The 61,699-nt window shown below is 38.2% G+C and overlaps 3 protein-coding genes across 3 annotated transcripts in view; 1 reads left to right on the top strand and 2 right to left on the bottom strand.

Moving 5' to 3' along the window:
* Positions 1 to 32, bottom strand: part of tfpi2 (tissue factor pathway inhibitor 2) — a 4,312-nt gene extending 4,280 nt beyond the window's left edge. Inside the window, exon 1 of the mRNA XM_015357759.2 lies at positions 1 to 32. This exon is cut by the window's left edge and continues 119 nt beyond it. The gene's annotated coding sequence lies outside the window, so the exon portion shown is untranslated.
* An 11,784-nt stretch (positions 33 to 11,816) lies between these two features.
* Positions 11,817 to 36,735, top strand: LOC102688921 (probable acyl-CoA dehydrogenase 6). The gene is made up of 9 exons (XM_006636163.3): positions 11,817 to 12,092; positions 19,194 to 19,314; positions 27,253 to 27,382; positions 27,610 to 27,716; positions 28,274 to 28,441; positions 28,819 to 28,992; positions 29,683 to 29,844; positions 30,203 to 30,353; positions 36,376 to 36,735. The coding sequence occupies exons 1-9, from the start codon at positions 11,832 to 11,834 to the stop codon at positions 36,467 to 36,469; spliced, it is 1,368 nt and encodes a 455-aa protein (XP_006636226.2). The 5' UTR covers positions 11,817 to 11,831; the 3' UTR covers positions 36,470 to 36,735.
* Positions 36,736 to 36,904: 169 nt separating this feature from the next.
* On the bottom strand, positions 36,905 to 43,438 carry bet1 (Bet1 golgi vesicular membrane trafficking protein). The gene is made up of 4 exons (XM_006636017.3): positions 43,259 to 43,438; positions 41,180 to 41,289; positions 38,894 to 38,950; positions 36,905 to 37,676 (listed from the first exon to the last, which is right to left on the bottom strand). Exons 1-4 carry the CDS (start codon positions 43,275 to 43,277, stop codon positions 37,521 to 37,523), a joined length of 342 nt encoding a protein of 113 aa, XP_006636080.1. The 5' UTR covers positions 43,278 to 43,438; the 3' UTR covers positions 36,905 to 37,520.
* Positions 43,439 to 61,699: the final 18,261 nt, after the last annotated feature.

Raw genomic sequence — 61,699 nt, 5'->3', positions numbered from 1 at the left:
ATCCCTTTGAAAACAGCTTTCCGTTTTCCAGAGCCTCTTTTATACCGTGGAAACTTTCCGGCTGGGAGTTTGAAAAGGGCGTGCTTCACGAGTCATTTCCAGTCACTGTAGTGAAAGTTACTTAATTCCTTTGTTACATGTGAAGTCATATTTTACATCAGTTCGCGATACTGCTGATTGAATCACTTGGGCATCACACGCGTTTTGCTCAGAATACTGCAGTACAACGTAAATTATTTAAAACCCAAAGTCTTTGCCTCGAATTGCACATAATGTCATGCCTTCTCTCCATAGGCTGAATAGGATGGTTGAGTAGTTATTACACATATACTGTACTCATCTCCATTCTTCACCAAAATCAGGAATAACACATGCGTATGCATTCAGAATCTAACTGATTTTGGCGAGATATGTTAGCAGGGCAAATCGTCAGTGTTGGGTGTTTTCTTTTTACGCTACATTGGCATTTAAAATTCGATTATGATGTTTCTTCGGTTCTGTTTCAGCACTTGAAAACAGTTTGACGAACAACGGAGAAGGCCACATGTCCACTCTTACTGCTACGAATAAACAACACCCCACTGTTGTTTTACTGTAGATATCGTCTCACTCTCTGCTTCCTGTTTTATATTTTTCATGTCTTTTTTGTTAAGCCCATATCAACTAATCATAGTCCAAATGCAGTTTTGCAGGGAAGAGAAATGTGTATTTTAGTATATCTTTTTCCTATCGTTTTTAAGATTTTTTTTTCCAATTCGGTGTTTTTCCACCTTGGTCTAGAGAGATATCTGTGTCTTCAGGTTTTTGTTTCTAATTATTAGTTTTTAATTATATTAGTTCAGCATTACTATACAGTAGTTCTGCTTTGCTATCATGTCTGAAAGCCCCATTGCGATTTATAAATGCCGTCCATCCTGTATGTTTTATGAGATTCATCATTTCCCTCATGCAGGTGTGTTGCCTGGAATGCAAACCGACTAGACCAAATCAGAAAGGGAAAAGTCTCTTCGTGAGAGTCTGATATACTGATTGTATCAGTATGATGTATTGTCATTTCCACCTGTCATTTGATAACGTATTAAGTGCGGTTTAGTCAGAAATATGGCTTAAAAAGATGAAAGGGAAAGTGCCGGTATTCATTTGTAGGCTGAAGCCTTTGCAAACTGTGCTTTTGAACTGGGGATTTTTTTTAAGAACCCCGTACCGATAGCGGAAAACGAATAAACCAAAAGTCGAAACTAGGAAACAAATTAAGCTAATAAATCAGCAAAGGAGATGTACTGTAGCGCTCCGCTGCAACGCAAAATCAACACAGGCAGTGATAACACGGGGCCGGGGGATTAGAAACCGTTGTGAAACTGGATTTAACAAATTCAGTGTGTGATCCGGCACAAATGAGCGCCCGAACCGGGGAAATACCCGTGAACAGAAATGAGCTGGACTGGCCCAGTTTATCCCAGATAGGGCGGTGAATCAAATACCAAGTTAACTACAGTACTACACCAGGAATGAGTCCGAAATTAAGTAAGGGCTCTGTGTCTGAAATACTGTAGATGAGTCAACCGAACAACAAATGTGGATTCACAGACTACAGTACATGTACAGTACATTGCTGATACACAGGCCCATATATTTCCATAATTGAGAACGCGTTATTAGTTTTGTAATTAAATGATAACTGTACGTAGCCTCCTCATCACCAACACTGTCTATGTTTAATAACAGCATTCCATCGACAATGGATGTCCTATTTATGCACCTTATACGGCAATTCAAATCAAGAGAATAAGTTAATTTGTTGTCGTTATTCAATTAATGTAATCATGTTATTGTAGTTTACACTGCCTAAAGTTTAACTTTTATTAACAAAATTTCACTTTCAGTACAGTGTCCTTCTAATTCACCCTGAAAGCGCAATAAGCATGACACATTTGGCTCCCTTTGAAGACTAGCCTGCAATACTTGTCCTTAGTACCGTACTTAGTACAACCTTAAAGTGAATCATTACACCCCTCGACGTCATCATGCCTAGAACCATGACTTATAAGAATTATCAGTAGATAAGACCAATATTACCTTCCCTTTTTAGACTTTATGTTAGGAATATTGACTTGTATATTACGTAAATAACACATGGTTGATTGAATAACACATGGGGTTGATTGAAGATTAAAATGTTAGTAATTAAAAAGCAAACTTATGACTAATTTATTGCACAGTAAGAATTTCCCAATGATGCTATTTGCAATGATGTTAATATTTCAAGATACATATTAAGGCAATATTAACAATTTTATTGAGGCAGCATGGGGGCTCATTGGTTAAGATCACTTTATTGGCCATATACAATTTATTGTATTAGGAATTTGTCTTTTCACAGACCTAACTTGCTCTCCATGAGACACACAGACAAGGAGAGAAGCTTGGGGTCAGAGCGCAGGGTCAGCCATTTATACAGCACTCCTGGAGCAGCTGGGGTTAAGGGCCTTGCTCAGGGGCCCAACAGAGCAGGATTCCTCTGCCGGCCACGGGATTCAAACCGGCAGCCTTCCAGCCACAGGTGCAGATCCTGAGCCCCAGAGCATTGCTGGTGCCTGGGGTTCAATTCTGGACTTGGGTTGCTATCTGTGTGGAGTTTATGTTCTCCCTGTGTTTGCATGGGTTTCCCCCCACAGCTCAAAAACATATGACTAGGTTAATTGGCTTCTGGAAAAATTGCTTACCAGGATAGGCTCCAGGTCCCCCAAAACCCTGTGTTGGATAAAGATGTTATAAAATAGATTAATGGAATTTTACATTGTCCAAAAGGTAAAAAATGTATTTCTTCTAGTACTTTTTCTGCACACATTACTGTAAAATAAAGTGATTCGTGTACAGTAAGTGTCTGCATTAGAACCAAGCTGAAGCTGTGGGGTGACTGTGATTGCAATCACAGTAGGGAAATGAACCTGAGATCTCCACATACTGGACATATTCACCAGAATTCAGGTAAAAGTACTGTGCCCTAATTAGAAGATGAATCATATTTCATAGCTTTAAGGCAGTTGTATTAAAAGACCTGGAACCTAATGTTAATTTTCTGAAAGGTGACTACAACTATCAGACTTCTACAGTACATAGATACTGGACAGAATAAATACAGATTATTTGCAGATACTTCCCCTTATTTTTATATTATGCTTTTGGTTGTTTGAATATCTCTCTACCTCCCTGTGACAGGCCTTCTCTAGGGAAAAGACATCCTTGAGTGTCACCCATCTTACCAAATGGCTTTTAAAACATTTTTTCATTTCTTTCACATTCACGTAAATATGCCACAGCACGTTACGTTATGAGGCAGCATAACTCATTCTAATGGACAAGGACAAGAGGCACGTTATACATTCCTCCAAAAATGGGTGCCAGCCTTCATTAAAACAAAGTGTGGAGCTTTAGTGTAACAGGAGCCGGTCCAGGAACCCGCGAAGCATAGTTCAGAAGCCCATGCAGATGGTATAATCCAGAAGTAAGTGGAGAAGGACACAGGGAAGAGACGGAGAGGATCAGCACGGGCTGACAGTCAGGGGCGCGTGACTATGGCGATCCGGTGCCCGGGGGGCGTGGTGATGGCAAACAAGTTCAGACAGTCCAAAAGGGGAAATCCGGGGAGCAGTCCAAAGTCCAAAACTGGGGGATCCATTCAAGACAAGACAAACACGATTCAAATCCAGAAAAGGGAATAAAACCAGGGTAAGGAGGCCAGGCGCTCCGAGCCCCGGACTCAGACGGTCAGGACGCCGTGATGAAGCCTGTGCCGTCAGGTCTCTCCTGGACCCGCTGGTAGGTGGGCTTCCGGGCGTCCATCTCCCAGTGCTGAGCCAGGAATAGTGAGAGCACCAGGCTGAAATAGTGTCAGACTAAACAGGGGGCAGGTGCACGTAATAAACTAAAATACGAAAGTGTCAGAGCGCCCTTAAGGGGAGGGATTACGATCGTGACATTCAGGTAATGCTCATCCCATTAAAAATAAGCAGGCTATTATTTTTCTGTAGCCTTGGTGAGTAACATACAGTATTGTGTAGGAGCAGATGGTGATTAGAACTACTTTACAAAGGCAACAATGTATTTTCAAAGGAGGAATTGGCAAAAATGAAAGAATCAACACAAATTGTACAGATAAATACAAAATGTTTTTTTTTTAATCCAGAGCAAGACAAAGCAATGATTGCAGTGCATGCAGCACACATGCTATTAATCTAACACCCAGCCAATCCAGTATGTCTCACACAGAAAAATACCGTAAATGGAATAGTCAGGGAATCCTTTATCCACAGGTTCACAGGTAGTACAGCGAACATCAAGAATCGGGTGTCAGAAAACACCATGTCAGCTGCTAGATGGTCCCAATGAAGGCTTTTGTAAGATGTAAGTTTTAAGAACATAAGAACGGTTACTGTGTAGAATTTAGAGGAGGCCCATCCCACGGCCGGCAGAGGAATCCTACTCCATAGGGCCCCTGAGTAAAGCCCTTAACCCCAACTGCTCCGGTGGCGCTGTATAAATGGCTGACACTGCACTCTGACCCCAGGCTTCTCTCTCCCTGTCTGTGTTTCATGGAGAGCCGGGGTATGTGAAAAAACAAATTCTTAATGAAAGAAATTGTATTTGGCCAATAAAATGACCTTATCTTATCTAGCCAGTTTGGTCGTTAGTAGCTAATTGACCCAAGGATCTCAATCAGAAATGTCTTGAAAGAAACCAGAGTATCAACTTCGACAACGTGGCTGGGGAGTTTGTTCCAGACTCCCACAACCCCACAACAACTAAAGATGTGCCTCCTGGTCCCAGTTTTAATTGTACTTCCACACAGTTTCCCCTTGTGCCTCCTGGATCATTCAGAAACCTATCTACAGGTTTGGCTTTGTCCATGCCTTATGGAATATTGCATACTTCTATCAGTACAGTGGTGCTCACAGCATTTAATAAAAATAGGTGTAGAGAGAGAATCCAGCTCATCTTATTTTTTCACTGACTGTCACGGACAGCTACTCAACAGCTTTGGGAGTGCACTCTTCTTTCTTATTTGAGACACCATGTTAGTAAAATCTCCCTTTTTTTGTAACTTACCCACAGGTTTTCCCAGTTTGCACTTCCTTCACGTTATGAAAAAACAGGAAGCCAGCATAGTGACACCCATTGCATAAAAGCAAACCAAACAGATTGTGATAAGGGAGCAAAAGATCAAAGTTATGTAAAACAGTGAATTACTGTACAGTATATGACCCTGTTCACACAAAAGTAAGGATCTCTTTGCCTTAAGTCAATCTCTGCTGCTACTGTTACGGTTTCAAGTTTATTTAGTCTATTATGTATTAGCTCCGAAAAAAGGCATTATTATACAAGGTGTTGTAGTACTGTGAAGAAAGAGAGAGTTAGTGAGGGCAGGAATACTTTAAGACTGCTCCTAACAAAGATAAACAGGATCAGTTTGGAAACTACAACCCCCAGCACGTGTATATATTATGCGCTGGGAGTGGGTATTTGGTCTGCTGTAAAGAGCTTAAAAGACATTGGATGGGGTTCTTTGGGACAACTACCTTTGTTCGGAGAAGAACCTGAGAGCCTGAAAAAATGGAAACTGACATTTGGTAGAGTTTACTTGTTTGGTTTGATTTATAAATTCTGGTAAAAAGCCAGCTTATCAGTCCATCCTCAGACAGGAGACAATAAGTCAACTAGAGCTCTAAAGCAAGAGCTATGCTTGTCCTTTTGATTTGTCTTACAGTACCTGTATTTGAATATTGACAAAGTGCTGGAGAAATCCCGCTCTTTCTTCAATTACAAAATGAAAAGCTGAGATTTTGTGTTTGCAGTGTGCATCTAATATAAAAAACTGACACACTAAAAAAGGTTATTCTGAGTTTGAGAGACATCCACAAAGATTTAAATGGTGATTAATGTAATTTAAACACAATCTATGAATAAACTGTCAGATTCGGTTAATCAATGCCTTAAGCTTGCGTTGAGAGCCTTGTTAATTCAAATGGAATGACTGCAGTTTCCATTCAACTACAAGACAATTTAAGTTAACAATATTCTAATATCAGCTGACTTTATTATATATTGCACTAAAAATACAACACAGAAAGACTGGATGGTCGGCAAGCAAGCTAATCTCAAGGCTTTCCACATCTACAATAGCAATTATTAACTAGTAAAGATCAGAAGGTGATGACGATAAACATTACAGAAACAAAGAGAGCACATACTCTATGAACACAATGTCAAAAATAAATCTATTATTTAAAATTAAATTAAAATGTGCATGGCACCAAAAGGCACCATGGTAATGAGGAATGCAGGTGTATTCCGATGACTTTCTTTGAAGCTTGCAGAGTACCTAAGCTGACATCCACAGAGTTTGAGGACAGCATCCGCTATTGGGGAAATATAGCTCAGTACTAACTGTTCTCAAGCTGTTTCACTTCATTAAATGTATATCTTGTCCCAGAGATGGTGTATTTTTGCAAGCCTACTTGCACATTGAGAAAAAGAGATTTTAAATGTCCTTAACATGATTTCTGCTTCCATGACCTGGCATATGAGATGATTTTCATATGATTATTTTACATATAATGTTCAGTTTTCTGTTTTTCAGCTTTCCATATGTAAATTGTTACACTATACAAATACATCGTGATCAAGGGAAATCAAGATTGTGTTATTTTTAATCACATTTTATGCTTATTATATATAGTTATAGTCATTAAGATATTTTTCTTATGTGTATGCTTTTGTACAGAACTTGTAGGAATTGTAGGTGTTGACCAAATAAAATAAGGATATGAACACTCAACATTATTAAAAAAGACAGGTTTAGGGTAAGTACAGATTATACATCTGGTCTTATCGACCTGTATTGCATTGTGAGATATCCCCTTGACCTACATCCAAGTTAAAATTTTAGAGCCAGATGAATTCATTAAGATTGTATTTGAACCTCTTATTTAGAATTATATCACTATTCAGAATCTAAAATAATTTAGTGACATTATGACACTTAAAGAAACATTTACAAACTTCTGGGGCACATAAATGAATGAACTTTTTACATTATATGTGATGTGTTAAACAAACTGTGGATCTCGGTTTAATCTGATTAAATGATTAAGATGTTTATACAGATTACTTTAAAACCCAGATTGGAGAAAGGCTGCAGGTTTCTTTAGTTCTGCACTGGTGAACTGTTAAGTTTACAGGCGTTGAAGGCAGCTCACTATACGCAGCGGTATGTTTAATTATACTTTTACTTACATTATTTGCAAGATTGTGTTGTTTTCCAGAGGCCGGGTTTGTTTTTAAACCAAGCTATTTACACTAGTTTACACAGTGCTCTAAAATTAAATTGGCATAAAATCATATACTTTTTATAATCTGACGTAGCTAGCCAATCAAGCTAAAATCCATATTTTGGATATTATTAATGAATTATCAAATTCACTAGCTATGTAGCTATAAAATGACCAAAATGTATTAGTCATAATAAATTAATTTATTGTGTTCTACTATATTTTTGTTAACCAATTTGTCTTACAATGTTTCATAGAAAATGCCGGTAATTAATGTGGATGATTTGACAGACAAAGATAAACTAAAAATGGAAGTAGATCAACTTAAGATTGAAGTGAAACTGGAGAGAGCACTGGTAAGTTTTTAATATTTTATGCACAATATAACTATGTTCTTTGACCTCTTTTCAGGTTAATCTGTCATCTTTGTATAGAATAATTTTAATTAAAGGGAGATAATGCATCTCTAAAAGTCATTGATTTAAGTACAGTATAAAACGTACTGTGCATGCAGGATCACAAAGGATAAAACGGGATTTTTAAAAAAACATTTAAGGCTAATAAATTTCATAACCCAACATGGTTGGAGCCTGACAATACTAATTTATTTCTGATAATGTAGGATATCATATATTTTAACACTTTTGCTCTGGGATTACCATATGATGCCAATTCACGTATTGTACTCTATATTCCTACTGTTATGGGTAGTATTATGTTACCTACTATTACACTAGATCTGTGTGCAGGAAGCCGTGATCTAAATTCACTTTTGAACTGTTTGTAAGGTAACAGGAAAACTTGGAAAATCACAGCATACTGTCTCATAATTGTTTCTCTTACTGAGTGGGAATAATGTAAATAACTCCCGATGTATCCACAAAACAGAGTGATACTTGTATATCTTTAACATTTTTCACAAAATACAAACAGCACATCTCTTGAGTGGCTCACCGATTGCTACGAAAATACGTACAGAAATACATCCTCATGTTATATTAAGAAAAATAATCTTCAGAAACGATTTTGAAAACTGTTAAAGTTCTTCCAAACAAAATAAAGGGTGTAGTGACTGAATGTGTTTGTTTTAGAGACTGTAGCATTTTCTGATGCTTTCTGTTAGACCTGTAAAACAATATCAGCTTTGAAATAAGTGTTTAGCCAACAGCTTTGTTAGTGTTTGCTTGGAAAATGTATTAAAAGAATTTAATTAACTGTACATACAACCCCGCTGTAAAGAATAAAAACAGGTGTGTAAACACTTATCTATTGTGCAAACCTTCAACCGTAAACATTCCTTTGAATGAATTTCATACATTATTGATAATGTTTGCTATCTACTACACACCAGTACTATTTTGTATACTATTGTTAATTTGCAACACATCTGAATTACATGAACAGTGGATGAGGAAAGCTGTTTAATCTAGGAGATAGCTTCATATAGATTAAAGCTTGACAGGTCTGGCATTTCCATTTTTAATTTAGCTTGAACAGAAAACAAGCTTATTTATTTAAGCATTATTGGTGTCGGAGGAGTTATTATTTAGATGCCCATTGGTAGTCATTGCATATTTTATGTAAGATACATCTGCAGCTCTCTTATTGGTGTTGCTATTCTGGATTGCACTGTAGGTATCTAAATGCTGTGAAGAAGTGAGAGACTACATCGAGGCTGGTTCAGCAGAAGACCCTCTCGTGAAAGGAATCCCAGAGGAGAAGAACCCTTTCAAGGAAAAGGGGGGGTGTGTCATTGCCTGAGGTGGACAACCAAAAATTCCTCCTTCCCCAGTCCTAGCCTGCTTTAGAACAATTGGACATTGAATTAAAAATGAATCATGCCACTCACAGCTGGAATACACCAGAACTGGGCAAAACAAACACAACAAAATGAAAAGTTACATCGGTTTTCAAGTTATACAGAAGACAGGGGACCCCAAACTCAGTCTGCGTTTCAATGTTTTAAGTCTTCTGTGAAGTGATAAATTCTGTTAAACTACATATTTAATCTGAAGAATTATGGAACAGTTGTCAAAGCTTTGCTAGATGGAATAATTGTAACTCTGTCCCATGGCCACCTGTTGTCTAGGCAGCATCTGTTTCGTACCTGAACAAAACAATTTGATTAAACGAGCTTGTTTACAACAGAATGAAATTGCCTTTTTTGTACAAAACCTTTATTTCAGTCTTACATAAGAAGGTTTTTTATGCTACTATAAATAATCTTGCAGCCCAAGATGTAATAGTTTAAATTTACAGTGTTTGGTGTTCTATGCATTTTCTATTAACACTAAAATCTACAGTATAATATGTACAGTATCTCTATCTTGGGTAAAAATGAGTACAAAAGGCATTATTTTTTGACAGAAAAGGGTGTGGCAGTGTCTGGTATGAATTTTCTTCAGTAAATGACTGGATGAGAAGATCCTCAGACACTTTTTGATTATAGATGAAGTTAAAACATTGTTTCACTATCTCTTGCTCCAATAAACTTTAAAAGACATAATTCAGAAAACAAGGGGCAATTTCTAAGACTGCAAAGGAACAGTACAGTTTCTGATTCTGATAGTTTCCTGGGTTCCAATGTGTTACTCATGAGCTACAACTGAATTTTGAGAGGTTTTAGTTACAGTACTTTTGAAAATAACACCAAAGAGGATAATCAGAGTCATCAATCATAGATTCAAAGAGATGAACTGAAAATATAAATGAGAAATCTTGATCAGCTTTACAATATATTGATCTGGGAAGGGGTGCAATACTTATCTGAAGTCGGAAAAGCTAGTATGGTCCTCTGTACAGGTGTTTTGAGCCGTATCTCATTTTATAATTAAAAGCATTTCAGAAAGCATGTTGTGTTTTGTACAGCACTGAGTCAGACGGCAGAAACATGTAACGTGGCATTTAGAAATACACTGTACAGAGGACTGTACCACAAAAGTGATATTTGTAATCGTGCTCTTTGGCATGCTAAATCAAAGGGGTTTTGCTGTCCTTAAGGCCTTTAGAGAGACAACACTGAAATTTCTTTGGCAAGTGCATTTGCAATGAACATATCTTTCACAAACTTGTGCTGACATATGATAAAAAACTTTCCTTTATTTTCAAAGAGCTTACCTGGAAATGATATTAAAAACAAGGCTTTTCATGGAAAGGTGGCAGAGAACTTCCTGGACATTCTGTCACTTGGCACTCTAATAGTGAGGCTGATTCCTTCTTGTGCAAACAACAGATAATGAGCGATTACTGTTTTTCCATTTGAAAAGGGGAGGCACTTGGGCAACAGATTTTTTAAATAAAAAACCGCAAAGAAGACTTTATTAAATAAGATAAGATAGATAAGATCACTTTATTAGACATACATTTCCTTGCATTAGGAATTTGTCTTTTCATATACCCCTTTAAAGATGAGGCATAAATGCGACATAACTGAATTGCTATGATTCTACAGGAGCAATATACTTTTTGAAGCACAGTGACGAAAAATTGAATATGATGTAATAATAATAATAATAATAATAATAATAATAATAATAATACAAAAAATAATTCCTTATATAGTGTTTTTTCTGGACACTCCTCTCAAAGCACTTTACAGGTAAAAAATTAAGTTCTAAAAATGTAATAGGTTCTATTCTAAATAAAGTCCCATCAATGCATTGTACTGTTTTAGCACAACATCCCTTGACTTGAAATGTACACTTTTAACTATACAGTATATTTTATCATTGTTTGTTTTCTTATGGAAATCCTTAATTTTTCACCCGAGCTCTGTCTTTTCCATTTTATATGTACTGCATAGAATATGTTTTTGCTACCTGCGTGGAACATTCAGCACTTGTCCACGTTAAATGTCATGAGTAAGGTGCCCAATTGTAATTACCCTTGATGTCGTTTATGTAATGTGCATTTTAAACCATACTGTACATGGGAGGGATTACTGTCAAGAACATAAATGCATTTTTTTTTATGGAGAAGGGATTCCTGGTTCATATTGCAGCGTAAGGATTCGATAGAGTCGAGGATACTATGAGCAAACCAAACACTGGTGGACTTGACCGGTCCCTGAAGATGAATCCGTGATGTACAGTAGAATCTGTTGATGATGTGGAATGAGCTGCCACCCCTGGAGAGCAGCCGTGCTGACTTGGTTCATAGTGGGTTTTGACCACGCCGTCTCCGAAGCGTGGCATCTCAAAGTTTTAACGCCATAGCAGTGTAGAGTCCCTGTAACTACTCCGTGTTGTACGCATGTCTGGAGGATTAACGTGTGGATTCCAAATTTGTACATTATATTACCACTGAACTCTTTTTGAGATGCGCTAAATGGTTTTCACTGATCGTTTCATTCAAGAGGTTCAATAGTTTTCATTCAGGAATGTGTTTTTTTTTAAATTTAGACGGATTCGTCAATTTAAGGACTTCTCGTCGCATCAATAAGGAATTGCTCAATTGCTCAAATTGAAAACCTTCGTACTGTACCTACTGCCCCACATTCCCACAATGTCTGTGACCCTCCGCTCGTTTCCAAAAGCGCATGTGCTGATCTCGGAAGCTGCGGCCACAATGTTTGTGTGCAAAGGCGTTCAGCGATTGAATTTCACCCGTCAGCTCCGCCAGTTTCAGCCAGCTCCGTCGGTCCTCCGTGGAAGGGCATACTCGGAAAATGGCTCTCATATACACAAAGCAAGTTCTGCATGCGAAGAGTCTAATCATTTGATATTTACTGAGGAGCATTTCGCCTTGAAGGAGTCTCTGAGAAAGGTACGAGATTCACCAGCGCCGCAGTCATCTACTGCACGACCCAAGTTTGACTCTTTTTTTTTTGGTTTTTGTTTTGGTCCATGTCAATTCCAGTTTAGGTCCTGAACCTGTATTTTGGTGTAATCTGTTCGAAAGATAGTAGCAAAACAAGTTCCCAAATGCAAGTATCGTGTTTACTGGGTGAAAGGTGACTCATAGTTTTGCCCTTCTCTCAGTTTACAGCTGCAGCAAAACACGGACCCCAGAGTCACGTGATGGCCATGACGCGACATCGCTGTATTTGAGCTTCTCTCTCTATATTCTTCTTTATTCTTAATATTCTTAATATTCATGGACTTGAGATTTTAAACACACAAGGCAATGCTGGGACGGAGCAGCAGCTCCTTCCGCCTTTGAAGCGCAGCCGCAGTTCACCTTATAATAAACCAGCTGTTATTTCGGCAGTTTTGAGTAATGCTGTCATCTCAGCACTTTCGAATAATAAATATAATTATTATTATTGTTATTCGAATATAATATAATTATTATCACACCTGAAGAAGGGTCCACGGCCGAAATGTTGTTTTCTTTCTTATTTTTTTCAGCGTGGAATAAACCTATTGTTCCTAATAATAATAATAATAATAATAATAATAATAATAATAATAATAATAATAACTGTTGTTGTGTAGATTCGCAAAACGGACACTAAGTTTAAATAGCGTGTTCTTACAGTAATTCCTTGACTACAATAGATCATATTAATGAATTCCTAGAGCCTTTATGTACAGACTTTTAATTCTTTAGGAGTTTGCACTCGTCGATCTGTTTCCTTTCATCTTTTTTATAATGTCGTGTTACATTCTGAATTGAGTACAGTACACCGTACTTAACGCGTAAACGATCAGTTTTTAATTAGCGATCTGACAGTTCAGACTCTAAAACGACATCACGTAGGACACGATTCCTACAATGAAGTCCTTCGTTAAGATTTTGAATGTCTTAACCAGCGTCTCCTTGCGACACCTGTAGCGTGGTTGTCATGACCAGTATTTGCATTACATTGTCATCAAGATACTCTGTTTCCAAAGATTGGAAGAAAAATGCGGTTTCTTCGGTGCAATAAGTCTTGTTCTTGTGTCCAGTTAATTTAAAGACTGTTTTGTAATTATAGCGACGACGTTTGTTTTTGGTAATTCACTCCATACCGACTAGAAAATGAACAGAATCTTTAGGGGATTAAAGGAATTTACAGTGGTGGCTGGTGTTACAGAAAAACAGACAAGAGTCTGCTTTACATGTGCTTTATTCAGATATTGAAATAAATATTGTGAATAAATGGTAATGCATACAGGAATTAATAAAAAAAAAACAGGCTTCTTTCAGACTTGCCCTTTAAGCCATTTTGGGTTTTATTAGATAAAATTCCCTTTCCATAATCCAACAGCAGGTGAAGGGATTTGTGAAGTTAAACATACAATTGAGGTTTTCCAGTTTTACGTATCTATATTATGTACAAAAGCCTAGAGCAGATCCAAACTAAAGAACCTACATCATTAAAGACACATTTGTCATCTTCTGCTTTCCAGTTTCAGGTGCTAAAAATGAAAACCTCCTTTCCACATTAACAGTGAAATGGAACATTATCTGTTGTAAAGTGGAGGAGAGAGGTGCCCTTAATGCAGAAAACATCATCTTTTAAACTACAGTGCAGGGGGAGCCTAAATATTTCCATGCACTACTAGTTCCAAGCGACATTGGATTAATTCATGGGGAAAAAAAATGTTCACTATAAATAATAATGTTTCAAGAATAAGTTCTTATTGGTTCCTTCTGGCTGTGAAGAGGAAGAGAAGAAGAAATAAGATAGGCCATGTTAGCAAAAGATCTGGCCATCATGCAAAAGCGTGAATAGATAATGCCTATCAATACCTTGAGGAAAGTGAAAGCCAACTACCAGAAAAAATTCTATAGAGTAAAATCGGAGTAAGGAAATCCACTTCAGGGCACGTTTTATGTAATTATAAAACTATTGCAGAGCTCACTGAAGCTCAGAACCCTCAGGCAGTGTTTTAACAATGACACAGATTAAAGTGAATACACACTGAACTTGGGAAAAAAAAAACAGTACAGTAACCCATCCATTTTCTAACCACTTCTAGCAGAGGTTTAGTCTATCCCAGCAGCAGCAGGCGCAGCTGCAGGATACACCTTGAACGTGAAGCAGGTCTATTGCACATCACACACAGACACACATACTGTACTGTACACACACTCACACCAGGGCCAGTTTTCCCAGAAGCCCATTAACCTACCAGCATGTCTTTGGATTGTGGGAGGAAACCCAAACAGACAGCAATCCGAGGTCCAGAGCTGCATCCAGGGTGAGGCAGAAATGCTATCCACTGTGCCACTGTATAGGCCAGAAATGTAACTATCTAGAGAAAAACAAGCTGCACGAAAAGTGAATACAGCTTCATTTTTGTTCTTAGCAATTATACACCATTAAAATATGTTGCATTTATTCATTGGATTATGTAGAATGTTTACCTTTCATAATACATACACTGCTTTTTTTTATAAGGAGGTTTTGGATGGCCCACACCTCAATCCAACCTGCATATTTCTGAGCTTTCTCTGGTGCTGTGGTTCTCAGTGACTGTCTTTACATAGTTTGTGAATTTCTACAAGCCAGCTGCTTTCTTCGACTTATAGCCTTGAATTTGTTTTGAACTGCAGTTAAAATGGAATAAGTGTAGTGCCTGACTTTGAAGTCCCATACTTAAGGCAATGGGAAAGTCCGAAAAAAACTGCGCTACAAATACAAAAATCAGATCAGTAGAAGCTAAAAACTTCTACGGGGAACTTACATCATAGGATACTGAGCTATTTATGAGCAGAGAATAACACTCTGAATCTATGAAATCTGAAATAAAAATTAACTTTTGACTTTTCACGATCCTGACTTCTGAAGAGTTTCTTAGGCTGGAGGGCATAGGGGTTTCACTTCATATAATAACTGTAAAAAAACATTATTACATGTTACATGTTAATATAAATATAAACATGATTATATAAGAAAACCTCAGAATACTTTTTATTAATAGACTATCACACACAACAGTGAAGTCAGTTCTGTTAAATCCTGGGTATTGTTGTGGCTTTGCTGAGAACAAAAAAGAAAGGCATTAGTTCTTTCTAATATGAATATGTTTTGAAAGTTGATACAATATCGTCTCAGTGACAACATGTGCGCACAGACCTGACAAATAAGTATCAGAAGTATCAATTCAGTAAATTTGAAATTATAATTTATCGTTCAGCCTTACACTGTATTTGCTGTGTTGTGAAGCTTTATATTTATGGTGCTTAACTCCTTCGGTTGCACAAGTCAGCACTTTGCTTTCTGGTGAGCTGGGTCAAGACATGAACAGAAGATATCGGAAGGCAAAGATAAAAAGCACTCTGAAGGTTGGATAGAGTACACTACAGAATTCATATTTTTATTTCCAAATCTTTATTTATTATTATATTTATGTTTTATCTCAGATTATTTTCTATTGGTTGTTTTGGTGTTGATGTTGATCAGTGTAATTTTTTTTTACATTTTTTATTTTCCCTTTATCTTCATAGTTAGACGAACATTGATGCTTGCAGCTGTTCTGATGTTAAGTAAAAGCAAAGATTTTCTCCAGGCTGTCACATTGAAATAGCGTAGCAGCCTAATTAAATCTGCTTCCTTGTTCTGTTCTTGATTCATTGAACCTCCCTTCCTTTTTCAGTCATGGAATTTCTTAATCTGCAGAGAATATCCAGTATAGCACCACCTAATGCTCTCGAACACTGAGGAATGCTGGCCTGTTACTCCTGAAACCTGTGTAAATGAGAAGCTGTTTACTTTCCTGATTTGTCACTCAATGAGGCTTGAAGCTGGGGGGGTATTATACTTGTATTTACAGACGGGTGCTGCCAGATTTTCTTTCAGAGTGGAGCACATTTATGATGTAGGCCTGTGTGTTACTTCTGGAGAATGAATTTATTGGAGAGCTCTTTCCTTGATTTGAATCCTGTACAAGCTCTGAACTTAAGCTGTTTTCATGTAGTGAGGGGGGAGGTATTCAAAGTATTCAAATAACCTCAATGGCATGACTGATGGATTACCGGTTTTGCCCAAGTGGTAACGGTTAACAAGATTTTTACAGACATTTACGGTGTGAACATATAAGTAGACATTTACAGACACTACAGGAGACGTACTGTGTTATTATTTGAGAGGTGAAGTTGCTGTTCCTCAGGCTGTGACAGGAGATCACACACTGAGCCGCCAGCTCCATTGGGGTACCTTCCCCCTCGCCCAGTAAAACTGGGAGCTATTCTGGTTCTGGCAGCTGTGGGAATTGTGGTATTAGATTTGATATTTTAGCAAGTAATGTCTGTCTAATCCCAGAGTGTTTCTCTCAGTGCAACAGGGAGATGGAGTTTCACATGGTCTTCAGATACTTGTGAATGGAAGAACTAGGGGGGTGTTCAGTTGCTGAATTCACTATCTACTGGAGTCAGTTACATCAGTTAAAGTCTCAAAGCACTTATTTGCCATTTGGAAAATGTTTAAAACTCTCAGTTCCATTATTCTTTGCGTGGTTTGTTGGTCAAAAGTCTTAATTTTCCTAGGTTAATGGTTACAATTGAAAACATAAGTGTTTTTCTGACTACCGTTGGTAAATTGGACAGCAGGCAATAGATCGTATTTCTTCTAATAGTAACATTTTGCTTTACTACACTTTTCATTATTGATATAGTTAACAGTTTATTAAAAATAAAATGAGATTGTAAGTGCCAAACGAGCAGGGAATACTATTGATATTTTTTAAATAGCTTCAGACAACTTTCATTTTATTTTGAGGTGTTTTTTGTTAACAGTTATGATTATGGATGGTACTAATGTTCGCATTGTTCCAGTGAACCAATAAGTATTTTCAGTGACTAAGGCCAAACTCATGTACCCACTCATGAAAGGTCTGTTGAATGTCATGGCCATTAAAAGTGTCAGAATGTGAAAGATTGTTAGCTTTTGGATTGAAACTAACATTAATGTTGTTAATGCTTTAAGCTTAAATTAAATACATCAGTTGCACCTTAAATCATAATTTGGATTGCAGTATTTCCAAAATGTTGCCGAATGTTTTTATACTGGTGGCATGGAATGAGCTAAGGATCGAAGAGGCTGTTGTTTTGCAGTTTAACTCATCGTGTACCTCGTGCTTCTTTAAAAGTAAATTAAAATTCTCTTTTCCTGTGGCAACCCAGGATCTGTCCTGGGCGCATAGGGTACAGGGCAGGACTCCTTTTTTAGGATTTGTGCTACTGTTTCTAATCTTTAAAATCCTCATGCTCACCTATAAGGCTCTGCATGGCTTGGCACCTCAGTACCTGTCCGAACTTTTATCGCCCTACTCCCCACCTCGCAACCTCCGCTCTTCAAATTCTGCCCTCCTTACTGTCCCCCAAGCCCGTCTACATTGTATGGGCGACAGGGCCTTCTCCTGTTATGCCCCCAAGCTCTGGAACTCTCTCCCCAAGGATATCAGAGAGTCACCTTCTCTAAACTCCTTCAAATCCAGACTCAAAACCTTCTTCTTCAGAAAAGCCTTTACTTAACTGGTTCCATTCTTCACCCCTCTGCTCTTCTTAGTACCACCATCCACGGTCTCCTCTATTGTTATTGTTGAAATTGTATATTGTAATTGTGTCTTATCTTGTGTATTCTTCTTTTTTATTGTTATTGTCATCCTGTAAAGCGCTTTGAGAAGCCACCTTTAAAGGCGCTATATAAAATAAAGTTTATTATTATTATTTTTGGGTATATAATGTCTAGCTTTTCTCCTTTGTGTTTCCTTTCACCACTAATTGTTTAGCACTGCAGACCTGAACCCTGCTGGTAATCTCAAACCGATTCGACCTCTGGCTCCAGATAGCACATGTTCTTAAAATGACCAGCTGTGAAACGTCAAGTGGAATTTGACTACTGTGTGGTAGATTAAACACCAGGAATGACAATGTCTCCCCACTCACACCTGCTTTTATGCTTGAACCATGCCCAGTAGCAATTACTGTACAAACATTCGAGTATGCTGGGTAGAGAAAAATGTATTTGGTCAAGAATATTGCACACTGGCAGAGGTCACTGAAATCAACTTAATAATGTGACTGGAGAATTTCATTGCCTGCTTCAGGAGGTGATTACTACAGCTAAGTTTTATCCTTGAACCAATTGTATCATTTCTTCCTCGATCCAGTAATTTCTAAATGTATGTCTTTAAGAAACAGACATTAAAACATATGGAGAATTTATTACTCAGTTGTAGTAGAGTAATAGCAGAGCCCTACAAACATTAGTTCTTCCTAGAACTTTTATTAGATATTTACATTTTAACTTAAATATTTTTATCATTTTCTTTTGCTGTTTACTTTGTATTTCAGTTCCTTATTTTAAAATAAAGTAAAATGTCCACTCCAGCCCATGTCTTAGGAGATGAAACAGTGTCAAGTCAGGGGCAGCTCTCTTTTGCAGCCAAATTAGCCTTTAGACAGTTCTTCATTGAACCACTATGATAAACAGCAATTCCTAATTGTGCCATTAGAAATAAAGATCTGCTATTTTACTGTTTCCTTTGTAATGATGATGTACTCAAATGGTATTTTCCAGTTTGTCCAAACTTTAGAGTGTATGTCAATAATTACTGAGCCAAGATAAATCTAACATTTAGTGGAAATGAACAAATCCCTTCTCTCCCTATCACACACACACGCACAATTTCCTAAAAATCCTTGTTGTTCTAAATGTAAAAGTGATGCAAGAAACACAACATGTTTTGTACTTTGTACCCCTGTCAGCAATAGTAATGAAATGGGAATGCCGGTTTGTACAGGTGAAAGTAAAAACGCTCTTGACACCAGTTTAAAATAGCACCCTTTCAGCATAGAATAAAGCTCTTACCTGTAAAATTGTATAGGTTTCATGCGACCTAATCCAGGTTTTTGACTGTTATGGAGTACTATGATATTTTATGTTAGAAAGAGTCTTACTGTCCTGTGTCTGGATGTTTTCGTTATCTGTTACAGATCATTGATAAAGAGATCAACCCTTTTGTTGATGAATGGGAAGAGGCAGGACAATTCCCAGCCCACAGGGTGTTTAAGATTCTTGGCAGTGCTGGTTTCCTGGGGGTCAACAAGCCAACAGGTATGGAAATAAATAATTAAATCATAAAATAATAACTTTGGCTTTCAATCTCTTAGAGTGCTTGAACTTCTATAGTATGCACCTTGATTGAAGTAATTTTTATAATTTTCCTATCAATAAACTCTTTTAGTTACATAACACTCACTAATTTGTAGTATCCGAATGATAAAAAAATGCTAATGCAGTTAACTGTTTAATTAGTTTATTTAAGAACTTTAGTGGTTTGAACATTTATAATATGGCATCGATGTAACATTCAAGAAACCAAACCAAATGGAGGAATAAGCACAAAGTCTGGCTGTGGACTTTGTTGTATAAAATAAATGTTACCATTAAATATAGGTAATGTATGAATTAAGCTAAAACATAGTGTAAGTTTACCTACCATTTGCAGGTTTATTTCTAAATGTACAGTATGTATGCTGTATAGTTATGACGTTTTAGGACAAAATGGAGGTATTTGTGTTGCAGCAGGAGATAGTAATATAGCTTTTGCAGTAAGTATAGGAACAGCAGGACTGAGGAGTTTGTGCTGTGGAAACCTGCATCTCAAATCTGGAGGTCAGGCGAGAGCAAGCAGTGCATTAGTAAGTGCTGACTATGTGAGAAGAGTATTATCAGATCACAGGATAATACCAAGGGACAGACAGGGCTGCTGAAGGTGTAAATTTACTAAAATAACCATAGTTAATCCCGTCATTCACAACTGCCCTTAACAGCATTGTCAGAGTAAATTACTTTTCGCAATGCGGTTGTTTTTTAAGAGTCATTCATTTCCAACATGGGGAACCTTTTCGCTGACTGGTTCAATATTTCTGCTGTAGTATGTTTGTGAGCAGGCTGGTGTGCTTGAAACATTGGTTCTTAATCATTTCTATAGCTTCTTAAAACGTGAGCTGGATGCAGTCAGGACTTAACTGGAAAAGTATCCATCCACTACAGAATGCATGCCTTTCTCCACAAATGTGCCTATTTCTAAGACATCGGTTGTTTTTTTTTTAAAACAGTACTATGCTTAGTTATTTTAATACTTCATGGTACTAACTTTCAATTTTTGATGTGTATGATACCATTGCAGTAGAATAAAATGAACAACATTTGTGTTGGTGTTAGGACATGATTATGCAGACAACATACATTGACATCTTAGATGGATGGACTTGAACTGAGTGATGTTTGAACTGAATGTGTTTTAACCAACCCTGCTTTTGTTAGTTTTATTCCTAGAAGCCTTTGTTTCATTTATACAATAAAATACGTACAGGTCAAGGGCGATAGTGGCCTTGTATTCATTACTATTTAATTACAATTGAACTAATTACTATTTCATTACTATTTAATGAGTCTATTCTTGAAGTTGGGGAGAAAGCAGCAGTGTGCAGGGAGCACCATTTCACAGCCTTGAAGACAATAACTAAAAAGCTAAATTAACATTATTCAAATTAAGATTAATTAAATTGACAATACAAGCATAAGCAGTTCTCAGGTTCTTTACTGACCCTTTTGGTTCTTTTTCTTCTTAACATCATATTTTTGGAACATCACGTTTTATTAACTGGAACCTCTCTTTGTTCAATGCAGTTCATGTTATTTCTCACCCCTGCTGGCAAGCAATTGTCTTCCTTCATTTGTCATTGTGTTTGGCTGTGTAAGAATTTCCTCTGTCAACCCAAATTTCAGCGTTTTTCAGAAATGACCTTTAAGGGTGGTGAATATCGCTTTGGAAGGTTTGACATGAAAATTGACTTATTAGTCAACCAAATACCAACTTGTTTATTTACCTTACACTCCTCTGGCAATTCAAAGCGCTGTATTTTGCCAACAATGTATGAGTCTGCTCAGTATAATCACAAAGGATTGTGATACAGTGTTAATGGAGTTTATGCTGTCTGTTAAGACTTAATGGAAAAAAAGGAGTTTTTGACCATTCACCGAATTTGTGTTCACTCATTTAACAGAGCTCAAGCTGAAAAGCCTAAAGTAGTCCAAACATAAATTGTGTTATCTGAAGAGACAATGGGAATCAGATAATGGGCGGAGGGTGACACTGTAGCTAAGGATTTGCACCTGCAGCTGGAAGGTTGCCGGTTCAAATCCCGTGGCCGGCAGAGGAATCCTACTCCGCTGGACCCTGAGTGAGGCCCTTAACCCCAACTGCTCCAGGGGCGCCATATAAATGGCTGAACCTGCACTCTGACCCCCAGCTTCTCTCTCCCCGTCTTTGTGTCTCATGGAGAGCAAGATGGGGTCTGCGAAAAGACAAATTCCTAATGCAAGAAGTTGTATATGGCTAATAAAGTGATCTGATCTGATAAATCACAGTGGATCTCTGCTTGTTGTTGTTTGACTTTTCCAGTGCAGCGTTAACCTACTCCAATTCCTTGCTGGTCATGCAAATTTGTTAGAAGACTCGAAACAAATACAAGATCAAACAACTGATATTTGTACCCATTTAACATAGAAACACTAAAGTGATGACACTGGTTCAACTTTAAAGCATATATAGCCTTAATAAAAAAAAACTTATTTCTAAGGATTTCCCCTCTAGGGCAATTCTATGTTTTCAGCACATGTTTTGTGAGATGACCAAGCTCTTGTTAGAATGCACAAAAAAGATTAAAAAAATATAATTAAAATATATAGCCAGAACGCAAATACATTTTATTTCCCTTGAGATTGTTTTAACAAACTTCAAAGTAATCAATAGCTAACCAAGCTATATTAAAACCAGTGTTCATCTTTGAAAGAACAGAATTAAATAAATTATCATTGTATTGTATCACCTGAAAATAATGCAGCTGATTTAAAAGTAATTACACCGCTGAGTGAACATATTAATTCATTTAAATTTTAAATGAAGAACATTTTTTTGTACTGCATTGTGAAACTAAGCATTTTCCCCACTTTATTTTTTTTTTCTGATGAATCACATTATTTTTGCAGTAATTAAGTGGATTTCTCTGGTAGCAATTAAGGGTATTAAATTACATTTGAGCTGCCTCTTTACTTCTGCTTGCTCAGTGGAGTGTCTGTACACTTGTATATTGTTGTAGCGAACAAGCAGTAGTTTATTATTTGTTAACACTGAATTGCTTGTTTTTTAATATGATATTCATTTAGCTCAAAAAGCAAGTCACAGCAGGGATTCAATTTGTGATTCGACGATCGTAGCATTGATTCATTTTCCAAAAGGGAGCTGATGAATATTAAAATATTTTCTAAAACGATACTATGTAAGAGCATAAGGTGGCATTTTGGTTAGCATTGCTGCCGGGCCCTGGACACACTGGTAGGTTACGTACTGGGTCAAAAGATGTACTGGGAGGTGAATTGGCTTCTGTAAAGTTCGCCCTGGTGTGAGTGTGTGCATTTGTGTCAGTGTGTGCCCTGACATGGACTGGTGTCCTGTCCAGGGTGTATCCTGCCTTGCGTTCATTACCTGCAAAGATGGCCTGTGGCAGCCCCATTACCCTGTCTTGGATGAAGTGGTTGGAAGAGGGATGGAAGCAACATCATATGGTCTATAATCCACTGAAACTTGACGGTTCTATAGTGCTACACACAGACTCGGAAGAAAGATGACGTTTTACCCAACTGTAGATAAAGAATGTGATGAAATACTTCTGAAGATACAGTCAAACCCCAACAGCGCAATTGTGATAAAGGAGTTATTCTTTCTATCCTTGGATAAGGTGTGCTTATAACCTGGCTGTGTGAAGGAGGTAGTTTGAGGTTAGTTGTGATGAGTGTCAGAAGAGGGTGAAGGTGATGGAGCTGGGCGTGATGAATGAACGCAGAGAGAGTGTTGTGGTTCTGAGGACGGCAGCTGTGGTGGTGCAGAGGATGGTGATGGACTTCAGGGTGTTGAATGTTGGGAAAGGGTGGCAGTGGAGAGAGTGAGCATTGCCAGGAGAGAATCACATGGAGGGTCCATACTCATATACTCCTGTGAGCTTGGATTGGTCAAAAATGGTCTTTTGTCTTCGTCCTGAACTTTCATTGTGACCTACAGTTGTCCAGAACTGTGTCTTTCATATGCTCAAGCATAATTTCATATTTCATTTCAGGTTTTATCATTTTCTAAGATACAGTATCATTGTATTAACAGTTGAAACGAAGCTAGGAACCTACTATGATAGAAAAGAAACAGGAAGTAATTTATGAGAGAACTATGTTCTCTTGTATTTGTGGAATGCCATCACTCATAATTACAGTATCTTAAAGTTTGCGAATGTGAGTTTTTTTAGAACAGTTTTCCTTCCAATTTACCTTGATTACTTATAATCATCTGTATCAAATGCATTACATTTCCATAAACCGTTAATGATTACATTATGAAGAATTAATTTCAACACAAAATGATTAGATTTTAAAGAGGGTTATAAATTATGTATATGATATTAGCACTGTATTTTCTGAAAATGAGATTTTCTATGGAGGCTTTTAAAAAAGCAGCTTAAAACTGTATTACTTATGCCTTTGCACCAAAAAAAAGAGAGAAAGTCTTAAGTGCTTCTTTGTAGTTGTAATACCCCGATCACAAAGTTGATGCACTATTGAGGTCATCAAGCCAGCGATAACTGTCATCTAAGGTTTAAACTTTTGTATTTGAAAAGTCGGTGGGGGTTTGTACACTTATAGTACATGTACACTGTGTTGTGGGTAGAACAGACAAGATGCTGACAGGAGAAGAAAAGCACTCTCCCTTTTCTGTATTTTACTTCAGATTTATGACGGACCCAAAAACATCCTGGTAGGCGAAATAGGTTCTGAGAAAACTGGTCCTGGTGTGCGTGTATGTGTGTTTGTGTCTGTCTGCCCTGCGATGGGGTGGCCTTCCGAGATGTCCCACCTTGCACCCACTGCTTGCCAAGATAGGATCCTTTCCTTCCAGGACCTGAGCTAAACAATAAGGATATAAATAATCCAGCTGTTAAATTATTGATCATAAATATGCAGTTGTTCCAGGTCTTTATGGATTGATGACTAGGGCTGACCTATTAAAGTGCTGGATGGCGGCTCTTTAGGACCAGGGTTGGCCATCTCTGAAGCAGATGTTGATCTTTCCCTGCACTTGTTTCCCTTTGTGTTTGTGCAGATGTTTTCTTAAGGCCTGACCATCACCCTGTGTTTCCTCTCAGTTACAGCGTGACCTGCCTTTGTGCTCACTGTTGGAATGTTCCATTTCTGTTCCTTCTGGTTTATCTCTGCAGCTACTTGTTTCCATGTAGCACTGATGTCATCTTTGACCTCAGATTGTCTTGTTTGCTTTAATGAACCTATCTGACCATATCTTATGACCAATTTATAGTTCTAGACTTTTTTTTTCCTAAAAGGTAAAAGTAGCATGGCATATCATTTTGACCCTTGTTTGCACTGCGCGTAAGGTACGATTGCTCTCTTTCACGATGCGCTCTCTTTCACGATGTCATCTTGTGCGTGTGTGTGTGTCACCATTGTGCTGCAGAGCTTTTTATGATGTCGTACTCAAGAAATTTATTGAACTTAATGAAATAAAAAAGATAATAATGTAAATAAATAAATAATTATAACTGTACTGGTAAGGCCACTATTTAAAAAATGAATTCTTTGCTTGTATGCTTATTCCTTTAATTGACTTTTGCGGTCATTAAATGAAGTTCTTAACACAGCTCTGAATATGTTTTATAAAATGCTGGGAATTACATATGGAGGTTTTAGCAATAGAGCTGTCAAATATATAGGAAAGAGGTATAGGAAAGAGTTGTGTTATGTTATAAAGACCTAAATGTATATTAAGCATCAAAAGAAGCTTGCTACTTCCATGCAGTAAACAAATTCATGCAATTATTATCATGAAATGAACATAGTTTTTTAACAGCTTCTCACTGACCTCTTATTTAACAAACATGACATGAGTCAATTACTGTAATTTTGTTTATTTAAAAAATCCCATAGACAGTTTTAATCAAGAAGGACTCTCTTGTGAAAGTTACAGGCTACTGTAGTTGTGTGTGTGTGTGACTTCTATTGCAATGAGTGCAGTCTGTACATCTGTGATGCATGCTTTGTATCAGGTTGCATTCTGTCCCATACCTCTTAATAATAAGCAGAATAAGCATGGATAATTTACTGGTCTCTGAGTCCCTTATACCATGTCAGCCTAGTTTATCCCAAAAATATTCCAAGAGACTCAAGTCTGTCAAGTGGGGCAAGTGCATCCAGTCACATTCTGATCACAGAAGAAAGCCATTGTGACATGAGCAGCACGAGGATGTGGGTTGGCCTGCTGGTCCTGCTGTCACGTCAGCGTGAGCCCACAGAAAGGGTAGAGAGACTTCATCACTGTAGGGCCACATAGCTGGGCACAGCTTGTCACGACATGGAATTTCTCAGTGCAGTGGAACTGGCAGTGTGGAAGCAATCACGGAGCTGGAGCAACATGCTGTATCAGTCTAGGCGTTGTAACTCATCGTCACCCAGATCGCAGCTCATCATTCACAGATCGTGTTTGACTGCAAAGTCTTGTATGCCCGGCCTCTGTACTGATGGCACAGACGTCTTGTTCTCTGGATAATCTGGGGACAATGGTTCCTTTCTCTGTTTTGCTGTATTGATTTTAATCAGGCTTGATATTCAACAAGTTAAATCGTAACTCATAACCTGAGCCCAATCAATGCTCTCATTAATTAGGTGACTTAGTGCTTATGCAACAGTCAAAGTCTCTCAAGCTGATTGCAGTCATTAAGTATCACTTAGTCAAAATGATGCCAAAAACATTTACTCGCTATGCAAAATCCATATGCTTTTATTTTTCCGGGAACATCCATGCATAAATAAAGTGATAATTTTCTTCTGACGCATCTCGTATATTGAAGTCCACCTTCCAGGCTTTCTGAAGAGAGCCAATTATCCCTGAGCCAATTTCTTTGTGATATTTTAGTGTGTCCTTTCATGAATGAAATAACGGATTCAGTAATAAATGGGGAAAATGATATAAAATGTGCTTTTTTTATAAAAAGGCAATACCTTTTCAAATATGTTAAAATAACATTATCATTGCGGAATTTGTCCTTTTTGACCTATTATGAAAGCATCCATTAGCTTAATGATTTAATAACTTTAGCTTGCTTTAATAAAACATAATTAACAATTGAGACTCGTTGCTCTTGTTTCTTCAGGCTAGAAATTATCCTTAAATCTGAACCACTGTATTGCTTTAGTGGTCTAACCATACGTTTCCCATTTTAAGTACTCTTAGAGTGCATTTACTGTGCTATTTAAATAGATGTGCTTGAATAAAGAGCGTATTGTTTTTTTTTCCCCAGTTTTAATTATTGAGCAATTTCTGTGAATGAAGAGAGATATTTAAGATGCTTAAAGTTAGAGCAAAAGTTTATTGGATCCTCTGCTTCATTTTCATTGTGACACATGTTGTAATCATTTCTCTGTGAAGAGATGTCCGAGACATCTGCAGACAACAAATCTTACTTCTTTAACATCTGAAGGTGGAACTTGTGTATTAAGAGTGTTTTTTGATGTAAAGCACCTCAAGGATCTTTCTTAAGTAAAGTAATAGAATAGAATCGCAAGCTCAGTTTTTGAACATGAGAAAAATACTGTAAATAACTTTGACCGAGGCAAGTTTCTAAATTGGCCAGTTTGGAATGGACACTTTTGAAATTCCTAAAGATGGGCTGAAGGGATGGAAAAAAAAAACAAAAAAAAAACAAATGTGTAAAGAAAGCTTGGTCCCTATGTTCATATTAAATTCCATCCGTGCTGAACTGATGTTATATGAAACGGAACATTTGTGACCAATTGAGCAGTTAAGCATGGGAAAGAGTGCAATATGGTATCTAGGCTGTATTTTTTATTCTAGTAAAGAATGCTGCAGAAGTGTATTTTTTAAATATTTTTAAACGTTTTTTTCCAGTAAAACTCTTTTTTCACGCACAGAGTATGGAGGACTGGGCCTGGACTTCAGCTACAGCGTTGCGGTGGCTGAGGAGCTGGGAAATATTCGTTGTGGAGGGATCCCCATGGCTATAGGAGTTCAGTCTGACATGGCAACACCAGCACTGGCAAGGTATAGGCAATGTGACAAGTCAAAGATGCTTTTATCTATTATTCCTGCAAGACAACGTACCGGAATCCAGTCTTGAGTGAATGGTTGAATTCAAAGGTTTAAGCATTTTGCAGCTGTGTATTGAATCAAAGTTGTGGCTGAATTTTACCTGGTTCAAATGCTGTTTGACAACAAACAGGTTCTTGCAATAAATGGCAATCTCTCTTATGGAATATTTTACCTTTAAGATTTGGCTCTGCGGAGCTGAAAAAGGAGTTTCTCACGCCAACTATAATGGGAGATAAAGTGGTTTGCCTTGGTGTGAGTGAAGCCGGTGCTGGCTCGGATGTTGCAAGTAAGTTTTGATGAATAATTTTCAGATCATTTAGTTTCAATATGCTGCAAGCCTGAGTGGCTCATAACAAGAGCTTTTTATTCTCCTATTTCTACATCGGTGATGTTGCCTTTTTTGTGCATCAAGTTCATTAAGCGCATGTTATCTGGAAATATTTCCTGGGATATATAATGAGTCATAAGAGCATCTAGAGTGTTTTGGTTCAGTATTTGCATTACAGATGCCTGGCAGTTTGAAGATAAAGCATTGTGTTGCATGGGAAGATGTGCTGGGCATCATGTGAAAGGTTTCAAACAATAGGAGGACATTTGTTCTATCTAACAAACTGTGTTTACGTGCAGAATATTATAACTAGTTATAAAGTCTGCAGCTTGCTTTGGATAAAAGGAATGGCCAAATAAATTGATGAAAAAACATAACATGTTTTTAAATAAAGAACCTAAAGGAGTGTGAAACACTTAGAAAAGTCTGGACTGTATGCATGACTCAGTTTTGAACTGGCTTTGTGTCTTTACAAATGCACAATGAGCATGAAGATGCATTTCAAATCTGTTCAGGCATCAAGACTAAAGCTGTGAGGAAGGGTGATGACTATATAATAAATGGCAGCAAGATGTGGACTACAAATGGGACACAAGCTGACTGGATGTGTCTTCTGGCAAACACCAGTGATGGGCCACCCCACAGAAACAAGTCCCTGATCTGTCTGCCAATGAAATTGCCTGGTGAGAAGGAATGCATCGTCTTACCGCCGTAAAGCACTGATTTGTCTGTTTATTTAGTTCTGTTATGCATGATTTTATCATAACACGTATTTTTAATGATTCAGAAAAACTTCTCATTTTAGATTTGTTTCATGAAAAAATCCAGTAAGGCTCCTTTCTAAGGCACCTAATTTTCCAAGCTTTAATGTACATTTAAAGCCATGTTAGGAAACATTTCATAATGAAAGGCAGAACTGTAAAAGGGCCAGATTTCCCCTCTAGGCAAGATGCCAATGTTATTCATTTATTATGGAGTGCACAGTTTTCCTGAAGGAAAAAATCAGGAGGGTTGTAGGCGTTTCACATTTTACTCATGCATTCTTTTGTTTCCCACAAAGGGGTTCACATAGCTAGAAAAATCGAGAAAATTGGAATGAAGTCGTCAGACACAGCTGAGGTCTTTTTTGAGGATGTCTGCGTTCCTTGCAAGTACCTCATTGGGGAGGAAGGGATGGGGTTCACATATCAGATGCTCCAGTTCCAGGAGGAGCGAATGTGGGGAGTGGCCAACAGTAAGCTACGTCAACGTCGATCCAGCCGTGGGAGTGAAGAGCTCTGAGTAGTAATTTAGTCAAGTGAATAGCTACTCTTCCCGTGTATTTGACTCGTTTAAGATTCCCTTGTGGTCATCATTGATGAATCAGGGGGTCTGGAATGCTGTCATTTCTGTGGACAGGATACAAGACATGGAACCATTAAGTTATAGTATTTTTCACAATATACAGAAATCTGTCTGCTGACTGACTGAGATCTATTTTTTTGCTCAAAATAAATAACTGCAGGGGCATTCAGAGTAGGCATTTCTACAGAACAACACCATGTGTTGTTTTCCAGTTAATGCTTAGTCACATAAGCCATGTGAAACTAGTAATATTTCCATTAATATGCAACAAATGTGTATGCTTTCCTTTATCTAAGAAATAATAATTTTGTCAGAGAACACTCATCGCCTGTGGAGTCATGGCTGATAAGGAATTGTCTTATTTATTTGAACAGCCTGATATATACTGATGGAAAAAAGAAACGCAACATTTTACAATATAATGTACTGTACATTCTACATCTCTGTATTAAGTCAGCAATAGCCTGGTCTTCAGCACACAAATTTAGTATAGCAAATTCTGACAAATTGTTCAGGGTATGCATTTTGCTGGACTAAAATTTTTCACCCGTTTTCTCGTGTGTGTGTGTTTTCTTTTGAGTTTTGACTTCAATGCAGAATGTCATTCAGGAAACCATCGAATACACCAAGCAGCGCAAGATTTTCGGCCAGCCCGTCCTGCACCACCAGACAGTCCATTTCCGCTTGGCGGAGCTGCAGACGGAGGTGGAGCTGCTGCGCTCTCTGCTCTACCGTGCGACAGGTGGGGACAGTGCAGACCACATGGCTGTTTCCAAGAAGCTCATTCAAGGCTGGCTGTCCGGTTTCCAGCTGTTACCCTGAGCATTTCCTTGGGAAACTGCAAACACCTGTTCTTGGATTTTGTTGGCTTATTTCATCGTAGAAACTGATGACCAACAGCAAAATGATGTCATCCTGAAATGGCTCACTTTGACACATTAATAATTTTGTGATTCTCAAAAAAAAAAAAAGACTTTCTGTGTAGTGTGCATTTTTGTTCTTAGAGCGTGGTACCTGATTTACTGGTAATGGTTTTTGCCTTGGATTAACTAAATGGTGGCAAATTATTTCTTACTTTGTCTCTGTTCTTACTCTTCCAGATCTTTATGTGAAGGGCAATGATGTCACCAAACTGGCATCTATGGCAAAACTCAAAGGAGGTCGTTTGGCTCGTACTCTGAGCGACAGTTGCCTGCAGTTCTGGGGGGGAATGGGATACACCAATGATGTTTTGGTCAGCAGATTTTACAGGTATGTTATTAGGTAGAACTTTACAGATGGTGCTATAATGTAGTGCTGGGCAGACTATGATGGATTAATCTGACTCCCACAGCATTGAAAACACTACTGATTTGATGTCTTCTTAACTTTATAGTGAAAGAGAATTAAATCAAGGCATGAAAGAAGACAAAAGTAAAAGCTGATGGAGAGCTGAATTCAGACTCTCCTAGATAATGTGGGGTAGATTAAAAAGGCAAACAGCGAAGAGTAAAATTTAAATCAGGAAGGTTATTTTACAATTGTATGATGCACTAGTAAGGCCTCTTTTAGAATATGGCATACAGTTTTCATTTTTACATTATAGCAAAGATATTCCTGCTCTGTAATCACTCCAGAGAAGAGCGGCGAGATACATTCTGGGACTTAAGGGAATGTCCTACACTCACAGGCTGAAGGAACTTAACCTTTTTAGTTTTGAAATGATAACCATATGTGGGAATTTGATACAACTTTTCAAAACAGCCAAGGGCACTGACAAACCAGCCCTCCGAAGGGCATCTTCAGAATGAACAGTGAAACAATAACCAGAGGTCACAAGAGGAAACTATGGTAGTGTGTTTAATATTGAGAACGGGAGGCATTTCTTTATCCAGTGGTTTGTGGGAGTAAAGAAGAAGCTAATCGGTTATGTTGTAGAAGCCAATTCCCTGACTTCTTTCAAGAAACAACTCGATGAGATGCTAGGATCGGTTAGCTTCTAACTACTTAACAGTCTAGATGGGCAAAATAGCCTCCCTTCATTTGTGTGTGTTGGTATGTTGATTAGTTTCTGATTCTTTGATAAATGATGAAGGATATGATGAAACACAGCAGATTGATGATGAAAGTAGAATTATGACCTCTGGGAATTAGCAGCCATAATAGAGTATCTTTTGATGTATACTTACTTTCAATCTCTAAAACATTAAAAAAAGATGACTCATAAGTTTGGAAAAGCAGGCTTTGGAGGAATTAGGCAGCGAAGTGTGAGCAGATGGATACAGAATCAACTGAAGGATGGTCATACTTCAAAAACATCATGCTAAAGGCCCAAAACAAATGTATCCTTAAAATAATAAAGTAAATGTCTAGGGAGGTATGACCCAAATAGTTTAATGGAGATATTGAGAAAAAATTGAACAGAAGGGAGCACTTTACAGACTGTGCAGAAGGGCCTGAAATTTCAGAGACTGTAAAAGAGCTTCAGGCGTTGAAAATATATTACAGACATTAGAATTGCCAAGAGGGAGAAAAGCATATTTCATTTGAGATAAAAAAGTGATGCAAAACATTTCTTCTTTTACTGTAACAGTAAATAAACTGTTAAATACCTTACAACCTATTAGGAATCAGTTATATTGATATTGATGGAGAACAACAAAATAAGGCAAAGATCTTAAATTGATTTTTCAACAGGTTTGTAGATTAGAGAATGTCAATAAAAAGCTCCGTGTTACAGAAGGAGCTTCATCTGGGGCTGGAATGGCTAGAAGCCAATACACCACCAATTCCTGATGCTGTTTCATACTCCTGGAAATGAAGAGTGCTATTCATAGACCCCCTAGCAAGGATATTTTAATTCCATATCTTAATCCACAGACTGGAACATTAAAGATCAAGCACAAATTTAGTAAGGGGAGCACAGAACTGCATCAGGAAACTATATCACTAACTTTCGCTGTAGGTAAAGATTTGAAAATGAAAATTAGAACTAAATGGCAAGAATATGTATAAAACAGTGAGATTTTAGACGATAGCCAATGTGGACTAAAAAAATTAAGGTCTTGTTGAACTTTCTAGAGTACTCCAAAAAGCAAGAAGGATAGTACATAAAACTAAAGCATATGTTGTGATGTCATATAAAAGGTTGATTTTCAGATTTAAAGCCAAGCCATAGTTCCAAGATAATGGATGTATGTGAATCAAGAGCTGGTTAGCAATCTGAAAACAACATGTCATGTTAAGAAGCACAACATTTAATTGGGCAGATATACAAGCACTGGTGTACCACAGGGATCTGTTATGGTCCAGTGTCAGTGTCAGTGTCGGTCTATTGCTATGTTTTGAGAGTGAGCTAATAAAGAATTGTAGGTTTTGCGAAATAAGCTACCACTTTGTGAAGAGTACATCATGTGGATATTGTAGCACTTGTTCAATCAAATGCCTTTTGATGTAGTTGTATATTAATTTTTAATGTTCATTATGCTTTAATTGTGTAAGTAAAATTAGGAAATGTCATTTCTGATAAATAAATAATCATGGCTCCTACAGTATGCTGATGCCTAATATTTGAAGATTACATCATAATTCCTCCTCTTGCACTTATAATAGGACCTGCTCTAGATGTCTAGAATAGTTGGTAAGAAATGGGTGGATTTTGCAGCTGTTGCTCAAGATGAAGCATCGGGAATATGCCAGAGAAGAAATATGTTGACAACAGGAGGTGGAGGGGTCAGAAGTGGGGCTTTTGCCAGCAGAGGAGGTGAATAGGATGATGTTGATGTTGCGGAATGGGTGCAGGTTTTGGCATTTCTCTGATATCTCGGCTCATCTAAACGTGGCTGTGCAGCCGACACTCGGATTGCAATTAGAGTTAATCTCCTCATTGCTGACATCTCACAATTCTTCTGCCTTTCTGTCCTTAACAATCTTGCACAACTGAGGACTGGGAAGTTGCCAGTGAAACAGACCAGGGTGCGCAGAGCATTTTGAAAAGGTCTTTTTGCCCCTACATTAGCTGAAGCCATTTGTTTTATTTTATTGCTCAGAGGCCCGTTGGAATTTGACATTGCTTCACAGGAGAGAGGTTTGCCAGCTGCTTGCTCTGCTCAGAACAGATTTGAAGAGGATCTCCTTTATGTTTGTGCAGTGGATGAAGGCATCGTCAGCCAGCTGTAGAAAAGGGCAGTCCCGTGTTAGGACAGAGCTTCTCTGGCGCTGATCTTTGTTTCTGTTGTCAGTATGTTGTCCAGTCTACACAGAACATTCCCTTTCCCTTTAATAGCAAGCTTAAAAAAAGAACAAACATAGCTCGCGGATAGCAACCTCACTGGAGAAGTGTCAAGTGCTTGTAACTCCCCTATTTCTACCATCAAAGCATTTCCACAACATATTGTTGCCCAGGCTTCATTAAGTAAATGTTCTTCAAAAAGGTTACAGATAAGAGGAGCTGGATAGGCTCCAGTCCTCCAATGGCCCTGTAGTATACTAGATAAAGCAGTTAGAAAATGGATGGACAGACAGATGAGAGAAAGCCATTTGAGCCACTTATTCCAAGTATATTAAACACAAGTTTATTGTCTTTGTGTTTAATGTGTATTTCTTTCTAAACAAATAATTGTGGCTGCAATTGGGGTTGTCAGAGGGCTTCAGCATCCTGTTAATCTACTGTAGTTAGCACACCACTGCTGTAATCTCATGTTTGTTAACTGCTGAGCATGAGTAAACTCATGCTACTCTGCACAACACCAGAAAACTAACTTAAAAGTGCAAAAATCAGTATTAGTATTGGCATGTGCAGTGATTAGTTTTTACTCATTTCCTTTGTTAAGGTCAGTACTATTTTACTGAGGTGGTCCAGGGGCTGTGTTAGCAGGAGATTCCTGGTTCACTGCACTGCACTTTGATTCATCAGGGGTCATCCTGTGCAAAGAAGAGGGAAAAAAAACAATTCCTGTTTGAAGAATGTGACCAAAGCACAATCCCTACTTCATATATTGTCGAAAATATGACGCATTCATATGTTCTTACTCAGCAGCAGTTCATTCAGATTCTGTTCTGCTCCTTACAGTGTTGCACATGATGGACAAAGAGGCAGAAAAATGCAGTGACATCTTTAGGAAACTCATTCAATAAATCCTTAAGTCAAATCCTTTTTATCAATTATATAGGGAATGTTTTGGTGTGGAGAAAGATTTTGGCAGGGCTCCTGAATTGGGAACAGGTGTGCAAGATACACAGTGGCACACAGGTATTGTGGAACATTGTCATGCATATGCAAAGTGTACTCCCAGCCCTATAAAAGCAACACATCACTATACATTTACTGTTACCATGCCTCCACTGTTGCAGGAACAGCTATTCCAGAAAACTGCACTATTTGAGCAGTGAGCAGTAGTCTATTTGCAGTCTTTTAGGAGGACCCTTGCATGAATATGTGAGACCACAGAGGAGCCCTGCTACCAGTGCCTTTTTACTCATCGTTCACTGTTAGTTGATCCAGGCTTAATAATAGTCTACAAAATACTCTTTTTCTGTTTGCAGTAATATTCCTTTAAATTAGAGTAATCTCTCTCTATAGGAGTTTTAATTGTAGTACTTCCTACATGTTTTTTTATTTAACAAGCAGATTTTCACTTTTATCTAGTATTGGCTTGTGTGTGTTAAGTGCATAGAGTACAGGATAGGACCTAATGTTTATGCATTTGCTTACGACTGCAATGATGTCAGGACTGCACTGTAATAAAGAGAGGAGTGTTATTGTTTTCCTAGCTATAGTTCATGCTTCAGCTAATGACTTTAAGCACATTACTTGAATGATTAACCAGGAATTGTATTGTGGTCATACCTAGGAACCATTCTGTGCTGTATTAAGGTGAGGTTTTGTTGTTTATAGGAACATTTTTTAAATTAATTTCCATCATTTCACATTCCAAGCAGGTTTCGAGGAACAATTCAGATCATATACAATAATCCTTCGTTATTAGTTTGATTGTGGAGGTGTACACCTCCACACCTGCTGGTTTTTGTTCCAGAATAGCTCTTAATTATGCAATTGAACCCTTAATTAACTTAATAGGTTTTGATTCAGCTGTTTGGTTGCTTTCTGCTTTTAAGCATGTTAAAGGTCACCTTTTACACTATTCATAAAATAAAACGCCAAATGTCTGTGTAGAAAAAAAAACTTAACTAGCTTAAATTATAGACTTCAATTAGTAATTAAGCTGAGCTGGAATGAAAAAAATACAGATGTGAGGACCTGCAGGATCGGGATTGGGAATCCCTAACCTAATGCATGGAATATTAAATATGATTACATAGGTTACAGGATTTTGAAATGAAATATCAAGAATGGGATATGGGTGATGGAAATGCATTATGTCTTCATGATACAGCACTGATCACATTCCAGACTGCTCAGGAATGACAGTGGCACAAGTTTGAGTTTTCCTTTGTTCATATCATGTGTATTTTATTTCACTTTTAAAGTCATCTTTTTTTAAGATTGTATGCTGAATTGTCCCTAAAACACAATCTTCTAACCTATATGATTATATAAGAAATGTATTTCCTATAAAAAAATACTCTACCCAGGCTCCCATTTCAGAGAACGGGTGGAATACACTTTCTGGGGAAATCACATGCTTGCGATAACAGTTATTGATGTACCGAGAGAAAATGACATTTTTCATAAAGCATTTTTGTAGACAAGAGTCTGTTCATTACATTTCTGCCGAGTTTCAAGAAATATGGAAGTGTATTATTTGTATACATACAGTCCAATTTTTCATTCAGTGCAGCAGAAAGTTGAAAAATGAGTTTTGTGCCACCGTGATTTGTGCTCTGCAGTGCTTCTGTCCTTTTTGTGAAGATGTAAATGATGTGGAGTAGATTTGATTATTTCAGATAGAGAACTCCTACAGCTATAGTTACCTGCTCCTTTGAAGTGGCTTCGGACTGCAGGAAAGAGCAGGCAAAGCGAGGAAGAATAGAACAGCGTTCTGTAAATGAGAAGATCAGAAATGATAACATTGCAGTTCGAATTTATGAATTTGATTTCATCCTTGTTGCACACTGCTGACGCCTAGTGGTGTGGCATATTATGGAACGACAAACATTGTAAAGCCACAATTTTAGAATTCTCTGTTGTATTAAGTTTTGTTCAGAACTACAAATTCAGAGTACATTTTTAGCCTCTCAGGTTTTAAAGAGCAAATGTACATTTCAGACTTGACTGGCAGAATTGTGTAAGTAAAAAGTTGCTGTTATAATTGAATTTGTCTGCTTCATGCAGAGACGCCAGACTGATGTCTATAGGAGCCGGAGCAGATGAGGTCATGCTGTCCATTATATGCAAGTACATGGACACCCTTCCAAACAAGAAATGAGTTCGGTCAGCAGAAACTACCTTCATTAACAGTACCTCCAATGATCTCCTTTGAGAAAAAATGTACTTTTGTATAATGAATGCAGAAATGTACAGAATAAAATTAAGATGCATTGATAAGCGGACAGTAATGTTTACTCATATTTAATATCAAGAAAGGAATGGGATTCGTTAGAAAGATTAGTTAGAAAAATATTGTTTAAACTGTGCCTTAATTTGTCCACTTATCTTGCATTTATATTAATACAATAAACTTCTAAACCCAAAGGTTTTGTTTATTATTCATTTACAATTTTCAAACTATTCAGATAATTTAATTACCTGGGAAATAGAAAGTCAACATATCCCTTTGAAACGCCTATTGCAAATCAACATTCCTATTTGCAAAATAATACTTTATGTACCTCCCCACAAATTATTTTATGCACTGCAAAACAACAGGAATTCATTTTTTTATTTCTAGAATGCCATACATATAAATAGAAACTATACTTATTATTTACATTTCCTAGATCATTTATTATTGAATACAGAATAACAGAAATATTTTAGAAGTTGGTGAAATAGATCATCTGTGTCTTTAGGCACAGTAATATTATTTTAAATCTTATTTAGGCTCTTTTATTAGGCTCCTCGGTGTTGAGAATGTGTTTACAGGTTTTATATAAATGGGTATGTTACACAAGGCTTGATAAGACCTTGACCTCATAAAAAAAAAACTCACATACTGACAGAAGTCAACTATTACATTGTGTACAAATGTTACATGTTTTAGTTTCATACATGAAAACACTGTTTTGATACCACAGTCCAGAAAATAATCACTAACATACAGTAAAATATCCTTGATCCACATCTGTAATAATCACTTAATGCTGTACTTAGTCATTCGTCCAAACCATTCAGGGCTTCCGGCTTCCTTGTCAAGATCTAAAAGATCTTGGCTGAAATGAGGGGGGAAAGGTATCGAGCAGAGGGCTCATTTCCATCACGAAGTTTCTCTCCCATCCTCTGCAAGACTGTCGTCCGGAGCAGTGGCACGAGCTGCTTCGTCACCGCAGCCTGATGACCCAGTACAGGACGAAGAAGACGAAGAGGGCGAACAGCAGCAGGTAGCAGAACAGCCTGGTCTGGCTCCCCCGCGACAGCAGCTTCAGTCTGCCCATGGTTGCTCCTAGCAGACCACCCGTGGACTCGAAGTCTGAGTCCTGGACAGGAGTCGAAACAAAGGAGAGGGGCGATGTAACAAGCTCACTGCTGGGGTATTTCGTTAGGAAGGCACTGACGACCTGCAAGTCAACTGTTAATCCGTTTCACAAGGAATGATGTGACCAAGAAGACAGCAATTCATTCACCATCACAGAATCATACGAGATGCACATAATTCTGTAATCAACAACAACAAAAATACTCCCGATGATTTAGGGATCAGTGTATTTTTTTCACGTTTGTATATTTTTCATACCTGACAGCAGCCATCAAGCGTAACAGACAGCTGTATCCTAAAATATCAGTAGCATTTCTTCAAATTGTTGCACCATCTATTTAATCAGTTCAAAGAGTATCACCTGATGAAATAATGGATTAACAATTTTAGAAAAAAAATGTTCTTCTTAATAACATATATAAGGCTGGAACAAGAAATTCAGTGCAGAAGATAAACGCAAGTCAGGTATTTGAGTAATTACATAAAATCCTTTTGATCTTTACTTTGAGGTGTTGCATATATCACTATTTAATTAATTCTACTGACAGTGTTTAGGCCAGATCTGGTATTTAATTTAAGCTACTACACATATACTGGGCATGCAAATTAATATTGTTTTAGACTGCTTACTTCCCCAAACATATATATATATAATGCAGCCAGTGGTTTAATAGTTAAGCCACTTCTGTCTCTTCTGTGCACATTTTAAATTGTGATTTATGTTTTCATTAAATTAATGATGGTCCCATGTGAGTTTTTAAAATGCAATGCGCAGGAATAAGAAATAAACTGCATGGGAAAGCCCAGTGATGAACACAAACAGCTGTAGACTGTCAAAGTTAATTTAGTGTTATCATTATCTCCTTCAGGCTTTGACCTAGACCACAATTGGGATCAAAGAATGGTTTCTTTAACAATTAAATACTAAATTCCATTCTGTATTCACCATGTATTACATATATAGTTAATGTCACCCCGCTACTACAACCATCATTGTCACATACTGTACATACAGTGCCCCCCAAACATGTTGGGACAAAGTCAAAACTGTCATTTATGTTTTATAGTCAAGTTGTATTGACCACAGGTATATATTGGCCTAAAAGCATCAGTGAATGCTTTAAAATATGATATGTGTATCTACAGTCATAAAACAGCGTTCATACCTCTTCACAAAAGTCTGAAAGCTTTTCTGACACATAAATTCATAACACTTACCATATCTGACAACATCTTGTTTTGGTATTTCACTTCTGTTCCAATATCAATAGACAGCTGTAAAAGAAAAGACTCAATCAGAAAGTCAGACATGCATACTGAACAGCAGGACATCTTTTTGTAAAGCACCAACACGTAGCACAAGGGAGAAAAAACAAATATTTCAATATAATAATACAATTATTACATAATACAATAAGAATAAAACACAGGTTTGCCGGTGAAGGTAAGCAAGCCTTTGGAGGCCTGTCTGATGGCATTCCTGTAACATTAGGGTTGTCATCTAGATGAGTTTTCTATGGCCTTGTTGCTGGACAGATACATATTATTGCTGTAGTTATCTGTTCAATAATCCCAAAAACCAACAACCAAAAATCCAAGGTTTAATGTACTGCAAAGGTAACAAGAATGTGTATTTCTCTTCTTAATAGTTCAGATGTCACCCACATGAAATACTCCCACTTTTGATTTGCCTACAAAAATCTACTGCATAAAACATTGCTCCTAATCGTTATATGAAGCTCCTCATTTGTCAGTGTCAGCAATCCTTGGAGCACAACATGCCCATAAAATGTAGGAGTACATTATAAATTACTTTTCTAGTGTTGTATGCCAAGACTTTTTAAGAGATCTGTTCTGGTAGCATAAGTGTGAAATACAAAATTAACTATCACTGAAAATGTTTTTTTTTTTTACCCCAATGTCTAAATACGCAGAATTCCCCCAAAATACTGAATGGAAGCTGTAAGCTAAAATTGGTATACTATAACATGAAGGCTCAGCCAATCTCTAGGAGTCTCTTGATCAAGTTGAGTGGCAGAAGTTACTACACTGTTTTTCAACCAGGGTGCCTTCAGACCGCAACGGGCGTGCTGTGGAATTTTGGAAAAGTCGCATGTAAAAAAAAAAAGAATACATATACATTTTAGTTTTGCCTGGATGGACTAGCGTCCCATCCAGGGTGTACCCTGCCTTGTGCCCTTTGCTTTCCAGGTTAGATCCCGGCTCCCCAGCAACCCTGAACTTGATTAAGCGGTTAGGAAAACGACGGATGGACATGTACTTCTGACAAGCAACAAGCGAGACGGGGGCTCTGGCCTTGGGAGTTTCATGCGGCGAGAGTTCTGTTTTTCAACTTTGACGTCAACAAAGGCAGAAAACTTCCGAGAGACGCAGAGGAAGCGCTCCGGGCTCCACTGTCATCGGTGCCTTGCAGGTGAGGGCGTCTGTGCACTTCGAGGCACAACCCTGATTACACACTGAAATAAGGTTTGGTCCCACCGCTGATGATAATACAGTATACTCAGGCCAGTGACATCTATCTGTGTGATGATGGAGGCAGTGCGTCACAAAGTCTTTAGATTTGGGAAAATATTGAGAATCAAAGAGTTATTACAGAATGGTCCCTGTTATAACACTAAATTGGTCACAATGCAGAAAGGCTATGGCTCCCATTTCCGACATAATGTTTTTTGACTCTAACACGCCACACAAATCTCTGAAACCCTTATTCACTCAGCCTGCTGAATCAAGGGTGCTGTTTCAAAAATTACACAGTGCAGCACCTATTTTGCTAGGATAGCTAACAGACAAAGAAAAACGGAGACATTTTCTTGGTAAAACTGACTCAGAATTGGGCTCCTGAAGATGATGATAATAATAATTGTTTGTGGCCTTCGAATACAATTGTTTGTATGAAAGAGTGGTATAAACTTTAAATAGTGAAATAGTGGCTTCTGTTATAGAAAAGGGGCTTGTTTAGCTTATGGCCACTGTAAATCACTTCAAAAGTAAGGATGCCAAAAAACTATATAATGTCGAATACAAAACAGACTCCAACAACTGCATTACAACAAAGCAGCCCTGTTTTATCAGTAGTAGTTGTCAGTACATAAAAACCTAATGGACACATACTTACGACAAATGAATTACACAATTTCTGTGCTTTTAGGTGAAAAAATATATATAGTTGTATACAAAACAAGTATATTTTTCAAATATATGTACAGAAACAGAACCCTTTTTTATAGCAATGAACTGTTCTCTTTAAAATGCACAGGGATGTTACATTTGTATGGATTACATATAAAACAAGGATTTTCCAAAAGATAAACTTACACAATTTGACATCATTAGTAAATCATATGAAATACAACTATCAAAAGCTTTATTCAGCAATGTGTTCTGAACCTTTGAAGGTCAGAATTGATCCATCATTGCAGCCCCCCAAAATAAACAAGGACACCTCCACTTTCCAAAACTGGAAGGTCAGTGAACTGTACTTACATGTTTTAAAGCACTGACTTTAGCTCTTAAACCTTCGGATAAATTTTCATTTTCTTCTTCATGAACACTGTATCCACTTGCTACATAATTTCCTGTGGGTGCTCCATCACCTGTTAAAAGAAGGTGATAACATCCAAAGATAAAATAAAAATATCATGACTGGTTCATTACAATGTTGTGAGCAATACAATTAAACTTTGAATTTTCCACAACATTAGATATACAGTACAGGTTTATACAATCATGTCGGCTGTATTGTTCCCTACATCTCCATTTCGAAGTACTTGCTTTCACTAACTGTTTAATTACAATTACTGTGGCCATAAAGGGAAATTCCCATTATTTTACATAAATGAAAGGACGGCGACAAGGAAAACATGTCTGCAGTATATGATTAATACAATACTTAAAAACTACACTCTTTTTTTGGCAAAATAAATTGATCTTCACAGACTTGCAAACAGGTTAAAAAAGAAAATGATTAAACCATGTGGCTTAGAAAGCCAACTAAGGGTGTGCCCAGTAAAATCTGACAGGTCACCATCACCAATCCTTCCTTATCTTTGACCAGGGATGATGAGCCCCAGACTACTCTTTAAATGAGTGGGCGGAGCAGTGTCTCTGTGGCTCAGGATCTGTGCCTGCGGTTGGAAGGTTGCCAGTTCAAATCCCGCAGCCGGCAGAGGAATCCTACTCTGTTGGGCCCCTGAGCAAGACCCTTAACCCCAACTGCTCCAGGGGTGCCATACAATGGCAGACCCTGCGCTCTGACCCCCAGCTTCTCTCTCCCTGTCTGTGTGTCTCATGGAGAGCAAGCTGTGGCATGCGAAAAGATCATTCCTAATGCAAGAAATTGTATATGGCCAATAAAGTGATATTAAATGAAACAGGCTTGCAAATCCTTTAATCCAAAAGGCTGAAATGGTCAAGTTCCTTGCAGGTAGAGCTCTGTGATCATGGGTTCAAGCATGGGCCATGTCAGCAGCTGACTGTGACACAAATTTCCCCAGTCAGCGGCACTGGAAATGGGCGAGGGTAGAGTGGGTGTAGTCAGTGACACAGCGCCCCCTGTAGTCTTCTGGAGTGTTTGCAAGCTTGCAGTGCTGAGGGTGAAGGATGGGCCTCTCCACCAACCAGCACTGAACCTGTGGCACAGAGTGGGGTTGTCTGTGATGTGTCAAGAAATGACTGACTGGAAGGAGGAGTTATGAAACAACTTGTGAAAAACCATAACTTTGCTGTTCTAAACTGGGTGGGACTAACACATAAAACTGGTGATTCTAAATTTCTAAAAAAAAATAAATGTTATAAAAAAATAACATTCTTGGGATCACCCCAGCCCTGATTCAATAACATTTAACTGTTCTTGTATATACAATGTATATCCGATCTTATCAACAATGACGTTTGCTCGATGAAGTGTTAAACTAAGAAGGTCCAACTTTTGCACTAACTTCACTTGTCTAACTTCACTTTAAAATATTGCAACTAACCATAGTACCCATGTAATTGATGAATGAATTATCAAGCAAAATGACAGGTATTAGAACTTGAAAACAATTTGTCTAAACAGTCTAGTCATATAGAGTATAAAACCAGGTTCTACAGAAAAAAAACTGATGTACATCGAGATTCTTGTTTTAAATCAACGAATACGTTTTAAATCAACTTTCAATCTCGACTGTATTTAATGAGCTGTTTCCCTAGTGAGAAATGATAAAAAAAAACATCCTAAGACTGTGATATACTTGTAAAATTGATTGAACCGTCTCCCATTCATGGGAAATAACAGCTCGGATTTCGAGACATTTCACTCGTTTAGGGCGCAGGGTATGAAGAGTTCAAACTACGGGGATTTCAGGAATTATTGTTCAGACTGCGTCTTAAATTAATTAATACATTTAGTAATGGACAAACCTTTTCACCCTGTATAATAAAATCCTCTATTTACTTTAGAAATAATCAATATATCGTTTATAAATTTTAATAACCAACGAGTCCCCTTAAATTTTATTTCGAGTTCATGGTACAATTCAGTAAACCATTTTCAGAAACAAGAGTGGATACAGCTCCTCTTACCCAAACCCGCTCGCCTCATTTTGATCCCTTAGACTCCTTTCAGACAACGTTTGTTGCCAACACTTATTTTCTCGGTAACAATAATTTACCGAAGTTACAATTCCCGAAACCGATTTCTGCTTTGCCAACGTGTATGAACAGCAGCTATCGAAAAAAAAAATGAAACTTCACGACAACAACAACCCGGAACACGGCAGAACATCTTGGTTTGTGGGTAATGGAGTGCATGCGGTTGACTAAAGAATAATTCACACCGGCTCTCCCTGCGCTTGTCTGTGACCACTCTCACAACATCATGTCCGGTACATTCAGGCATATGATTCAAATTCAACAGGAGGCATGATTATTTATTTGGCTATTACTGAGTTCTTTAAATTACTTAGACAAGTTGAGTAGCAAAAAAAAAGACTACATCGCCCAGAATGCATAGCAAAGTCTCACTGCAACCTGAAAGTGCTGAAGCAAACGCAATGCAAGCGGAAGAGGCTCATGCTTCAACTGCCTTTTTAATATTGTACATCAAATGATACATCTAAGGAATAAAAAGTATCCGAAAAGCTAAGTGAACAATAAAAAAAAATCACAAAACAGTATACTGCTAGAGAGAATTAAAAAATAGAACTCAACAAATGAAACATTTTCATCCAATTTTTTTATTTGTGAATATTATGTCAAATTATAACTATTCTTCCATATTACATGGCTCAAAGCGTAAAGTTTATATGAAACTTTTTAAGTCTGCCTTTTTAATGCGTATTATTAAAGTTCTGCAAGTCTGTCCAAAACAAGTAACACATGTGTCCGAGTTTTTTTTTTCCCCAGGCTTAAAATACACAAATCATCTTGTTGAATCTTGTTGAAAAGTCTGAATCTAGAAAGTCTTAGTTTAACATTTTAAAGCCTATGAACAGTTGTAAATGTTTTTTGTAAGGCAGTATCTGTCAGGAGTTGTCCAAAATAATTTTCAGTTAGTATTTACAAATATTAAATTCTAGAAGGATATACAGATAGAAATGAAGCAGAGTTTAAACAAATTCCTTATGTGGTTTTTAAAATTGCATTTTTATCTTTTATTTTCACACCATTCAAGAACAAAGTAACTGTAGATGTCAGGTCTATACTGACAGAGTTAGGGTTACCTGCAAGACTTTTTGTTTTGTACTTAATACCTTTGTTATATAGTATTTATAGTTTATATAGTATGTATGTGGTGAGAACTTATGTTTATACAGTATATTAAATATAAGACCCGTCTGTGAAAGTTGAATAAGTTAATCATGGGTGTCATGAAGTCAAATAACAGCTTCTCAATGATTTCTCCAAAAAACCCTCTACATTACCACACGTTCTGATTATCTCCCAGAATCACCAATGCACACACAGACCAGCGATAAGCATTAGTATCGTATAAGTACCCTTTTTAATAAATTATGTACAGTAACATTAACTATCAGCAAGGACAGGTTCTTTCAAGAGTCCTAATGAATTCCTGGGGGTCAGCTGTCCTTGCAGGTGATGAGGAGAGGGCGTTGGAAAGTCTTGGTGTTACAGAGAAGGACAGCAATGTATAGAAAAGTGATGCCGCACAGTCCAATTTCCCCGGTCTCCGTTTGGACTATATCGGGAGTCCTCCTTTAGAGTGCACTACTCTCCCCTTGGGTCAGTATCGACTCACCAGGCCGGTTTCTTTGCTTCTTTCCTCCAAGTATTAGATGTCTCTGTGCAGTACCTCCGTTCCTCTGCATCCTTCTCCCATGATCTGCAACTCCAGGGAGAATCTCCTCTGTGGACTCGCAGGTTGCGGGTTTCCTTGCACTGCCTGTCTCGTGTCGAGGGGCTACCCTGGAGAAGAGACTCCTCTGTTGAGGCTCAGATCTTTTTATCCCTCCCATAAGCCATCCCCCCAAGTGGTTTTCCTATTGTCTCTGTCAGTGGCGGGTGCACCCAGAACATTATCAGGAGGAAGCTCAGGTCGTTTGAGAACGGGAAGTCCTAGGTGTCATGGGCACTTCTCATTTCTTTGTGTGCTTTCCTGCTCCACTCCCCTGCCCAAGGTCTGACGAACTGGCTCAGCCTCACACCTCCATGCGTCAGTACCTAATTGCTTCCTGGATGACTTGGGTATGACCATTGTTACTAATTGTTCCCTGCTCCACTGTCACATTGACACAATCCTGGCCATCAACACAACGCGATTCATCACAACCTGTTACTGCTTCAACGGCCAACATCTTGTGACATTAGCACTGGAAATGTAGAGTTCAGCTGGAATGAGCACCAGCAGAAAAGAGTTCAAAAACATTACTTTATATTTATATCTAAATATATAACCATAAATGCACATTTGTTTGAGCTAATGCGCCATATATATGTTAATATTGTATTATTAATCAACTTTAAACATTTAATCATCTGGTCATTTTTATCACACCAATCTTGGCGTACAATCATAGAGTTTCTTTAGAGCCCTTAGTGATATTCGTGTTAAGGTCTTTTCAATGAGAATGAAAACATTTTTTTAATGCTTGAAATAGTCCTTGAAAATGTTCTCTTTTGTTTGAATTCTTCGATGCTTGATCTAAGCCAACAGACTTTTCTTCTTCTAAAGAAACAATTGAACACCAGAGCTGACAAAAGTGAGGAATAATGATAATGGAAAAGAAAATATCATTACAACTGTTACATACTGTAAGTGTTTAGAAATATTTTCCTGCTCTTTGGTGTGGAAGTTTTCTTTATTCCGGAGAGCTATTTCGATATTATCATAGGTGAGTCATGTGTGCATGAAAAGTTCATTGCTTTTCACCAATTACCAAAGCGAAAAAGCCTTTCAGTGTATTTCACATCAAAAAACACATTAGACTCTGCTTTAGCAGCACATCACTGTACTTAGTATTTGCCTGTTATGACAGACAGTATGTGCTAAAAGCAACTTAATGCTGCAAAATATTAACTTGCAAAATGTCCTTTATGATATTTAAGGTACAGCAAAATGGTAACAGCAGAGGATCCACCTTGGATAAGATGTAAAAACAACAGCAACAAAGCAATTACTCAAGCCTATTATAATTATTCAGACCTATTATAAGAGATGGGGAAAGAGCAGTGTCTTGCTGTGATTAATCATTGTCTTTAGGGTCTGATACATGTAGCTGCCTGTCTTCTCCATTGGTGGTCTTCCTATAGAGGAGTGTGTGCTAATGATAAAAGTGCTTTGAAGGCAAAGAAGAAAGCATGCTGTTAATACCATTGAGAGACGTTTGAATAAAATGTTTATGCTATTTCCCCTTATACCTTCTTAACCATTTTTTATCTGCATCATGATTCTGTAGGATTAGCAGTCATTCATTTTTGACACACTATCTACTGTAGGTCTCAAGGATCACACATTTTAATTAATCAGATATTAATCAAACATACTGTACAAGCATCCATACATACATACACAGTGCAGGTCCTTTTTCCAGGAGTTTCTGAGGGTTTTTATTTACATAGCTGATGTTCCCATAGGGTAGTTACAGAAAAGTCAATGAAACATAAGGTCAATCCACTTCATTATTCTTAGAAACTGGAAGACTTTCTGGGAACCAGGCATCATGAGCACAGAAAATGGAGTGTATTATCCTTATAGTCATCTCCGTTTATGTGTTACCAAAATAGTTACCATATTTCCAAGTACCTGATTTGCCCACTGTTTCCTGAGGAATGTTAAGTTTTGCCTCCATTGCAGATTTACAGTACATACATGTTCTGTCACGAACAGCATCCCTCCTCTTAAAGGACACTCCGACCCTTTTGTATTTTAGTTGATTATGAGCACCTGCCTCTTGCTTTGTCCTACTATTTCAGCCTGGTGCTCTTGCTATTCCTGGCTCAGCACTGGGAGATGGATGCCCAGAAGCCCGCCTACCAGCGGGTCCAGGAGAGACCCGACGGCACAGGCTTCATCACGGCCTCCTGACCGTCTGAGTCCGGGGCTCGGAGCGCCTGGCCTCTGTCCCTACTGTCACGAATCTTACTCCCGCGTGCCCCTCCCGGCGCACACACCTGTGCCGCTATTAGCAATTAGCACTTCACTCCCCGCTTCCTCCGTTCACTCCTCGCTCACTGTTGAGATTGCCTTAAACCTTCTCTTGTGCGCGTTTTCTTCTACTGACTTCTGGATTTCGACCCTGATACTCTTCGGCAATGGCTTCACCTCTCTCTCTCTCACGGATTTCTGATTTGGACACCTACTGGCTTGACTATTGATTACCAACCCTGCTTCGCCCCTGGCTACCTTCGTCGCTCTCTCTCACGGACCACGGATTTGGATACCTATCGACCGGACACCTGTACCTGACCCTGGCTGACAACCCGACCTCTCATCACTCTCTCTCGCCTTTTTGGATTCCCGACATCTACCTTCACAGCACCGTATCGGGTCTGACCTCTCCTATCACTAGTCGCCACTAATAAGTTAAGTGACACCTACATTTTATTCCCTGTTTATTCCCTGTTCCAGATCCCGTTCCTGACTTTAACTGTGTTTGTTCCGGTTTTGGAATTTGGACTGTGCTCTGGATTCCCTTTGGACTGCCTGCCATCGCCACGCCCCCCAAGCACCAGATCACCATAGTCACACCCCTGTAATGAATCCCAAGGATGAGGTATGAGGATCCTATGCAGACGAAGAAGAGGGAAGATAGTGAAACAGGCAAACAATCCAAAACGTCAGGCGAAATTGTGGTCGAAAGGCAAAAGGAAGTTCAGTAGCTGGGAGAAGTATCGCAAGAGGGGTTCAAACAAAGGCGAGGTAGGAGCTCCCTAGGAGAGGAATTAATACTGAGAAGCAAGGAGCAAGTCTAGATTGCTTAAATAGCGCTGTGTGCCGCACGGTAGAGCATGTGCTGATGAATTAACACGTGTGGCGGCGCTTGTTATGATTAACCCCCTGCTGGCACTGGTTAGCTCTTTTGTGGGTTGATCTCTGCTGGCCGGCGGTCGTGACAGCCCCCCTGTCTGTCAACCAGTCCTGATCCTCTATATCTCTTCCCTGTTGTCCTTCTCCACTCACTTCCGGATTATACCGTCTGTATAGGGTCCTGAACTATGCTTCACACATTCATGAAAATGTTATTTATTTTGTAAGGATATGTTTAATGGCTGGTGTGTAATTCATCTTTTCGTGAATCACAGTGATCACAGTTGATTTCAAGACATGAGAACATAAGGCATGTGGAAGCCATTACAGGCCATCTGGCCCATTTTATAGTAGCTAATAGATACAAATATCTCATGCTGTCATTTCTTGAAGGAAGGCAGGATATCAACTTTAACAACAAGACTGACAGTTCCCACATTCACACCACCCCTTGGATACATGTGACTGTCGCGGTTCCGCGCGGGCTCGTACCCCCAAAGCTCCACCCCGCCGGTTTGTCCCACAACACCTGGGTGCGAACGCGGGTCTCTGGCGTAACGCAACAGGGAGCCAGCCGCATGAGCTAAAGGAGACCTCTCTCAGCCCAGGCAGCTGAGCTCCCTGCTACGCGCAGGGAGGGCATTGATGTCACTGTGACCAAATTAACTCGGCCACACCCTCCCCTGCTGACTTCGCCTCGGCGAAAGACATTCCCGTCCGGGTCATAGCCCCAATGTGACCGTCGCAATTCTTCGCATCCTCATGCGTTCCACCGCTCCACCCCACAGGTTTGTCCCGCAACATCTGGGCGCAAACCCGGGTCTCCAGTGTAACACAACAGGGAACCAGCCGCATGGTGGCTGAGGTCCCTGCTACGCGCAGGGAGGGCGATGACGTCACCATGTCTGAACTCGCTCCATTACATACACATGGACCTCATCGGTTTTAAATGTACTTCCATATAGATTCTACGGGTGCACTCTGCTTCATGTTTCAGGGTTCAGTCTGAAGAAGTGTGCTGGATCGACTTTGTTGATTTTGAAAACCTGTTGCCTTCTCTGCTCAAGAGTAAAAGTTTCAAGTCCTTCAGCGTGTCTGAAAACTTGTGATTTAGTAGTACACTTTAAAATCTGTGTAAGCAAAGAAATGTTTCTCTGTGTAAAACATACTGCAGTGTGACTGGATGAAGAGAGATCAGAGGCAGAGAGAACATCTGTCTGCTCACCGGCCACACAACCTGTCTACTGTGCTGGGCCTGCTTCAGTATCACAAATAGATAGAGATACAGGTTTACTATTACCTGCTTGATCAAAGCAAGAGGAAAAAAGTAAATCAGTGATGCTTTACGAAGAAGCTCAAAACAGATGTTTACATTACAGTTTTGCATAAAATAACTCTTATTTGCTTGTTTCACAAACATCAAAGGGGAATATCATGCTGCTTTGCAGCAAAAATAAAAGTAAATTCACTTCACTGACATAACGCATGATTTAGACTGGACTGCTTCACATCAAACTAATACAAATTTGATAGCACTGTCTTTTGTCTCCACTCTGTATGCTCTTATCTTTTTCTCTTTTTTTTTCAAAGGACCTACATCTCTGTGATGTGTATCATTAATATGCAAAGTGTGATTGGGTGTGAGATCCATCTTCTGCCTGAATTAGACATTGAATATCTACAGTAGCTCTCCTACCTGTGTTGTGTATCTGGTTGAATGATCACACAGAGTGACATGAAACCGACTGAATATCTTGTTTAGTACTTAGCTCTTTTTTCAAGCTTCTGGAATAACATATTGGGAAATACAGAAGGGAATTAGAAATAAAAAAACAACTCCAATGTAATGCCTCAGCTAAATTTGTGATCTCATCCCAGTTTTCCTGAGGGGATAAAGTACTGTACTGTAGACAATTACATTATAGATTGATTTTAAAATGCCACCTTTCACACCAAAGTGTCCCAGAGCACTGAATATAGCCAAAACAAGAGGCTATTCAGTTTGATTTTAAAAAGCCCAATGTCAGTCTGCCTACTGTATATGGAAGTGGTTCTTAATTAAAAAATAGTCATTTAAGAATGATAATTTGCTATATCATATATATTTCTTTAAAAGTGTGATTTCAAAACCACATTGATCACTGTATTAATTCATCATGGTCTGAAGTCAGTATGCACTACATTACCTGAACTATTATGAATCTGCTTCATTTATTTCTTTCAAGAAAATATTCAGAATAAGGATTTCTGAAGAGACTGAGCTATTTTAGCTTAAAAACATCTCGACAGAATGAAACAAGACTAGACTATATTTTATGAAAGGACTGAATTGCAGCCAAGTATTCTAGTTCAATGGCAATCTTTCAAAAAGAAGACATGACAATAATGTTACATTAATATGGGTTAAACTCTCCCCAGCATTGTCTACATTGAAATATTTAGCTAAGGCTGTCACTAAAACAAACATTTAGTGGTGTGTTGGACATGTGTGTTCTGTGCTGGTTGACCACAGTTACTGTATACAGATAATGAAAGAGCTGCCATTTGCACCAGATGGATACTGTGTAGAGCCTGAGCTGGTTTGACTTTGGTTGGGTAGGAACATGAGTGTGGTGTGTTGAAAATATGCTTATTAAACCTTGTAACATTTTACTTCAATGTTTTTACTTCATCTATTTGTTTATACAGTCCTTAACTAAAAATATTACTTTGGCCCTGTCAAAAACAATATTGATAGAATAAAACTCTTGATCCCGATAGCGTGTGCCACAGCCACTGGAGACCCCATGTGCGTGACCCCAGATCCAAAGGTCGTCTTACTTCTCTGAAGTTACATTCTTTACTCTCGTGATTTCTTCAGGACAGGCATGATTTGGCTGAAGTTTAAAGCTTACCTGCAAGAGGATAATTTAAGAGAAGAGAAGAGCCCACAGTAAAAGAAAAGTAGCCTGTCACATATTAGCACAGCTGTTCTGGAAATCTCCTCAGCTACTTGAGACTTTTCCACACATGTTGTGTTTTTCCTGGACTTTTGTTCAAGTTTTTTTTCTTTCACATTTTTTCCTCTTGACAGTAACACTATGGCAAAAAGTCAAACTCATTTTTGTAAAAGTGGTCCAAAACAATGCCCACTGGGGGAATTTTCTACAAAAACAATTATTAGTTTTTTGAAATGCAGCCACTAGTATAATACTGTATGTATTTTGGTAAAGATTTGTTTGTTTGGGAAAGGACATTTAGTAAGAAGTACTGTATTCTAAGAAATGTGATCCTGGATTGAATGTTGCTCTTACGCTGTATTGAGTTGATTCATTGCTAACTGGAATAACATGAGACTGCCTTGTCTAATTACTGTATCTAATGCAGATGAAGGTTACTGACTTGTTTTGGTTTTAATTGTCTGTCTTTTAATTTGAAGGAGATGGCTTTAAATGAAGATTACAGTAAGGGATTGACCATCTTAGTACCAAGACTTGAATCCCATCCAGATGTTGTGGATTAATTTAAAGGCTAAATGTAGAGTCAATAAGGCCACATATAAAAGAAAATGGGTTAAAATGATATGCCAGCAGCTCCACTTGGCAACAGATTTGGTGGCAGAGTGAATCATTGCTGCATCAGTTGAACTAAGGGAGAACTTTACCAGAGACAGATTTTATAAACCCAAAGTGGAATTTAAACAGGACCTACCCTTAGGATCACTGTGACCGAGGAGTCAGTACTTCAGCTAAACGTCTCAGGTTTACACATCTAAGACCACAGTGTTCTCACTCACCATACTGGGGCTTTAGTTTGGGAAATTGTGGTCCAGAGTGAACAGTTACCTGGTGGTCCATCAGCACTTCTTATAAAAACAACCTTAGAGGTCTCCCTTGGCTGACCAGAGCTAACCTTGCTCAGGTTTTGGGATCATCACACCGTGTTAGGCCACTATGTGACATGCTGCTGCCAGATAGCTCAGTAGCAATGTACTGTATAGAAATCTTTGTATTTTATTGTTGTTTTAACTGCTCAATTACGGGCATTTCCGTCTGCAGCAGTAGATGGATAAAGATCCCCATTTCTGACTTAATGCCCTTAAGAGCATTGTTTGAAGTACTAGGAAATATCCTGTTGCTTGTTGCTCTTTTGTTGCTTTGCCTCCCCTGAGTCATTAGCAGCCTCAGGAAAAATATATCCCTCCTACTGGAATTCATAATGCATGATGTGCCATTCCGTTGCACAGAAAAGAGGTTTAGATTTATTTTCTGTGCACTTATCATTTCTTATCTTACAGAAATTGGAATTTTAGCAGTGAGAAGATTAATTAGTACATTGAAAGCTTATTTTGTTAAGAAAGGAATATTAACTCTGATTTCAATGAGTTTTGATGTGAGCGAGGTTATTCTAGGCATGTCTCTAGGGTGGGATTTCACAGTGTTGGCGATTCCCTGTAAGGTCCTATTATTTGAGTAGAGAAGAATGAACTTTGTATTACATCTGGTAAGCAAAGGAGCCCGTAAGCCTGTCAGCAAAGTGTCCTGAACACGTTGGCATCCATGGTGATACGTGTCAAGGAAGTGTCATTCTTCGTGCCAGTCTGGAGTCTTTCTCCCTTTCCGTCATCCGCTCTGAGCACTGTGGAGTGGTTGGCTAAGACTGTAGCTCGAAGGCTGTGTTTAAATTCCATGTAGGACTGTGCTGTGGTGCCTCGGGGCAATTGGATTAGCCCACATGGCATCTTCATAGTAAATAGTTATTTTTAAAATAGAGAAATGATAAAAGTCATGATTTAACATAATTCAGAATTATTTGACAATATCATGAGATGTCTTGGAGGGGTAGCAAATATGTCTTTGCTGCTGAAACAAAAAACCTTGTCTGGCTGCTACCATTCTGACCTTTACAGACGAAATAAGGGCACTTGGAAAAACGTCTATGACCTGGCTGTTGCATTGATTGCTTAATCTCTTGACGAGAAACATGAAAGTAGATCTTTCTTTTGATTGCTGGATTTGAAAACATGTTGTGTTGTTCTGCAGTCCATAGTGTAGTTATTTCCAGAAGTTTACATTTACTTGAACAGCTAGACTGAGCTATAATGTTTTGCATTCCTACATTACTGTATGGCCTCTAAAGAGATGATAACACAGGAAGTCAGAGATCTTAATCAATCAGTGGTAAATAATAAAATAAGAAATTTAATGTTAATGCATAACTTTTTATGCATAACACATATATACTCTGAAAACCCATTGGGCTTGCTGTAAGAGGATCTTTAAAATAGGCGGGTCTGGGACAACAGACACACAAATATTAAGGTTAAAAAAGTGCGTTTTAACTTACATTACAGGAAACAATCCAAACTAAACCAGACAAAACTAAGCCTAAGCTCCTTTTTGAATTCCTTAGTGACTACTTGAAACTCCTAAATTAACATACTGGGGAGCTTAGCTACTTCCCAGTTTTACTAGCACAGGTATATTTCAGAGTCTTCACAAAAAACTCAATTCTGTCACTGTGACTCTTCACAAAAAAAAATTAATCCAAAATTAATCTGCTCACAGGTTCCTTCGTTCCTCCGTTTGTCTCTTCCATCTCTCTGGCTAATGGTGGATACCTTGTGCTGCCTTGTGTCCTTCGAACAGTTGATCAACCAACCCAGAAAGCCTCTGCTTCCTGTTTTTTTAACTGTCACCTGATCAACTGTCTTCCAGCAATGAGTCTGGTGACTGAGGGCAGCACTTCAGTCCCAACAGTTTATGGGGATTGAGGTCTACACCTGTCACGATCGTTACTCCTCCTCTTAAGGGCGCTCCAGCCCTTCCTCGTTCTGTCCCATTCCACACACCTGTTCCTTATTCCAGCCCCTCTTTAGTTCCACCTTTAAAGCCAGACGCAGGCGTTTACCCGGGGCTTCTCGTTGAATCCCGTTTCGTGAGAGCCCGGGGTCCTGCTGCGTCTGGCTCCGTTATGGTTTTAGTTTCCTGTTCCTGATTCCTTGTCCCGCCGGTCCCGACCCGGTTCTGGTTTTTAGTTTCTTTGGATGGATCCCCTGGTCTTGGACACTGCCTCCTGTATTGGATTTCCCTTTTGGATTTATGCTTGGATTGTTTGCCCCGGACTCACTTCCCCTGGACACCTGCTCACCTCGGACACGCCCCCCTGTCTCCTGACCCACTCCTGCATGATATTTTTCCCTATTGTTTCTTCACCTTCCGGATCGTGTCGTCCGCATAGGGCCCGGAAAGAACTGTTCCTGACAACACCAAGGCTGCCATTTTGTCTGACCTGCTATCCTCTTACATTACTTTATACAGTGTACAAAGCTTACTTAGTTCAGGTGGGTAACTGCGTCAGCATGCGTAGGCTGCAAAGGAACAAGTAAAGGTTTATTCCAGCTGAAAAGAGAAGAAAAGAAGCATGACGTTTTGGCTGAGGAGCCTTCTTCAGGTGTGTCACCCGAAGAACCTTTACTTGTTCCTTGCAAAACTTAGCCAAAGGTGTAACTTTGCTTAGATATGTTAAATACAGTATTAATGGGACAGGGTGGCACAATGGCTAGAATTACTGTTTCACATTTGCTGGGACCCTGGGTTCAGTTCTGGATGCTATTTGTCATGGAGTCTGTATGTTCTCCCCATGTTCACATGTTCCGGTTTCCTCCCACAACCCAAAGACATGGTGGTAGATTAATGGGTTTAATTGGAAAATTGGCCCTGGTGTGAGTGTGTGAGTGTGTGTGTGTGTCTTCTGCGATGGACTGGTGTCCTGCCCAGGGTGTATCCTGCCCTGTGCCCGTTTCTTGCCAGGATAGGCTCTGAATCCTCCATGGCCCTGCAATGAATCAAGTAGTTAGAAAAAAATAAATGCTCGAAAGAAATGTCACGTTGGGGATTGTCGGCGAGAAATGAGGCAGAAGAAAAAGAACATCCTGGATGGTAAATGTAACGTTGTGGGCAAAGCTGTCGGCAACTGTAGCCTGCAGAACAACTGCAGAAAGAAACAACTGGCAGCAGCCCGGTGATGAATTAACGAAAAGGGCAGATGATGATGATTATGATATATAAAAGAATGCTTGAATGCCTTTTTGTGGTGAGCATCCTTTAACAATAACAGTCAGTTTCATCAATCCTGTGCCTGTTAACACAAGGTGTAGAGGGAGAAGAATTCAGAGCCATAGCAAAACCAAAATAATCAAATATTTTCAAAAACATGCTACGTGATATATAAAGAACTCAGTGGCATGAAAGAGCTCACGCGATGTGACAACATTTACAAGCATCTAAATATTTCTAAATATCTAGATATTTCTGAACAGGGTTGCAATGCATAGAACAAGATCGGCAGAAAAACGAGTCCTGCTCAGAAGCAAGCAGTGGCATTTCAAAAAAAAAATGTAGTGGGCGAATGAAAGACAGATTACTATGTGAAGGGACAGGTGAAGAGAAAAGACTCGACAGTGGGTGCAAATAAACAGGAAAGGTTATGCAACAGGCACATATTACGTAGTCCTAGATACTAGCTTGAGTACAAGCACATTTTGAAAGGGGAAAAATAAAACAGTCTCATTAGTCAGGCCTCACAGACAACTTTGTATGAATTTAATTGCATATCATATTTTGATATAACATCACTTTACCTAATTTATTAAACTAGTAAAGCATCAGAAAACAGTGTTGGCAGCACTCCCTCAGAGAGGCTATCCTCCTATGTTTTTAGACATTAATGTAAAATAACAATTTAAACTCAAAGTCATCATTTTTAAACCAAGTACAAATGTAAGTGACAAAAAGAGCAAATTTATTTAAAATCATGTTGTAAAATTTCAACAGTTTTGTAGAAATTAAGAAACATTATGAATATGCTTTTGTCATTTATACCTTCTTACCATTTTAGTCACTATCTGTGCCAGCTGAAATACATCTCTTTAAATGTATTGATTCAGTTCTTAGGGTTCAGTCTCTCTTTAAGCATGTGATAGGATTAAACAGATCTAAGCCTTGTCAGATCTACAACGTCTCAGGCTTGTCAATAAAACAAACCCCATTGGTCTTTTCAATGTCTTCATTGATATGTTGTGAGAGAACTGATATTCCCAGACACATATCTAATAAGATGAGAAAACTATAATCTCTCAAGCAAGGGGAACCCTGCTGCTAAAGCAGCTTCTTAAGAATCGAGAACTTCAGATGTAATACGCTGAAGGTTTGGGAATTTGGGAAGAAATTTAAATTAACTTTTATGTTTTAAGTGTGAGCTTTGTAGAACATATTACAATTTGAAAACATTGTATTATCAATGAAGATCAAAAAGTGTCTTTTCATTTCATCAGATGTTCCTGTTAAGGATCACAGCAAGACAGAACCATGAAGACTGTGCCCTGGATTGACTAGCTAACCTAGTGAACGTGTTTAAGTGGATAAGAGGACACAGGAATGCCTGGAGAAAACGCACAGGAACCCCAGTAGAACATGCACACTGTACAGAGAAGAATCCGACAGAAGAAGGAAGAGCTTTGAGGCAACACTACTAGCCTCTGTTCCACCATGTTCAAAGGAAAGCAGTTGAATGAAATACACATGTTTTTCGACAACTCAAAACAAGATTGCCTTCTTTTCTGAAGCAAATGCTAAATCCTAAAAATCCCAAAGGTTTGCTTTGTACGGCACACTTGTTGTCATTCATCTTTTTCATTTATAATTAACACTGGCAGAAACTAAAACAGGAAAAAAAACTTGACCCAGCTTCACAAATCTGTGCTCTGATAAGAGCATTCCAGTTATTGTGTTTCCAATTTGCTTCGTTTGAACACACCAGACTTCAGACTGATGGTCTGATGAATGTTACCCTGATGCGACAGAGAAACTGACAACCTATAGATAAAGAAGGTATAATTAAAAGAAAAAATGATTTATACAGTATTTCAACAAAGGAATCTACTGTATAGGTGGAGCTAGCTATGAAAAATGCTTAAAACATACAAAATCCAAACAGAAGCTTTCCAGTCCAGAAGCTTACCCAGGAGTCAACTGTGAAACAGCAGGTTTAGTTATAACCACAACACCACACCACCCTGTAGAAGGCAATTTTGTTTGTTTAGCATTTATAATTGTACACTAGGGGAGCAACGGTACTGCTGTGCAAAATATCTCAACCAACTTCTACCCAGGGGTATACAAATGTACGTTAATGCACATCGTATTTATCCATTAACCCTTATTGATCACAGGTCAGGGGCTTCAAAGTATACGTTGTTTCAACTGTAAGGGCACAGAATGAACAACAAAGCAAAACTACACAATTTCTCTACAAAAATCCACAATGCAACTTTTACTACCTTGTAGAGATGTACTGGGCATCACTGGGCATATTTATCAGAGTGAAGCGCTCAAATTTTATTTAGGACACAATCACAACGCACATTATTTCCTCACTATGCTCTGTGGTGTGCACTTTTCTTTTTGCTAATTATACATCTAGTTTGGAAGCTAAAAGAGTTGTTTACCGAATTATTAATGAAATTCCTCAGGACAGTATGATTGATTGGAGTGTGGGTGTGTGACAGTCTATTGTATTGGTTACTGAAAACGGAAATTGAAATCTGCTTCTATTTTTCAGTGATGCCAGTTAGGAAAATCGAATATTATGCAGGTCATGTTTTTGGTAACCTGCAGAGATACCTTTCACTGTACTAGCACTTAGAATTCTGCATACTGCACAAATATTCAAACAATTGCTTTTCAGTGCAAGTCCTGTACCTCTAACTTTACTAGAAATGCTTTTTTCACCTTGGGAACACTGGGTAATGGAATTCACCTGCCCCCAAAAGTTAAGAGACATGTTTCAGATGATAATTCCAAACATATTATGCGTTAATGAATTTACATTAAGGAATGTTGATTGAAATGCTTCATTTCAGTCCTCATGTGCACTGTTTCCACCACTGATTTCTAAAGGTTTTTCAGTCCTTAATTTTTTCTTTTCTCAGTGTGTTTTCATATTATAATTGTCAAACGGCCTTTACAGATGGATGGGTAATCTACAGTAGGTGGTACGCTCCCGGGAACTGTTAAGAGTTTGCCAAATGCAAGTGGCACAGTAAACACTATGATATACAGCCCAACAGTAATTAAATTCATCCTTTCGTAATCAGAGGGTAATATTTTGAAGTTACTTTGCTAATTCTCGACACACTTTTGAGCTGCCACTTTTAAATAGATTATGCATTATTTGGTCTTCGTGGAGAGTTTGATTGGAATACATATACCCTCAAAGATTGTCTGCCTTCTAAATATTCTACAAGGAATTTATTTCATCTTCTAATTTATTCTTCATGTTTAAGTTTTCTCTCACTGGAGTTATCAAGTTCTTCAGGCTTTAATGATACCATAAGGCTATAAAAGGCTATTCAATGCTTTATCTACGATGGGTGGTTAGTAGCGTTAACGGTCCAGGAATCCAATAATATAGAAGTCACAGTTACTATCAGGATGTAGGTGTAAAAAAACCTTGGATATCTAAGGGAAGGAAGTGATACCCTTTTTACTTGCTCTGCCCTGGCTTTTATATCAGCATATGTTCTTCCTTGTGCATTTCAGCTCCAGTAATGGCACTGGTGAATATGTTATCATTTCTGTTTTGGACAACAATCCTTAATGCTTACAATAGTGTAGTAATTATTCAATACGCTTCCAACCTTTTCAAACATACTTTAATTAAACGTATAGTATTTTACTTTCCATTTTTGGTTTTATTTGCTAACTTCTCATATACAGTACAGTCGACTTGCAGTTCCAGGCTCTCAGTCGGCTCCGGAAATTAAAGAATGTTGAAAAATTGCTTTGTTCTCTGAATAAATTGTCAAGCTAGCTAGCAAGCCTATGAAATGGTCTAGTTGACTTTTATTTACTGTTTTTACTGTTTTTATACTTATATTCAATATTTTGTATTAACATAATAATTATACAAATTCAGATACAGAAAAGGGCTTAACTTCTGTCATGTACAGTATGCTAATCTTCAGTACCTGGCAATAATAATGCAAAATACATTAAATATGTAAATATTTCTGTGAAGTAATTAACTTTTGTAACATCAGCCTGTGTAAAAACACAATCAAATGTGTGATATAACATATTAAGAGTACATGAATATAAAAAGGTTACAAATTCAGCCCATTAAGCTAACAATATACAATAGTATGAAAATTATAGGAATACAGGAAGATTCAACTTTATTATTTCTACACTTAGCAAATACATGTAATCATGGTAACACTTTAATTTAGGGAATTAAGAAAACACATCAAGAGAACAGTTATACAGTATCAATAACCGGGTAGCACGTGACTCTTGCTAATGATTAATTGCATGGTTGTTAACTGATGTCAGATAGTTGTTGTAGTTTATGTTTTAATTTTGTTTTTATTTTGTTTGTGAGCTCTTCACTTTGTCTTTTTTAGTCACTTGCAAAGTGAGATTAGTGCTCCTTTTACTGAAATAATACTGAAAACATTCACTTTAAACATTCATGAGAACAAAATGAATACATTCATTTTAGATTTATTTACTAATCTTCAAAACAAAACATAGCACCAGGAAAGATAACATCTACTCTCATTTATGAAGGGCTAATTGAACGCTATAACTGTAATAAGGTTCCTTAATACCAATGCAAATATACTGTCACAAAAGGAAAATCAATATGAGACTCCAAGACTCACAACCACATTCCACATTCACCCCTCTCCTCCTGTACTCCCTGATGGTTGATAATCTTTCCCCGTTCCTCCCTCCCCCATTCTTAACTTTTTTGTCTTTTGTTCTCCATCACTTTATTTATCTGCTGGTTTCCCTGTCCCCCTCACACCTGAAGAAGGCTCCACAGCCAAAAACGTTATGTTTCTATTCTTCTCGTTTCAGCCTGGAATAAACCTTTATCGGTTCCTTTGCAGCCTGCGCATGCTGACACAGCTACCTACTCAAACTTCTTCAATCAATACATAATGCCTTCCTCTTAGAATACTCCATATAACCTTGACAAAAAGGATTGTCCCTTTGTTTGTATTCTCATGAATGAGTCAATTTTCCTTTAACAGAATCTCATTACTGTTACCATAGAGCCTCTATAAAGGGTCTTAATGGTACACTTGAGGCACTTTGTATATTATGCACATACTGTACTGTATATAGGCTATCTCCAGCACAAATTACTATTTCAAACATTTGTTCTCATACTGAGCAGTACATTGACATTGTTCACGAGCCAACAGTTTTTTCCATTCCTACAAACCAATCCTGGAAGCTTTGATTATCCAGCAGGGCAATGCAGAAACAAAGCAGTTCTAGGATTGCACTGGCACAACATCAGGAAATAATATCAACATGTTGTGATGGTCAGCTTTTTCTCCTGACCTGAGTCCAACAGAACGCTTATGGGTCCAGCTCGCCAATGTCATCAACAGTAGAGAATCAGAAGAATACCATACTTCTCCAGCTGCCAGGAGCTGCACAGGAAGAGGAGTAGTGGGATCTCGCAGCACTCTGTCCAGGTGTACGTATCAGCACTCTCAGGATTATGTTAATGGCCACATACAGTATGTTGCACCTGATACTAACTTTTACTTTTAGCAGCGTATCTCACTTCATTATTCCTTGATATATATTTGGTATAGCTACGTTTAAATATCTGAAATCCGTTTGACATGAGTAAGTACTGTTTCGTTTTCAGCATATACCGTACATATAATAATGTTTATGGAGGCTTTGACACAAGGCGTGAGATGGACATACTGTATTTGTTCAAAACTAAATATTTTTTAAAAGATTTGTTTTAAAAAAAGACATTCTGGCTTTCAAATCAGGCATTTAAAAGTTTCCTGAATGCAACAGGACTAATTGGGAATCCTAAATACTTAAAACTGAATTAAATTAAACAAATCTGCTCATAAAATGAGGGAATATAAATCGCAGTTATATTCTCCATGTTGACAACATATTATTTCTTTAGTTCCTAACTGCATGCTTCATTTTTCTACATTAATGTTTTGAATCAACAGTCACAGTGGTGTAAGCAATGTCGGTTTTTTTTTGCAGAGCTTTCACAGTGGAAATGAAAACACATACTGTACAATCATGTTAGGCCCTAATGTTTTCAATGCGTTTGTGCTAATAGACATAAGTACCCTTTCATGTAACAGAAAGATATTAATACTGCTAGAGAAATGATATTATTTTTATTCCTCACAATGTATTTTTTTTTACCAGATGTTACACAGTTTTTAAATCAACACCTGGATGTTTCACCAAAGAAAACTGAAAAAACTGTAACTAACCACAGAAAAATTAAAATAAAAGTTAAGAAAAGACACAATTGTTTAGCTTGGGGGGAAAAATAGAAGAACACTTTAGAAATCACAGCCGACCAGTGGGAGAATCTGGAGTAGTGTAATTATGAAAGGTATTTTATATTAAGGGGGGTTTGAAACTATTTGAGACAAGGCCTTAAGGGCAATGGAGCCTGTGAGACCTGAAGCAGTTTGATACAAAAGGGTGACA

Source organism: Lepisosteus oculatus, chromosome 10 (assembly GCF_040954835.1).
Source record: "Lepisosteus oculatus isolate fLepOcu1 chromosome 10, fLepOcu1.hap2, whole genome shotgun sequence".
NCBI lineage: Eukaryota > Metazoa > Chordata > Actinopteri > Semionotiformes > Lepisosteidae > Lepisosteus > Lepisosteus oculatus.
Note: the sequence above shows the minus strand (reverse complement) of the source record. Positions and strands in the feature narration are given on the sequence as shown.

What these genes read in the sequence shown, in the direction of transcription:
- LOC102688921 (XM_006636163.3), top strand. Translation starts at nt 11,832, where the DNA reads ATGTCTGTGACCCTCCGCTCGTTTCCAAAAGCGCATGTGCTGATCTCG. An exon ending in GCAACACCAGCACTGGCAAG is followed by an intron (nt 27,383 to 27,609) that starts GTATAGGCAATG and finishes TTTACCTTTAAG; the next exon opens with ATTTGGCTCTGCGGAGCTGA. An exon ending in TCTGCCAATGAAATTGCCTG is followed by an intron (nt 28,442 to 28,818) that starts GTGAGAAGGAAT and finishes TTTCCCACAAAG; the next exon opens with GGGTTCACATAGCTAGAAAA.
- bet1 (XM_006636017.3), bottom strand. An exon ending in AAGTCAGTGCTTTAAAACAT is followed by an intron (nt 38,951 to 41,179) that starts GTAAGTACAGTT and finishes TTTCTTTTACAG; the next exon opens with CTGTCTATTGATATTGGAAC. An exon ending in ACAAGATGTTGTCAGATATG is followed by an intron (nt 37,677 to 38,893) that starts GTAAGTGTTATG and finishes ACTCCTGTCCAG; the next exon opens with GACTCAGACTTCGAGTCCAC.